Source organism: Sinohyriopsis cumingii, chromosome 3 (genome assembly GCF_028554795.1).
Source record: "Sinohyriopsis cumingii isolate HCF-2022 chromosome 3, ASM2855479v2, whole genome shotgun sequence".
In the NCBI taxonomy this organism is placed as follows: Eukaryota; Metazoa; Mollusca; class Bivalvia; order Unionida; family Unionidae; genus Sinohyriopsis; species Sinohyriopsis cumingii.
In genome coordinates, this window is record NC_142963.1 from 118,117,628 (window position 1) to 118,189,716 (window position 72,089).

Here is a 72,089-nt window from a genome sequence, read left to right on the forward strand (position 1 = left end):
CCACATTGGCGTAATTGTGATTTGTATATCTAGTGTGAATAATCGTAGCTTAGCCTGCGATAAAATTTGCAGGTGTTGGGTTTAAGTCGTGTGGGCTTATTTTCTATATATGACTTTTAGAAACTGTCGAGCTAGCGTTTCCTCTTATACATTACGATACCGTATTTAGATGTCACGCTCTAGATGATTTATGTGCATACCTGTACATGGGGAAAATAAACACGTGTGTATTGTTCCCCAGAGCTGGCCTCGCTTTTAAAAGTGGGTAAGAAAATAATCCGCCATGTATAAAACCCAGATATATGTGCGCTAGTTTACTTCCTGTTTTCAACGCTAATGATGAATACAGGGAAATTTCTGTTATCGAAACTAGTCGGTTACCGGATCAGGAAGATATGTTAAATTAAATGCGTGGATATCTGCTCATATCTCCAGTTCAGTCAGTTTGAAGAGCTGTACAGTCTGTCTTCACTTTTGCCAAGGATTGCAATAGCGATCTGCATAAATTGGTAAGTAATTTTTTCCTCGATGAAAAAGTGTTGTTAAGATCAGTCCAGTCAATTCATCAGTCGAAATAGAACAAAAAGCGTCAATACCACTTGTCTTGTCCTTTTTGATGGATGGTGGTGGTGGCAGTGAATGATAAATGTATCAGTAGAGTGATACAATATTAATTCAGTGTTGTGTTTGAAGGTAATTCCACACTCTACGCATAGTACCCACTTATAAGCTACTTTATTAGGTTATGCTGTGTTAATATTGTCCGTCTGTACCAACTACTTTAGGGCTTATGTTCCGGTTTGTTTTATAACAGTGGTAGAGCATTTGTGTTTCAGTGAACAAATTTCTTGTTCTAGCCAACTGTACAGAAAGAGCGAGCATTACATTGAGCCTGTCTGACAGTCCATATTTCAGTTCAGTCCACTTTTGCTTCCGCGCAATAATATATTTATGTATGTAGGTAAGGGTGTGTGTAGATATTTACATATATTGGTATGCATTGTTGTGTAGTTAAATATTGATTGTCATTAGACCCTGACTGAGTTCGAATGTTTGGTTTACAGCTTGATATAACTAGACCTTGGCTGAGTTCGAATGTCGTCAGCCTTCTGCCTCAGTATTAAACAGACTTATAGCCCCTGAGGCCCACCCACTTTCTCGTCCGCACATCACCCACTTTCGTTTCCGCATAGTAGTTCCCTTTGTTTATTATTTAATGTGAGACACTTGATGTTGATGAGACGGGCGTAAATTGTGGAATATCAGTTCCTTTAATTTGCTTGCTTGCACCATGTGTTTACAAAATTTTGTTTTAGTCTTTTATTTTTTTCTCAATCAAAAGTACCTCCACCCCACCTCAGCAAAACAGGTTGAAACTCAGTCACACAAGCCTGAATAATTTTCAGCTTTAGTCAGCGTCCTAGCTTTTAAAAAATAGTGTTGTTTACTATTACTAATTGTGTTTCTACTCCAAATCACAAAATTTCTGACTGCTGAATCATCATCATCATCACCATCATCAACAACACAACGTCCCTGCCGTATCATTTGGCCGTGGTACTGGGATATACAAAAGACGGGAGTTGAGATTTAAACAAAACAAAGAAAGGAAATAAAAATTTAAAAAAATTGAAAAAAGACAACTTTCTCTTTGCTATGATTTTTTTCCTGTAACTATTGAGTGTACCGATTAATGTATAGGATAATCTATACATACCTGCGTATATATGTACAAATATGTATACACGCCTTGATATGCGTAACTTGCCATTTATACACGATTATTAGCTGTAAATAGCTGTTGACCAGGAAGTTGGCTAATGTACAGCTATTCCCCTTCCATATCGCACTGATGAATAACTGAAACAAACGTCAATACGCCCTCACCTCTTTGACACTGGTGGAAAGAGTAATTCATTCTTATCAATAATGTTAATGAACTGTATGCAGGTTTAGAGAAGTCAAGTTTCTGTTGACGGGCTTTCTTTTTATCATAAACAATTGATGTGAATTAATGTGTTCGCTCAGTTCTCTTTATTCACTGTAGAACCCTTGGTACACCATTCACACCAGCGTAGTACACTATATATGGCATCTTTCAACTTCATCTACACGCGCACTCCAACTCCCCTCCACCCCACCACCATACAAACACAATTCAAAATCCGGCTGTTGAACTGAGTTCAGCGGCCACCATTACTAGCACCACCATCATAACTGATATCACCAGCTGAAAAACAGTTAGAACAGAGACCGACGACATTGTCATCATCGTCGTCAAAGTCAGTACCATCACGACACTAACATAGATATAACAATAAGACATCACAAACTTTTCTTTTCTTTTGACCGTACACCTACAGCCAACTTTAAAGAGATTTACTGGTAGGAACGAATCTGTGTTTCATACCTTTAATTTGGAGAAACAATCGTCCTTATCTTGTCGTCAAACCAGGATGAATATGAGAGAAGAATTAGACTAAAATATAAATATAAATTTCATATCAAATATTGTTGCTGTTATCAACACTTATTTGCATATGTAAACCGTTGGGTCATACGTCAGGTATCATTAAATTCCATGCGATAAAAAATGCACATGTACTTCATGAGTAAGTGTATTACGTCGTGCTTTTCCTAGATCGATTAACGTGTAATACGTCGTGCTTTTCATAGATGGATTAAAATGTCTTCCTTAACTTAATAACGACTCCGGTAGTAGATACTACCCATCTCAGCGTCCATATGGCTCTAGATTCATTAAATCTCTCAATTTTTTTTAAACTAAGATTTTGTACTTGTCTTGCTAATGATATTGATGGAAAAACTGGAGGAATTTGTAAGAGATAGAGATAATACAGAGGATGAAAAATAATGTTTCGCTTGGAATCCTTTCGTTTTGTAACCCTAGTTGAGGAAATCCTCAACTGTTCCTCAGAGAAAGAGTGTCTTTGGGAAAATGCCGGCTATTAGGAATGTATTTTAATCCTTCAGTGCTGAGTAATGCTTAGTTTTCTAAAAGCAACTGACGTAAGTTCACATAAAGACCGAGAGAAAAAAAGAAACAATGTCAAAACCATTACGTGATTTTGGCTGAGGTCGATGTTTCATCTACTTACGCTGATCCGGTGGCCGAAGTGGTTAGAGTATCAACTTCGGATGCGGGAGGTCGCCGGTTCGAACCTCGGACGAGTCATACCAAAGACTTATACAAATGGTACCTTCAGCTGACTCGTTAGGCGCTTAGCGTTAAGAGTTCAATGCTATGACTGGACAGCCCGGTGTTAGGATAATGTGACTGGATGGGACTTGATGCTACATGTGTGTTGCATGATGCCCCAGTGCTAGACATCACTATAAACTGCCACATTGCAGACATCGTAGTGATATGCCTGAATAACTGTTAAAGCTACGTTAAAAATCCAAAACATACCAACACCCAAATTATCTATTTCCAATGACCTAAATACAACATTCTTCGTCAACTGAAAGGTTCTTAAATACATTAAAAACATAAATAATTTTCTTCTAGTCTGTTCCTATTCTACGTCTTAAACTTTGTAACAGAAAGAAGCAAAACTGAAAAGTTTAGTAAAATCAACAGATTTAAGTTACAAAGTGAAAATTTAAGAGACACTTACTATATTATGAATTGAATCCTAAATAATTCTAAATGTTCGATCACAAGTCCAAAAGTGTACAATATTCCCAATGAATTACATTGTCTTGAATGTTCAGATATGCCAATGGTACAATCCAGAATGTCTTTGAATTTACAATAATTCCAAATAATGTGTTAATGGTACAATCCAGAATACATTCACAATAATTCCAAATAATGTGTTTATCCAACGTCAATGAGCACTTAGTAATTCCAATCAGTGATTGATTCATATAAAAAAGGATACCTGAATACAATGTTTAACTCTGATCCCCACAGACAAATATGAAACATATAATAGTTTGTTTACCAGACCGCTATTGATATATGTTTCACTTGACATATGACGCGATAGGATTTTCAGGAAAACTACTGAAAAATTCCGCTAGCTCATTAAAGATTTTAGTAAACACCTTGTTGACTTATTCACAGTTATGACAAAAGTCAGGTAGGCAAAAGGTCTGTCCCCATCCTTCAATCACGGAAAAAATTAAGAACGCAATATAAAAATACATAGCACCTCCCCCTGTAAAGAAAAAGAAAGATTTATACAATAAAGCTTTATTTTACCGATTAGTCAAATACACATATGACATTGTATTAATTAAAATATTACATAGAAAGATGTCTCATGAATGACATTCAGCTTAATCACTCATAAATACACAAAATAATGCAATATAATACTTCTGTATACGTGAATGTTCATCTGCAATCACATTATCTTTTCCTCTAATGTGTCTAATATCAATATTGTGTTATTGCAGCATCAAACTTAATCTCAACAATTTGTTTTTGTTTTTTATTTGTTTTTTTGTGGGTATTTTTTGTTTTTGTTTTTAATTTGTTAATGAAAGTCAATGGATTGTGATCATTGAATACAATAATTGGAGAAGGAGCTGAACAAACATGACTTCAGGATGTTGCAAAAGCTATATCAAAACCAAACAGTCCTTGATTGTGGAATAATTTATCTGGTGCTTCTTTAGGTTTTTTAAAATATAGCGCACTGGATCATCAATACCATTTTTATCTTCTTGACTCAATATTCCACCATCACCAACGTCACTTGCATCAACAGACATTTTGTTTGAAATCTGGAGCTGAAAGAACTGGTGCTCTTTTAAGTGTGACCTTTAATTTGTCAAAAGATTCCTGACACTTGTCAGACCAATAAAACTTGGATTTCTTACTCAATACATTTTTAAGAGACTAGGCAATCATAGCGAATCCCCAGCCATACCAAAATTAGCATCGTTTGCATTTTTCTGATAGGCACTGGGAATTCAGAGATAGCTTTGACTTTAACTTCTATAGGTTTAACTTGACCTAACCCACACTGTGTCCCGAAAATGTGATGAAAGCACGGCAAAACTCACTTTTACATAAATAAACCGTCATATTTGTACAAATGAGTTAATCAAAGAATTTCCTAATGCTTTCAAAGTTATTTTTACAGGTATCGTTGCAGATGATAATGTCATCGATGTCCGCATCACAAGATGTTACTATGTCCATTAAACGCTGCAATATTGACGGAGATTTTTTTCATACCAAACGACAAAACTTTATATTGACACAGTCCATCTGGAGTTGAAAATGCTGAAATTCCTTAACGAGAGTAGAATTTTTCAGAATCCTTTTGAAACGTCAAACCTGGTGACATATTTTGCATTTCCAATTTTCTCATTGCAGTCATCTATTTTTGGCACTGGAAATAATTAGTTTGTTTTAAACTGTTGACTTCTGTTGTCCGTACACATAAAGATTGTGGTATCTGGTTTTGGCACATGGAGATCTCCAGTTTCTTTTACTTGGTTCCATAAAATCATTCTCAGTTATTATTGAATTTCTTTTTCAAATATTCCTGTCTGAGAAGATTCATCATGTAAGGACGATGTTTCACAGGTGTAGAATCTGCAGATGTGAAAATTTTTGGTCCAGGTTGCTTAATATTTCTGAATTCCGAAGATTGGTTAAACCAGTGTCACTACAGTCGATGACGTGCCATCGTTTATATCCTTGCTGTGTGGGACGGGTTCAACTAAACTGATCGAATAATTGCTGGAATATCTCTACCAAGTCAATTTCCGCCTTCCAGCAGTGTTAATGGTATAATTTGCCATTTACTTTCTTTTTAATTGTATAAGAACCATAACATTTAGCCCGAAGATGATTTTGAGATATGGTCAAGAGAGCCGGAATTTTATCAGTAAGCTGAAAACTATTTTCCTCTGTATTTCTGTCACTGCATAATTTCATTTTTGATAGAGTAGAGTGAAGATTAGGTTTTGCTACTTACAATCCCTTGACAACTTATATTTGATATCAGGGACCTAGTCTAGAAGCTTAATCTCTGAAATTTCATTTAAAATAGTTTCTTTTTTAAAGACTTATATGGTTCACGCACATTATGTCCAAAAACTAGTTCAAAAGAACTAAAACACAATTACTCTTGAACTGATTCTCTAACAGCAAACAACAGCAAATGAATACCATTGTCCTAGTCTTTTGCTTTATTCAAAACAATATGATCGAATCATATTCTTCAAAACGTTTGATGAAATCTTTCCAAAGCCCATTGGTATTCAGGGTGAAAATCAGAAGATTTAAGCTGTTAGATGCCTAGTTAATGCATAACTTGTTGGAAAATTCGACATAAAACTTGAACCTTTATCAGACTGGACCGATTTGGAACTGCCAACAAATGCAAAATAAACAACCTTTATCAAAGCTTTTACTATAGTGTTAGTTTTATTTTTTCTCAAAGGAATTGCCTTCGCAAATCTTGTGGATGCACAAATAATGGTCAACAAGTAATAGTTGCCTGACTTGGTCTTGGGTAAGGGACCAATACAGTCTATCATTATTTGCCATATGGTTTGTCAAATGCGGGAATATGTTGCAGATGAACCTTATGTGTCTTGCTTTTGAGTTTTCCTACCATTTCAGAAGTGTGACAAGATCCACAGTAATTAGAAATATCACTTTTAATTTTCGGCCAATAAAAATAATTCAAGATCTTGTGATAATTATTAGTGACTCCTAAATGACCAATCAGAGGAGTTGCAAGGGCTAGACTCAGATACGTTCGATATGACTTTGGCAATACATTTCGATAGCTTATACACCACTCTCAAACAGCGAGTACCTCCGATTGTCTCCATGTTCTCATAAGGACCGCAGTTTTTACAAAGTAACAAACTGGACTTGAGTGGCTTTAGTTTCACTACTAACCATCTGAAACAAATAGGTGATCTTATGATCTTGTTCCTGTTCAGCAAGAGTGGTTGTCTCTTGTCGCCCTGATTAGAATAGAAAGAATGAATAGTAAAAAGAGGATCACTGTGATCAATACCTGTTGATTGGTCAATACCAGGAGCCGATACCTCTGGTAGCTGCACAAACATGATAGCAATCAGGGATTTCAATCTCAATAGGATCCACTTTTTACCCCAAAAAGTTTGTTAGTTACAAGTGGATTAATATCACTGTATTTAATTTTTGTCCATAGTTGTAAATTGTAATGATCATTTATAAACAACATATTAGATAACTACTTTTGTCAATGAATGTAGATTATATTTTAAGATAATTCAAGCTATACATATACTGCTTACTTGGATTTTATTTCTAAACTCAGTCTTCTTGATGGACTTGCTTACGGTCTGGGGTAATGTTTCGTTGGTATAATTGAGTATTGTGACATAATTCAGGTGGGGAGGGGAGGGATCGCGACATAGATCAAGTAGGAATGAATTGCGACATAGAGTCCTAATTATAAGTAATGGAGACTCATATAAGGAGGAAGAAGTAGACAATTGTTCGTTCCTATTTTTGTTGTTCTTATTTTTTCTCAGTCTGCATAAGTACTTAATGTTGTGTTTTAATTTAATATGAGAGGAATCATTTTTTATATTATTTATTGGAAAAAGAAAGTGATCATTTGACTGTTTGGAATAAACACTGTTTTGAGACTTTTGTGAATTCATTCAAAGGTGTTGTAGACAATGCCATTATGGTACATCAAGACTGTCAGTACATCAACTCTTAAAGATCAGGAATTCATTCGGATCACTCTGTTCTTTGAATTAATGATAGATCTTATTTGGGATTGAATTTTCACACTACTGTAAGTTCCTTTTAAATTTTCTTTTTTTAACTTAGAGAATGAAATTATGTGTTGTGTGTTGATACTTTTGTTTCTTTCTGTTATTTTGTTTAAGATCATAGAGTTGTAATAATTAACCACACCTTATCTCCAATTAGGTCATTGTCTATTAATAAATGAATACATTCGATAACTAAAGAAATCAATGTTCCAACTGTGACGGGTCCTAAGACTAAGTCTGATACCAAATTGGCTCAATTGAGAGAAACATTAACAAAGCCGCATTATGTTTCATGAATATCAATACTTTTAAGACAAGAAGACTTCTCAGACAAAGGCAACCGTTACATGAGAATAAAAGACTCTCAAGTATTTTTTTAATTATTTTAATACGGATATTCGTGGCAGAATCACCAGTAAGTGATATAGAACCTTCAGACATGAATGGTGTTTATCGACGATTAAATACTTCATTCTCTAAAATAAAACCAGACCGGAATTTTTAAATCCAGTACAGTGTGTGTGTGTGTGTGTGTGTGTGTGGAATTTTTAACGTAGCTTTAACAATGTTTCAGTCACATCGCTACGATATCTGCAGTGCGGCAGTTTATAATGATGTCTAGCATTGCGGCATCATGCCGCAGGTAGGTAGCATCGTGTCTCACCCTGACACCAGGCCGACCAGTCTTAACACTAACCTCTTATCACCCTGACACCAGGCCGACCAGTCCTAACACTAACCTCTTAACGCTGAGCGCCTTGCGAGGCAGCTGTTAGTACCATTTTTGTAAGTCTTTGGTATGACTCGGCCGGGGATCGAACCCGCGACCTTCCGCATCCGTGGCGTACGCTCTAAATACTAGGCCACCGGAGCGGTATTTAACAGTACATTTATTGCATTTAATATAAGACCGTGACCCTGACCTCTTTGAAATAAAAGCAGTTCAAATGGCTCTGTGTTTATTAAGTTGCTTTATTTTGAACCTGTAGAAATTAGAAAGACGTAACCTAACTTGTCACGTATAAAGAGATCACGATTTCTGATCAGTCTTATTAGAAGTTTGATTTTTAAACGTTGTGCCAGTTTGAGATTTAGAAGTACTTGTATGGGACTGAGAGGGTTTATTTCCCAAACAAGTGCTGAGAAGAAGAAGACTTATTTGCCAATGAAACTTTGTGAATCGAGGAATAATCATCAGCTGTGCGAGTAGCAGTTTCCAAAGTTCCCAACTTTTTCTTAAGATGGGTCTTGACATCATTATGAGTGAAACTATTGAACTCTTCAATTAATGTTTGCCTGAGATTATCGTAATCTGTATCAACCTTCTTGGCGGAGCACCATCTATCAATCATTGGTTATTTTTCCACTGCAAATTTGACATGGGATTGTCCAGTTTCTTTTCTATAGTTCTTAAAAGTTTGTCGATATGTCTCAGGTACCAGCTCATAAGCCTTGAATATATATTTCTTAACCACATCATAATCAGCACTTTGTTGTATCGACAGTGAAGTGTAGACTTCTCTAGCTTTGCCAATAAGTATATTTTGTAATAATAAAGTCCATTGCTCTTTTGACCATTTTCAAGTTTTCAGCAATTTGTTTCCAAAATTATGAAAGTATTTATCAACTTCTTTTTCTTGAGAAGGGGGTACTGGTAAAATTAAAACATGAACTTGCGTGTAAAGGAGGGAGGAGCGTGATCCGCCTGTTGGTTATATTCTGTTAAATATATTGCATTTCCTTTTGTTCTGTGTGTGTGCAAGGCAAGGGGTGGGCGGGAACGAGCTGTGGGACGGAAATTCTGATGAGGGCCCAGTGGGCGAAGCCCTTTGAAACTCTTGCATTTCTACCTTTCTATGTTGTGATAAAAAACAACACAAACGCCGAAAATTCTGTGCATCTAGTTTCGCATTTAATGTATGCATCTTCAGGCACGAAATCAATTATAGATTCATAAGATTCATAAGTTAGATACTCTGTATCTTAATGGACTTAATGCTAATGAACTATATAAAATGGTATAATTTAAATTGATATATTGTATATCCTTTATAACAATATAATTATATGTATGACTGTTTGTCTCTAGTTTATTTTATTATTTTACCTTTCTATGTGTAATTTTAACCTTCCAGTTCTGAAGAAAACGTACTCTTAGAAACGTTTCGGGATTTTTGCGCTTACTTGTTTTGCTTTGTTTTGTTTGTGGTTTTTATTTTGTTGGGGGGGGGGGGCTGGCGCTGCTCCCACCCTCAGATCTGATCCTGATACAAATAGTACATACCCGAAGTTTCTGATAATATCTATTTGAAAGCTGAATAGCTATTTATGCCTCGTAGAAAGACATATACATTTAAATGTGTGTAAGATGACACCTCATCACATCTCAATACGAGGCGAAAATAAAAAGCCTCAGCAAACCGAAAACCACTTAAAACGAGACTTGACATTAGCCCCTGGGGATTCCGGTCTTGAGAGGTTTCACTGCATAGTGTTAAATGTTGCATGAAACGAAATTCTGAAACTCACAGTATTTCGAAACTTTAAACACAGGAGCTGTACATACATACATACATACATACATACATACATACATAAATACATACTTCCGCGCCTGGTTCAAGATAAAACAGAACCTTATCACAACCAATGATATATATGTTCGTATACATTGGTTCAACGCGATAGCTGAACCCATGTTCCTGTACGGATATAAATTACGGGGATTCAAATGTTTAAACAATCATTAATACGACGGCTGCAAGAATCTATTTTAGTTTGGGCATTAATATATGCAACACCATTCTTATGTTTTCAGGAAATATATATTGGATGTATTAAAGACAGCATATGATATTAAATCTTTAGTCGAACATGGAAATTTCTCTTGGACATGAAGACTCATTACACGAAAGTTTATAATATTACCAGTCAAGTTCTCCTCAAAGCTTACGAGCAAAAGACTGCTCCGGTGACCGAAGTGGTTAGAGCGTCTAACCCCAGTTGAATTATACCAAAGACTTACAAAAATGGTACTAGCAACTACCTCGCTTGGCGCTCAACATTAAGAGGTTAGTGTTAGGACTGGTCGGCCTAGTGTCAGGATAATGTGGCTGGGTGGGACATGATCCCACATGTCTGCGGCATGATACCCCAGAGCTAGACATCACAATAACTGCTACAATGCAGACCTCGCAGCGATTTGACTGAAAACTTGTTAAAGCTACATTAAATATCACACACACACACACACACACACACACAATCACTTTTCTTTAAAATAAAATAAAATAATTATCAAAAAAACTGGTCACAACATAAAACACCTGGGCGTCTCCAGTGTTAAGGCAAGTATTATTGTTATTTCTCAAAACATCAACAATAACTCTAGCTACAACGCAAAATAGATGCCCGGATATGAGTCAATCCTCTGGAAAAACCTAATTGATACATGTTATTTAACACGTAGTCCAAGTATGGCCTTGAATCTACTTTATGAATCTTACTCTGAGAAAGAGTAAAAAAAATTAAAAAGTTGTTTACTACAATTCTTACTGGTTCTGAATCAAAGTCAGGAACTAGGTCAACATTAGATACAATATTTCTATAAAGTTGTTTACGTCAAAAAAATAACAAAAATCAGTCAGAACTGAACTCAATTCCAGTAAATAAAGTTTTATTTACAATACCATGTAATGGAATAAAAAAAAACCTAACAAACAAACAATTAAATTAAATCAAATATAAATCAAACCAAATATACATAACAATATAAAACACGCTTTTGATGAACTGTCATTAAGCTTCGAACTCCTGTTAGAAAATGATTCCCGTAAGTGTCATATATTTCTTCTGGATCATGACTAGTATATTGCAAATATAGTGGTAAAATTCTCTCATGAATCTTTTGGGAAAACGTAACTAAATTGTAATAAGTAATCTGAGTATGTACCTTGTGATCTGAAATACATGTTAGTCAATGTCATTACAACGCAAATACATGTTAGTCAATGTCAATTACAACACAAATACATGTTAGTCAATGTCAATTACAACGCAAATACATGTTAGTCAATATCATTAATTCGCAAATACATTTTAGTCAATGTCATTACAACGCAAATACATGTTAGTCAATGTCATTACAACGCAAATACATGTTAGTCAATGTCATTACAACGCAAATACATGTTAGTCAATGTCATTACAACGCGTATCAAATCAAGCGTTGTTTTTCTTATGTATATAGTGTTAAGTGTCACTTATCATAATATGTTTCGACAATAAACTGAATTAAACTGAATTACACGTGGAATTAACTCTTAGTCATTTTGAACACTCGAAGTAGCTTTCAGCAATACCATACATTATTGTCCATTTTGCTTTTAAGAGGCCCCTGGTAGCCGAGTACTCTAAGGCGCTCGCCTTTGCAGATCACTGGAAGATCACTGGCACCTCATTTCTTTCTGCATGGGTTTGAGTCTCTGGCTTGGCCAACGTGGGTATGTGCGAAAGCTTCCCAGTTGCTTCCTGTGGGTCGGTGGTTCTTCCCAGGTTTCTTCCTCTACCAAATGTACTGGTCCCGCTTGTATAGCATATAATGTGTACTAAATTCTATTTACTTCACTCTCATTCCTTGCCACTATTTTTGTTCCACAGCGTGAACTTTTCAAAAATTAATTTTCATTTTTTATTCCCTATTTTATTCATATCTGGACTTTTGCATTGCGTCTAATTCCTCATAAATTGTCGACTACTTGTCCATAAGAGTCGATTTAATACGTTTTAAATTGTTGGTTAATTTTCTGTGAGGATGGATTTTAATATTTTTAAATTGTTGATTACTTGTCTATGAGGTTGGATTTGATACTTTTTAAATTCTTGGTTAATTGTATGTGAGATTGGATTTTAACACCTTTTAAATTATTGCGATTCATCTACGAGGATGGATTTAATACGTTTTAAATTGTCGATTACTTGTCTGTGAGGTTGGATTTAATACGTTTTAAATTGTCGATTACTTGTCTGTGAAGTTGGATTTAATTCGTTTTAAATTGTTGGTTACCTGCCTATGAGGTTGGATTTTAATAACTTTTTATTTGTTTCGACTTGGATAGATTTAATACATTTTCAACTGTTGTAAGTTGTCTTTGATATTGCAATTAACACATTTTAAATTATTGATTACTTGTCTGTGAGGATTGATTTAATACGTTTGAAATTATTGTTACTTGTCTGATTTTGCATTTAATATCTTTTTAAATTTCTAGAATACTTGTCAATGAGGTTGCATTTTAAACGTTTTAAATTGTTGATTACTTGTCTATGAGGTTAGATTTGAATACCTTTTTAATTAGTGGGACTTGTCAATGAGGATGGACTTACTAAGTTTTAGACTGTTGTGACTAGTCTATAATTTTGCATTTAATACGTTTTAAATTGTTGATTACTTGTCTGTGAGGGTGGATTTAATACGTTTGAAATAGTTGTGAATTGTCCATGAAGTTGCATTTAATACATTTTAAATTGCTGGTTTCTTGTCTATGAGGTTGCATTTAATACCTTTAAAATTACTGGTTACTTGTCTATGAGGTTGCATTTAATACGTTTTAAATTGCTGATTACTTGTCTGTGAGGTTGCATTTAAAACATTTTAAATTGCTGGAATCTTGTCTATGAGGTTGCATTTAATACCTTTTAAAGTACTGACTACTTGTCTATGAGGTTGCATTTAATACTTTTTAAAGTACTGGTTACTTGTCTATGAGGTTGCATTTAATACGCTTTAAATTGCTGATACTTGTCTATGAGGTTGCATTTAAAACATTTTAAATTGCTCGTTGCTTGTCCATGAGGTCGCATTTAATACGTTTATTCATTATTGTGACAGTAAGTATATGTCCAATTCGTGTAACGAAACAATTATAAACTATTTTTTGTGTAACTGCATAATGACGACGAATTCTTATCTTTGGCGGGAACCCCGGGTTGAATCGAAGTGTTATCCCGCCTGCGGAAGCCCGGAGGTTGAATCAGTGTTGTATCCCGCGGGCGGAAGCCCTGGATTGAATCAAAGTGGTATCCGGCGGGCGGAAGCCCAGGGTTTAATGCAGAGTGGTATACTGCGGTCGAACGCAGTTGGACATGTAATTGTAAGGGAGGATTAATTACACCAAGGCGCTGAAGTGTTGTTTCAGATAATCGTGAGATAAATGTTGTGGAATGAACATAGTTAAACACTCTAAATTTTGTTCTTGCTGATTGTCATGCCTCATGATCTCAATATGTTTATGAAGTGCAAAGTTGTTAACTGACACGGAAGTTATTCTTTGGACTAAATAGTTATCAGCCTCGTGATCGTTATTGTGTATGGGGACATGTACAAGCTGAGTTACGCTGTAAGCCACTTTACATCCTGTCTTACGACGTAGTGATGACACACCATGAACATGTAAACGTTGTTGTAGTTTATACGGCATGTATATCATTAGACGTTTTCCAAAATAAGTAAATACATGCCGGATAGTATAATACATGCTTGACTTCCAAAGGTAGTGTGGTCAAAATTCTTAGCGTGGAGTGGACGAAGGAGGAGAAATGTGAGTTACTTTGAATACTTGATATTTTGATTTGTTGAATTATCCCTCTTCTTTTGTTTTGTATTTTGATTGAACATTTTAACTTTTGATATAAAAAAATTACTTTTCATTAGATTTTGATTATTTGAACATTTGTTGAAATATTCATGAGGGAAAAAATCTCATTATTGGCAGAACATTTTCATATTTATCTTTTGTTTTTATTTTGATTTTGCACTCTTGAACATTTATGGTGATGTTATTTGCGAGAAAAATATAATTACTATTCATAAAATATTTTACCAATCGCCATGGCACAGTTTTGTCTTTGATACATACATATGCTTTGGAAATACTATACAGTCGTTTTGTTTCTCGTATGTTATAGCATTTTCTCGTTACCTTAGAAGGTGTGCATCACAAATATTACCACTACAAAGTGTTTCCTTTTCATTATTAAAATAATCAACATTGAAAGAAGCGAACCGGATATTACTTTCACACAAAATTAGTGAGGAAAAATGTGGGGGAGGGGAAGCGCTTCAAATATACAGAGAATAAGGTATTCCGGTACTTAATCTCTCCGATATTGTTTACAACAAGAGACCAAAGTCAGCAGAAATTTTGTCGGCACTAATCGCAGGAAGGGTTACTGATGACAAATGAAAGCTTAACAAAACATTGGCAGTTGAACTTTGTCATGTACACAAAAAGGGACCAAAGCCTCCTCCCCAAAAGGCAACTAAAGATTGGGGAAAAGGAAGTTAGAGGAATGAGTCCCAGCCTGTTGAAAGGAAAAATGGAATGAGACTTCACCAATGGAAAGGGAAATAGAATGAGACCCCACCTGTGGAAATGGACAATAGAATGAGACTCCACATGTGGAAATGCAAAATAGAATGAAACCCCACCTATGTAAAATGAAATAGAATTTTTAAAAATGGTTTGTTCATTCAGATCTCAATCAGATACTGGTTAACAAGTTTGAAATCAGATGGGAATGACGAGCCACAGAATGGCAGCAGATAAGGGCTATGACAGAGTACTTGGGTTGTGTGGGATATGTTAAGTGACGTTTCAAATAGAAACGAAAGATGCCCAGAGGGAACTAACCATTTTTCATCCTCGTATTCTTCAGAAAACTTAACATTACGGCTGTGCAAAGCATAGACGTTGCGGAACGTGTAAATTAGTAGGCCGTATAGGAAGAGGCCGCACTGCCTAGCTGGGTCCGAAAAAATATGGATCCAGTAATGCAGCAGTAGTTGCCTCCAATGAGATAAAGGGTGGGGTTAAAAGATGATGAAGTAAATGAAGAAAACGTTGATGGAATGAATGTGGTGGACTGAGGAACCCGACATTCTCTAAATTTATGTTCCGAGAAGGTCATTTTCGGCCGCATTAAAAAAAAGATGGACATAAAATCATTACAAGAGGAAACAGAAGCCCATAGAGCTGAAAGAATAGAAAAGAAAGAAAGAAAAAGAAAAAAAAAAGAAACACAAAAGTATAGCTTTAGAGAAAATCTAAACACAAAGGGAAATTCATAAATGCAGATGGAAAAAACGGACGTTCTAGACCATCAACCCACAATTTGCATACTATGAGGCACTGAAAAGGCTGGCACTCAAAGTTTACAACACATCTTAACAAAATTGAATAAAATGGAAAACAAAACCTCAGAATGGTAGAATGGTACACATACGGGAGGGAAAAAAATGAAATTGGTTTTGGAAAAATCTTCCTTAAATTGGGTTTTAAAATGTTGGCTTTTTATGTGTGATATGAAAAGAACATTTTGTAAATAAATATGAATGAGAAGAGAAATATTACTAGAATCTATCAGCCCAATTCAAAACAAAGATAGAAACAAATATTACTAGAATATATCAGCCCAATTTAAAACAAAGATACAAACAAATATTCTAACGTTCAGATGATTGCACTACAGTTATTATGGATGGGACTTGTTTGAAGATTTGGAAAAGGAATTTTACAATTTTACCTGTGCATGGTGATCTAAATTAAATCAGTCAAAACTGAAAATGCCCTCAGTGGGGAACTGGAGGTGTAGTCATCCTAGGTTAATAACATATCATATATAAGAGTAATCAAAGCTCAAGGAACATATTGTGGAAATAATGCTGAAAGCATTAATTTAAAAACAAAAATAATGCCAAAAAAAGTATTGTCACTTAGGAATACTGAAATATTTTATACTAAATCTAGTAGACTGGGCACATATACCAAACACTTACATATATAATATAGTAACATTTGGTATGTCATGCATTCAGATGACTTGAGTAATGAGAAGAGAAATAAATTAAATAAATGAATTATATATGACATATTGGGGAGGGAAATTGTACCAAAAGAGATACAATTATTAGCTGTAAATATGTCCGAGGACTCATTCACCCGCCATAAAAACTGAAACAAAATAACTTTTTACATAAATAGAGTCAGAAAACTAGCAAAAGAAAAGATAACATATATGTGGGCTGTAAAAACCATTTATTGTTTTGGATATACATTAAGGAATATACCACAAATCTATCAACAAAACCCATTCATTTTTTAACTAATTGAACACCCCAGGAACTTTATTCAATACTTATGACAATGAACAAATATACAATTTCATTAGTGAATTAAAAAAAAAAAAAAAACAACTAGAAATAACAGAAGTCTGAACTAAGAAGCCTAAACTTTAATTGTATATCAAGATGGATAATGTGGGTTAAAACAAATCAGACTCATAAATACAATAATATTCTCCTACCTACACGCTGTGTGGTAGGGGAATTAGCTTTCAGAAGAGTTGCGTCAAAATGTATTCCCCATGCTCTTTGTGATATCCAGGATACTCTTCAAAAATGCATATTATGATTCAAAACAGCGATAATAAAACCCAGTTATATATAAAAATAACAAAGGATGTACACCTTTGCTTGGCTTGAAAAGTGGCATACACATTTAGGAACAAAACAATAGTTATATGTCTTTCTTGGAAATATATTCTTAGCTCAAACAGAATTATTTCCTATGACGGAAAGCAACCCTAGTAGCCTGGGACAGTTGAGGGTAGATAAAGTACAGGCTGTCTGGCCGGAACCTTTTCTCGCCACAAAGTGCCGGTAGTGCAGGTCCCGTATCCTCCACCCCACCCCCAACTTGCAGAGGTGAAGACAGCCAGATCCTTTATGTGGTCTTCAACCGTGTGCTGTCGGATTTGAATGAGTGGATGCTATAGAGTGACAAAGAATAGAAATTTAGATTTATAGTTAAACATTATTCCTTGTTAATACTGAACAGTAAATACATTTAATATATACACTTAGTAAATCACGTATCTTGCATAAAATATATATATGTAACAGCTACACAGGTTTAGACGGGTCATTATTACACACACACACACACACACACACATCGTCCATGAAACAACAATTCCACTCATTGACAAAGGTGAACGGGCCAGTTCATAAAGAAGCCATATCCAACTACGTAAAGGTACGAGAAAGGAGGAAATACATGGGGGATTTTGTTAAGAGGAAGGATGAAATAAATTATAGGGATTATTTCGAATAAAACCACGTCATAACTTTATTTATTTTTTAAATCAACAAGACTCGCAATAATTAATATACAATAACTTTTTTTATTTAAAAAATGACAAATTACGGGATTATGGCCCTTACGTAAGTGATATTTCAGTGCTTTGTTCTAGCGACATCTGTTGGATTTCATGTTTGCTTCCCTTAGTATGTAATGCCAACTAACAAACAGCGTGTAAAATCAGATATCCGTGTTTTACAGTGGAGATCTGTTTATAATCTGATAGGGTAATGAATCGTTGGATAAATCGGCTCCCAAACCTATACTGATACTGATTGGTCTTTTGTGGGACTAATCTCACTTATTGTTTAAGACGTGCAATTCCTTGCAAACACTCTTGTGCAGACACATCGGTGTTTTTCAGTAATCGTTCGTCATTTTTTAACCTTAAATTTAATAACTATTTTTTTTCTTCATTTGCTCAAACAATTGCTCGTCTTTGCTTCATCGTTGAATGCAGATAATAAATATTATTAATATGCAAAAGAAATTGTTGACTGTGAATTTTGACACGTATTTATAACTTACGGAATTTTATCTTTTTAATTTTTTAGCAATGTTGTAATAGCTGCAAAAACGAATCATATTTGAAATATCATTGAACTAGACAGGTTTCTTTCCTCAGCTTTAGTTTTTACTCGTAAGTAAGATGGCATCATAATTATTGTTATATGCATGTTGGATTTACTTTCGTGTGTGTGTGTGTGTGTGTGTGTGTGATCAAATAGCATTGTTTATAAGAAAGAAAGGTGAATAATAAAGCTATTGAGGTTTCACTATATATATGCACAATATACTTCGTTAATATATAACCCTAACCCTAGTGGACAAGGCATAGGTAGCAATAACGCCAAGGCGCACATATGTTCAGCAAAGAAGCAATGTCACATTTGTCACCAAATCGTGGACTTGGAACACGAATGCTTCATTCAAAAATACTATTCCAAACATGAAGAGGAAGATGACGAGAAGAAAAGCGATTTCATCTTTTGCTATTTTGAATGCATACAAGAGACCGGCATTCACGTTCCTAATTTTTGCTTGGCTCAGCGAGCGTGCGAGATGTGCATCCAAGAACCTATCTTTAACCATTGCCCTCACTGAGGCGAGTTTCCTGGAGGATGTGAAAAACATATTTCGGGGACCAAACACGCTGACCGATTTCGCCCAGTGGATCTTAAACCCTATCAACGATACATAGAGTCAAGAGGACATCGAACGTTACGGAGATTGTCATTGCTATGCCACGGTGATGGCTCACAATTTCTCTGGATACGATGGACAATTTCTTCTAAAATACTATATGGAACAAGGAACCGAACGTGCTAAAGTCACTTTGAACGCAGCCAAAATCATTTCCATGCATGTGGGACAAGCGCAGTTTAAAGATTCGATGAGTTTCTTGGACATGCCATTGAGTTGAATGCCTCAAACGTTTGGAATGACAGAAATGGCCAGAGGCTAATTTCCTCACTTTTTCAATACCTAAACCAATCAAAACGCCGTTCTACCCCATTTGCCTGATGCTCACTACTACGAACCCGACAATATCCGCACCGAACAACGAACGAGAAGCTTTCTATGCTTGGTACCACACTCTCGCCTCGGACCCCTTCGACTTTCAGGAAGAAATGTTAAAGTACTGACGGACATTTTACAGCGTTGCTGTGGAAAATTTCGAGAATTATTCATGGAGCACGGAGGGATTGATCCTTTGAAAGAAGCCTGCACCATTGCCAAAGCGTGTTCCTTAGTGTACCGCCAACGATTCATGCCCGAAAACACCCTGGCTATCATAAGCCCTCAAATGACGAACTTTGTCAAACGTCAATATTCGGTCAAAGCCCTACTGTGGCTACATTACTTGTGCGATAAGGTGGCCAAATGGATCCAACATGCTCGAAACGGATGAGGCGAAAAGACCATCGGAAGTATTTCGGTGGATGGGTGGGACTTTTAAAAACCCTCAGATCGTGTACGAGTTTAATGGTTGCTTATTTCACGGATGTCCCGTCTGTTGTCCTCAATGTGGCACTAAAAATCAGGTTTTACAACGGACTATGGAATACTTGTACGAGGCCACTTGTCAGCGGCGCTTGAACTTAGAACAGCAAGGATACTAAGTGGTGGAAATGTGGGAACACGAGTACGATCACCGCTTGAAAACCGATTCTGAGTTTAAACGCATCGTGGAAAGTCACCAAACTATTTTACGCTATCAAACTTTGTCTGTAGAGGAAAATTCTGTGCGGTGTTGACATGTGAACTAGTGACTAAATGATTTGGATACGATGCCGGAGTACGATCAGTTTTGTGGAAAAATTACACTTATTACCTCCGACAAAAAGAAGTATAAAAACGAACTTCGATGCCACGACCTTTATCACTCGTGATACAACTATTAACGTGGAAGGAAATCATTGACAGTATTCAGACAGTGGAGGATTACGACCACTTATTAGGAGCACTGAATCCCATGAACTTGGGTCGTCGTATGGTGTTTGTCTTAGTGACTCGCTTTCTGAGATTTCGTTTACCAGCCGATTCCTTGTGGGCTTTGTATGATCTGTACAGTGAGGTACTGCAAAAAAACAAAAAAACAACATGAAAGTGGTACCTTTAAATATTCACGAGAGACTCATTTTGTTAAAAGCCTTGCGCTTTCATCTGGATGTTTCTCGACCTCCACACGAAAAAAGATTCGTTAACATTTAGGTACTGAATATGTGTACGACGATGTGTATGTTGCTTGTGACTGACATCTTCACTGGTCAGATGTACGTGACTGGAAAAGTTGATGTTTCGAGGCTTGGACCAAAGAAGTGGCCATCTATGCCAGAGAGTTGTGATTCAAAATTCAAACGTCAAGTGAAAAAAGTAACTTTTAAACCTGTGTTAACTGCAGTGGCAGAAGAAGAACCCGTCACCGAGGTAAACCACTCCCTTCAGGACTGGATTCTCGTGGACATTCCCGAAAGGCCATTCCGGGAGGACACCTGTGTGGCTGTACCCAATGTAGAGACTGTAAGAACATTACACTCTGTCCCCAGGACACCTTTGTTACCAACCAAAAACATGTTGTACAGAAACTTGTTTTTATGCCACTTTGATCGTTTTGATGTGTATTTTATCGCTGTACTTAACCATTTCGGCTTGTATGTATTTTTGTCATTTGTGTGTTCCATTTTTAAAAAATCAATAAACGTGTCCTGCAAAAAGTATAAAATCTCTTGTCTTGTCTGTCTTCGTGTGAAAAGTGACATTCCCTGCACTACTATGGATACCTGTGCTGTCTCTTCTCCCTCTTCCTCCATTTTCAAAGTCATTGACGAAAACTTCGATCATGCTAGTTGGGAGGCCTTGTATCTTCACCATCCCTTTAACATGTTAATTGCCAGACTCAGCGGTTCAGGCAAGACCGAATTTGTCAAACGTTTGATCGAAAATAAATATCATTTGATCGATCGCCCACCTCAAGGATCGTGTGGTGTTACAAAGAGTGGCAATCGGCGTAGTCTCTTGCGAGAAAGTCAAGGCGATTCCTTCGTGTTTGTGGAAGGCATTCCTGGCAAAGACGACTTGATCGTGTTTGACCCAAGTCAAACCCATCTGGTCATCTTCGACGACATGTTAGGAGAAGACGAGGAAGAAATTAATCTATGGTTTACGCGCAAAGGGCTTCATTGTAATGCCAGTATCATTTACATCAATCAAAATTTGTTTCAACAAAGTAAACCCCATCGTACCATCAGTCTCAGTGATCATTACGTGGTCTTGTTTAAAAGCCCTAGAGATAAATCGCAAGTGCAAGTCTCAGCCAAACAATTAGGAACACCTTGGCTGACTCATGCGTACGACCATGCCACTCAAACCCCACACGCCTATTTACCCATCTATTTCACCACTAGTGCCAAGACGGAGGGCCTGTCGTGTATACGTCCCCGTCGACTTAACAAAGAAAGTCTATAAAAACCTCGGCCACTTTATGTTTGTCTCACTCTGCATCAACATGACGTCACTTCAGTTTCATCTTTCCGTCAAATTGATGCATGCCTTTTACTGCATCAGCCGCGAAAAAAATCAACAAATACGAGCTCGTGTCTTAGAAGACAGTCTCAAAGAAGTTATACGATGGTTTACGGTGACAGCACGTCAATTACTGCAAGGCATCATTCACATTCCACATCAAACCGAACACTTTTTTGACAGAAAGTAGCCTAGTTGCAAATAGCCGATCCTCGCATGGACACTCAAACCAAAAAGCAAATCATTTTGAAACTTGGAGGTAGTGGTTCTCTAGGAGGTGTCATTATTCGCTCCCTCTTAAAATGGGATCCCAACGCCCCCAAAGTCCTCGCCAAGAAAAGAATTAAAAAAAACACTCCCCGACGTACCAAGAAGAAGATGAAAAAGAGTAACGATGTCAAGACCAAATCACAGCATCAGAAAAAGAAAAGTCCCCAGAAAAGACCACAGAAAACAGCTACTACCCGCAAGAGTGGCACTTCGGTCAGGACGCAACCTTACGTTCGCAAACCACGACCTGCAGCGACGATGACAGTAACCTCATGTTCTTCCACTTCTCCGTTACTTATGATGCCAGCCAAGCCCAATTTGACACCAGTTCTTCCTCATTTGATGAAACAATGGAAACCCGCGTCTTCAACATCTTCTCCTGCAGCGGTGACACCCTCTTCCTCTTTTACTGCAGTGGCAGCTGCTCACAAAGTACCGAATTTCGGAACCATGCTTTCCAAAAGGAATTAAAGAAACATGACATTCATTTATTCACCATCGAGAATCCGGAAACCAATGCCAGTATCGTTGAACGTTTTCAACGCACCTTGAAAGAACGCGTGTAGAAATATGTTACGCATCAACACACTCTCAAGTATATCGACTTCTTACCGCACCTGGTCCTAGCGTACAACCAATATTACCATCGAAGCATCGGATGTGCCCCACAAGAAGTGACTCCCGACAACGAGGAAACTGTTTTTGAGCATGTTTGGTACGTCCCGACTATGGCTGTCCCCAGCAAAGGTGGAGTGTTGGCAGCAGGATATTGGGTGCGCATTGGCAAAACCAAACGTACATTCGACAAAGGTTACTTACCCAACTGGACCACCGATTGTTTCGTGTCACTGGACGAGTGCGTGGCCGTGATCCTGTCGTCTATAAATTGGAAGATATGAACGGGGAAGTGTTAAAAGGACCGTTTTACTTACCCGAGTTACAACGCGTGACTAAAAAAGAAGACGAAGTGTACGACATCGAAAGCATTCTGGAACGAAGAATCCGAAAAAGTGGGAAAACCACGTGTTAGTGAAGTCAAAGTACGTTGGAATGGATATCCTCCCAGTTTTGATTCATGGATCGACGCTTCGCAAGTCATCGACTATAAAAAGAGGTGACAATCATGCCCTTCAACACAGCCTCAGCTGCCACTACAACCGTGACCACTCCTTCACCCAGTTCTTCTCTGCAAGATCTACAAAAGCAACCCTTGTGGGTGTGGTGTGGAGAACGTGTGCCTAAAACGCAAATCGTCTTTTTCTGCCAAATCTTTGTGGTGTTTTGTGTCATCGGTGTTGCCATTGCTAATTTGAGTTTGCATCAAGGAGACAAACAAGTGTGGATCATTTTACTGAACAGTTACATCGGTTACCTTCTTCCAAATCCTTCCCTGAAATACTCCTCTAACGGGAGCAACGAGAGCCTTGCCCCAACGCCTGTCACTCTCTCATTTGTCACCCCTCCAGCAACGAAAGCAATCCTCTTTTAGATACTCCTTTCACATCCAGTGACCTATCGGACAGCAGAACTCTGGAATTATGAATAACAACAATCAATTTTATCAAACGTTATCCAGTGACAGTTCGTTGGAGGTTATTCCCCAGAACAATTTATGCTGTTTCACGACCAAATTTCCTCATGCAATCCAATTAGATCACAAAGCCCATTGAGATGTGGCTTTGGTGGAAATGATTCACCCTTTACAAATCAAAAACATCACTGAAAAGCAAAATACTTTTGAGGTTCTGGACGCCCAAGTGCAAGAGTACTTGGATGAAAACCCAACTGTTGCTGACTCTAAGAAACTACAAGTAGGCCCCACTAATCCACGGTACATCTATACTGTTACAATTTCGGCAGGCTATTTTCTTTTGGCGGTCAACATTTGGCGGACACGATTGCTGACAGATTCAATGCACTGTTTGATAAAGCCTTGGAGAGAAAACAAAAAAGTGTTACCCTGGAGTACCATAAAGTCGTTCGTCGCCTACTGATGAAATTTCCGGATAACAAAGCGTTGGCCATTCAATTTTGTCTCGAATTGTTTTACATTTTGGGTGGGAATGTTAAGATGATTATGCCAGGTGGGTCCGTACCATACATTATCAACAACTTGGATTTTCAAAGTATTTTAGATCCCTTGTAGAAATGAGCCAAGGACTCAATTTGAATTTTATGTACTCTGATGTGGTGAGTTTGTTTTTTCCTTTTCCTGTGTCTGGATAGTAGATTTTTTTTTTCTCCCTTCCTTCTGTGTTGATAGTAGCTATTGATGTGGATAGTATATAATGGGGTTTTTCTTCCCATATGTGTGGATAGTAGATAATATGTGAAGTGAGTGTAAGGGATGTTTTCGTTCACGTCCGTGCTTGACAAATATAAATCCGAACGTTCATCGTTCGCGCCATTCAATATTGAATACAAAATGGCTTCGAACAGCCCTGATAAAATGAAGAAGATGCAATACGTTCTCGACGATTTAGAAATGATAGAAGTTATGCTCGTGAAACTAGATTATGATTTTTGTTACAGTCTCCTTCCAGTGAAAATGGAGATAAACAATCTGAGAAAATCAAAGGATATGCTGAGGGAAATGATACAAGAACAAACGAAGGAGAAGGAGCATAAAGAGGACAAACAGAGAATGATGGAATGAAATGAGAAAATAGAAAAGGAAGAAGAAAATGAAAAGAGGAAGAAAGAGGAGGAGGAGGAAAAGGAGAAACAGGAGGAGGAAAAGAATGAGAAGAAGAAGAAAAAAAGAAGAAAAGCAACGGTCCATTTCAGGGCAACTCCACTGTCTCGAAAAGATTTGTTTTTCTTGCCTAAATTATTTTTAGTCAATTTTATTTATTGAGCGTATTTTATGTATATGTCTATGTTTCTACTGTATTTGTCTTTACCTAGAGTAGCTCGTACTCAGGTCAGACCCTTACAACATTGTTGCCAATCTCCAGTACCGTTACGTCAGCCTACCTGTTCCATTCCTATTGTCCGTGTCCGTATAGTGTCCCAGGGTGATCTGAAAATTCTGGTCCGTATGGTACAAACCACCACGTTTAACACTAAAATCCCATTGTCCGTATAGTATCCCACTCCACTACTTAGGTCAATACCAACTAGGTTGCAGCTTTATCATTAGGAGTTCAAACCGAGAAGGCGCTTTTTACAGTTTTTTTTAAATAATACATCTATTAGATCCATAACATTGTTGTTGTAGGGTTTAATGCTATTTTTCAGCACAAGATAGCCTATACATGGCGGCCAGTATTAATGGTGTAGGAAGAACCCCGGGAAAGAACCACCCATCCACGAGAAGTTTCCATAACATTGTAAAGATTTATTAAATCCAGTGTTTTCTGTTGTGTTTGGTGTTTGTATTGTTTGTCACTGTTTTATAACTGAAATCGACAAAGAATCGACGAGAGTCAAAAGCGCTTTGACTAGTTAAGGGGGTATTTGTAATACGAATAGTCATAACAGCGTGGGTAGGTGTGGTATAGTCAGTTATCACGTGTAGTACGTAGTAAGTGAAAAGTTATAAATTATTAACGTAAACCACTGTCAGTTGAATGTTCAGGGACAATCTATTTTGCGGAAAATATATTTATATAAGCTAACTTAGGCACTTGGGTATAATATTTTATGCGCACAACACCACTGTATTGAGATAGCAAATACCTTGTGGCATGAAGTCTAAGCATTCTTCATAAATATCGTGCCTTGCTTACAATGTGCGTGGGAAGCATCACGGTGCGATGTAATGGGGGGTTGCCATATTCGTCTTCTTAGAGTAAACCCGGTTACTTAACCGACAGTCATCATTCACGCATACATGTGGCCCAATGTCTGTCAAATGTTCCATTTTGAAAGTAAAGTTCTAGTCAGTATTGACAATAGAAAAGAGAATTCCTAAACTTTCCTGAAATACATGCTATAAATTTAAAATTATCTATTTACTTGTTTTCATTTTACTTTATTTCCTCTTCTTTTACCGCATGTACGTCTCTAAATAATTATCTGCCGAAGGTAATTACCTTCGTGTGTCATCAGTCCTTTGCTCTTAATACCCATCTAAAGATAACAAAAAAATCACTTGCCATTAGCTATTTATCCTAAATGAGCCTTACTAAATACATATATGGGATATATATTGAATTTCCTTGTACGTATGAGAACTATAGTAGCTGTGAAATGAGCCTCCGCTAGTGTGAAACAAGCCACTTCCCGCAAAAGAAGGGTGATTCGAATTGCGAAAAAGAAAGTTTAACAAAAGATTACAAATTAATGAAGTAAGATACATGAGCAGTTGACCGCTCCGGTGGTCTAGTGGTTAGAGCGTCCGCATCAGATGCGGGAGGTCGTGGGTTCGATCCCCGGCCGAGTCATACCAATGACCTACAAAAATGGTACTAATAGCTGCTTCGCTTGGCGCTCAGTGTGGTCGGCCTGGTGTTAGGATGATGTGAGTAGGTGGGTCATCATGCTGTATGTCTGATGTCTGCGGCATGTTGCCCCAGCGGTAGACATCACTATAAACTGTCACACTGCAGACATCGTAACGATATGACTGAAAAATTGATATAGCTACGTTAAAAATCCAAATCACACACACACACACACATGAGCAGTTATACAGAAGATTGTACTTGGTACGGTTCTGTTGGGTGTTTCGATGTTTCGATTGTCACTAATCGTGAATGTTAAACTAAGTACAGCGTTATATTCTTAGTATATGACCTATACGGACAGAGAACACAATTAATTTTACTATATATTCACTACATTTACTTCTTGGTACTGACAATCAATGCAAATCATATACTGATCTAAAATACCTTCAAAGATGACTTCACGGTGAAGTTTTTGTCAAAGGTTCACCGGCATTAGTTTGAAAGGCTGGACTGTAAACAAACCAGCGTGCAATGGAACACATATTTCACTTCCGGATTATCACTAAGACCTTATTACTCACCGTACACTGTCGCCGAAACACACAGACAATCACACCATAAACTCATATTCTAAAGAATAAACAATTACTTATATATATATATATATATATATATATATATATATATATATATATATATATATATATATATATATATATATATATATGGAGAGGGTTAGAGCGTCCGCCTCGGATGCGGGAGGAAGTGGGTTTGATCCCCGGTCGAGCCATACCAATGACTTACAAAAATGGGGGGGGGGGGCTTAGTGGTCTAAAGCGCTCACCGTTCCGGATCACTGCCATCTCACCTCTGCCTGCGTGTGTTCGAGTCTCGGGTTCGGCCAATGTGGATATGTGAGAAAGCTTGCCGGTAGCTCTTCGTTGGTCGGTGGTGTTTTCCGGGGTTTTCCCGGTTTCTTCCTCCACCATTAATACTGGCCGCCATGTGTAGCCTATCTTGTGCTGAAAAATTGCGTTAAACCCTATAACAACAACAACAAAAATAGTACTAACAGCTACCTCGCTTGGCGCTCAGCATTAAGAGGTTAGTGTTAGGATTGGTCGGACTGGTGTCAAGATCATGTGACTGGGTGGGACATCATGCTACATGTCTGTGACATGATGCCCCAGTGCTAGGCATCACTATAAACTGCCACACCGCAGACATCGTAGCGATTAGACTGAATTTTTTTAAAGCTGCGTTAAAAATCCAAATCACACACACATATATATATATTTGGAGAGACAGAGATGTGTGTCCTTGAGACTGTTCTGCAGTTTGTGCATACTGCCTGTCTTTTTCGTGCATCTTTTGATGGACAGCTGTCAGTCATATGAGGCTGTTGTGACCAATCGCGTTGTGCCTGCAATTTCTGTAAGAGTTATTGCCCTTTTGGACTCGCAGCTGGGTGAAACTTATCACTAGATCTTGTGCCCGCAATTAGGGCCGGCCTTATGCCGATTGGACCGTTTTGGCCCAGTCAGGCCCCGCGCGTTAGGAATTTTAAAAAATGGAGGGAAAGTAATTTTAAAGCGATGGAAGAAACATTTTGTGTTCAGTAGCATATAAAACTTGTTTAAAAGTTTATTTCCAAAATACCGTGCTTACAGGGGGCCCCGCGCGTAAATCCAGGGGCCCTGCCAAAATGATCCAAATCGGTACCTGTGTTTGCTAAAGCCGTTACTGTCCGCAATGAGTCATTTACGTGTAATGAAAATGTGTAATGTTTAACACATATCATAATTATCGCTAATGATGCGCATATGGACCAAACACTCTTCGTCCACAATTTTGATAAGAGTTATTGGCCTTTTGTGACGTGCAGTTTGAGGCACCTAATCTCACTGTTCTTTTCGATTGGGGCAGTACTTTGACTCATTCATAATGGTTTTTTTCGTGCTAGACGCGGGGGTTATATTTATGTAAGCATTTTGCTCAGCGTTCCTTTGTTGTATTTTTTTTTAAACACTGCGCCGACAGATCAATGTCGGTGTTATTTGTTCTATTTATTACCCTAAGAAACTGTCGAGACTCCTATCAGTCAGCGCATTATGCTACAGCATATCAGGGTCTGTGAAGGTTGCTGATGAATCTAACTTATACGCGAGTATAGACGGTCTTGGTCATAATATTCAGTCATGTTTGAAAGAAGATAGAACATATTTAAGTGGTGAACAACAGACACTGGGCTATACCCCATAGTCAGCTGACATCGCAGACATCCTAGCTTAAGTAATACACTTCACTATTAAGTTATCAGTCCATCATGGAATTTGCTCTGTGTTCTCAAATGCTTCATTTTCTTTATGGACAGTATGCACTCTTTACATGTGACATTTTTTTGTTAATTAGTTTTCTTATGTTCTGTCATTTTCTAAATAAGTTTGACGACGAATCTGCCGAAAGCTTAAGATGTCCAATGGACTTTTCGATGCCTTTCGTGTCAATGGAGGGCCTACCATATATCCCCCTCTCAAGACCGCATGGCAGGCGGACATCTTGGAGTCTGGACTGATCTTCGCCTTTTGTATCCTTGCCTTCTCCTTCTACATCATCCTGCCAGGAGTTCGTGGAAAGGAGGTAAGATATATTCAGTTACATTTCATTTACTGACTGATTGATTGATTGAGTTTTCCTTTAACACCACGTCAGCACAAGAATGGCTCTAGCAAGTGGAGGCAATGGCAACAAAATGTCTTACCCAAGGATACACCACGATGGCTGATTTTCGACCTGGCCAGGATTCGATCCCGTATCCTTCCGGTCGGAGTCCGTCATGCATTCCACTAAGCATTGCAGTTCAAAATCTGTTTGCTATTTGAAAATATTAAGTTGTGTTATCCGATATGCAGTCGTTAATAACATTCATCTTGCAGGCAAATTGTAAGTCGTTAAACTGAAATCACCCTAAAAATGGTTTATTTGTTTAAATTTAAATGTTGCTTTCTTGCTGACCAGTAATAGCTTGGTTTGAGGAAAAGGATTCTTAAAATGTATAAATATTGTCAAAAACCTATTTTACAGTACATGTCCTGAATTGGATAATTATATCCAAACATTAGCTTTTATAGGTTTTGCAGAACATATTTCACAAAAAGAACAAAGCAATGCATATGTTCAAATGTTGTTGCTATTGTTGTTATTATTATTATTGTTATTATTTCTTTTCCAGAAATTCTTCATGTTTATCAGGATTACCCTTAGCCTTTTCGTAGGTGCTGTCATTCTTTGTAAGTATTTGTAAAAGATTACATTTAAAAATAAAAGAAAAATTGCAGAAGATCTTGTTAACAAAGTATTATAAGGTTCATGAAATGGGTTAGTTTCCAAACGTAGAAGCACTACGTTAGTGAACTGTATGGTTCTTAATAAATTATTTATATGTGTGCCGGGTGCAATGGGTGGGTGGGGGGTACGGTGGAAAAATTTGCTATAAAGACTGTAACATCTAGTTTAACTGTGTATACTGTCTTTTTTCCAAACAAAATATTTTAGCCAATCTCATTTTGTTATTTGAAATGCCACATCTTGAGGCTTTTCTGTGGCTAAAACGTCCAAAGTTTCCTTAAATGGCGCCAGATATTTTACCAGAACAAAGAATTTAATGATTTTTTAAATATTAGTTTCTCTTGACAATCAGTGTAAGTTTTTTAGAACCTAAATGGCTGGTGATTGTCAAAATCAGTTTGGGCAGTTGGATCAATTTCGATTACTTCCGAGATAAATATGAACAGCGCAGACTCAATAAAGCATCTGCTTTAGCTCCTCCACAGTATATATCGAATGAAAATAGTGAATATGCAATGCTAATTGAAGCGATAATAGTTTGCCTTTGAAATCAGGGTTCAGTTGTATAGAATAGGAAGAAATGATATTCTATCGGTAAATTTCTACGGCGCATTAATAACTACATGCACGAATTCAGTTTATTCCACAAATAAAATGTTTGCTTAAAGCTAAAAGAATAATTACTACCAGTTGTTACTGTATTTTCAGAGATAAAGGAATAATACACTAGATCTATAAAGGAATAACACACTAGATCTATAAAGGAATAACATACTAGATCTATAAAGGAATAACACACCACATTTATAAAGGAATAACACACTACATCTATAAAGGATTAACATACTAGATCTATAAAGGAATAACACACTACATCTATAAAGGAATAACACACTATATCTATAAAGGAATAACATACTAGATCTATAAAGGAATAACACACTACATCTATAAAGGAATAACACACTAGATCTATAAAGGAATAACATACTATATCTATAAAGGAATAACATAATTTATCTATAAAGGAATAACATACTAGATCTATAAAGGAATAACATACTAGATCTATAAAGGAATAACATAATTTATCTATAAAGGAATAACACACTACATCTATAAAGGAATAACACACTACATCTATAAAGAAATAACATAATTTATCTATAAAGGAATAACACACTACATCTATAAAGGAATAACACACTAGATCTATAAAGGAATAGCATACTAGATCTATAAAGGAATAACACACTGCATCTATAAAGGAATAACACACTAGATCTATAAAGGAATAACACACTACATCTATAAAGGAATAACATACTATATCTATAAAGGAATAACACACTATATCTATAAAGGAATAACACTACATCTATAAAGGAATAACACACTACATCTATAAAGGAATAACACAGTACATCTATTAAGGAATAACATACTACATCTATAAAGGAATAACACACTACATCTATAAAGGAATAACATACTAGATCTATAAAGGAATAACACACTACATCTATAAAGGAATAACACACTAGATCTATAAAGGAATAACATACTAGATCTATAAAGGAATAACACACTACATCTATAAAGGAATAACACACTACATCTATCAAGGAATAACATACTATATCTATAAAGGAATAACACACTACATCTATGAAAGAATAACACACTACATCTATAAAGGAATAACACACTACATCTATAAAGGAATAACACACTAAATCTATAAAGGAATAACATACTATATCTATAAAGGAATAACACACTATATCTATAAAGGAATAACATACTAGATCTATAAAGGAATAACACACTACATCTATAAAGGAATAACACACTACATCTATAAAGGAATAACACACTACATCTATAAAGGAATAACATACTAGATCTATAAAGGAATAACACACTACATCTATAAAGGAATAACACACTACATCTATAAAGGAATAACACACTAGATCTATAAAGGAATAACATACTATATCTATAAAGGAATAACACACTACATCTATAAAAGAATAACACACTACATCTATAAAGGAATAACACACTACATCTATAAAGGAATAACACACTAGATATATAAAGGAATAACACACTATATCTATAAAGGAATAACACACTACATCTATAAAGGAATAACATACTATATCTATAAAGGAATAACACACTATATCTATAAAGGAATAACACACTACATCTATAAAGGAATAAAACACTACATCTATAAAGGAATAACACACTAGATCTATAAAGGAATAACATACTATATCTATAAAGGAATAACACACTATATCTATAAAGGAATAACATAATTTATCTATAAAGGAATAACATAATTTATCTATAAAGGAATAACACACTACATCTATAAAGGCATAACACACTACATCTATAAAGGAATAACACACTAGATCTATAAAGGAATAACATACTATATCTATAAAGGAATAACATAATTTATCTATAAAGGAATAACATACTAGATCTATAAAGGAATAACACACTACATCTGTAAAGGAATAACACACTACATCTGTAAAGGAATAACACTAGATCTATAAAGGAATAACATACTATATATATAAAGGAATAACACACTATATCTATAAATGAATAACATACTAGATCTATAAAGGAATAACACACTACATCTATAAAGGAATAACACACTACATCTATAAAGGAGTAACACACTACATCTATAAAGGAATAACACACCAGATCTATAAAGGAATAACATACTATATCCATAAAGGAATAACATAATTTATCTATAAAGGAATAACATACTAGATCTATAAAGGAAAAACATACTAGATCTATATTCTTTCCTTTGATACTTCATTCTCTATCTTGTTTTATGACTGCAGTGACGAACTTCAGCTATTCATGGGAGGCTGCACAGATTAACACGTTGACCAAATACAAAGCAGGAATTGCAAAGGACATCACTGCAGACATTGGCGTTCATATCGGTCTCCGCGGTATAAACATTACTTTGAAAGGTAATTATTATTATTATTATTATTATTATTGTATTCAACTTTTATTCCGTTTGCTCAGTATGATTTTGCGATTAAACTTACTGTTTCAAGAGCCTTGTATGACAAAATGAAATAGAAAATATGGATATGATTCTATGGAATACTGTGTGCTACTTAAAAGTCCTGTTAGTTACACTTGCACTTATAAGACTTTGGTTGCTATATATTATGTGTGCTGACACACATAATTGGTAATAATTTACGCAATAAGCTTGTACACATTTTGTCGCATACATTTCTAAAGACTTTTGAACTTTCTGAATTTGTATTACATCTCCTTTATGTCCCAGGAATCTCTTTGGTCACTTTTGGGGATCTTCTCGGATATTAACGCATTTGGCAAGAATATGCTTATGGACATTCTTGTTTGAAATCTCTATAACAATTAGAATATACCAAGGAAAACATCTGCACAATGTTACCGTTGTGCTTGGTAGGCCATCTTTGTTCTGTGTCATTCATTCTTTAGAAACGGTGTCAAAATTCAGCAAGAGAACACTGTGGGCAATTCGTTTCCCGCTAGGGCAAGACATTTTCATGAGAATGTTGTGGTTGCCTTAAATACTTTCTGACATAAATCCAACATCGCAGATGTGGACCTTGAACCCATGAGATTATATTGCACGTAAACAATGAACTTAACTTGCTTATTGTTTGTAAACTTAAAGTCTTGTCTGTTAAAAATATTCTTCTAGTGAAGAGAAACTCTGCATTTGTAATCACTAAGCAATGTTTGTATCTGAATATTTTTGTATCTGAGGTGTTCCGGAACAGCAAATCAATGAAACCATTAACTACAACGAGCACTTCAGCTGGGAGTGGAGACAGGGCAGACTTGGCTTTGGACCTTACGGTATTTATTTATTATCTTTTCAGGTTTTTATCAGATAATTACCTTCTTCTTACCACATAAGATAGTGATTACCAAGTGATTACCAACTGAATAGATAAAGAAAGTAAGACAGATAGTCAAACATAATTTTGTAGAGATCAGTAAATATATCGATACATGATATATAAATGAAAGACACATTTGCAGTAACAGCGCTAGATTAGCTTGTTCAAACCTTCAAATATATGTAGTCCATTAAGCTAATACCTTGGAAAATTAGGTTATAAAAAAAAAATAACAGGCATATCTGCAAGTTCCTCAAAGAAATGATCTTTTAGTGGAAGTGGAAGATGAGCAAAAGCCCAACATGGACTTCCAGCTTCCCGTCCATCTTTATCTTAAGATATTTTGTTTAAAATTCCAAGTTTCAGAGCCAAGAAAGATATCGTACTACCAAAAAATGAATCATCCGCATAAAATATCTTTATGTCAAGCATTTAACAATTTTCAGCTGGTAGATTTAACCAGGAGTATAGAAGTGCACAGTTAAGGGGTCTTCCTCTGCCTATCTTATGGATAGCAGAATACTTTACCTTTGATGGCGAGGGAATACGCTGGGGGCGCCACTATCGCCTTGCTGGATGGTATGCTCATATCATGCTGTGGTAAGTTCAAGTTATTATTATTATTATTATTATCGTTAAAGTTTTTCTCCTTTTGTCGCGGTTGTAAAGTGCTTCATGTAATGAAGTGGACTTCTAAACCTAAGAGTTTGATGAAAATGTGGATGCAATAATAGATCAAGAGCCCTGACTTATTTTGCAGGTGGTTGTCAGTATTAATTGGATTATGAATTTGAATTATTATTACTAAATGCAGTTCATATCCAAAAGATATATACATGCTTTTTCATCTGAAATATTTATATATGGATATATTTCAGCTAACGCTTTGATCTTCATGAAGCATTACACAATTTTATTATCCTAATGTAAAAATATAAATGAAAACATTTTCTTTCATATTTTACATACAAGTAGGGGTACAAAAGTTTTTGCTTCTTTAGATAAAATTTTCAAAACACTTTAGAATCTTTTCTTATAGATATAAATTGTGATGACTATAAAACGAAATGTATTGTATGCTGAATTTTACCTATGTATTCAAAGAAGCAATTTTAAACTGTTAAACCTTTTTACAGTTCTAAACAGAGTTAATTGAACATGTAAACACAATTTTATACCATAATTTGAACTGGTGGACATTTTTTATACCATAATTTATCGCTGGAACTGGTAAACGCAATTTCGTTCCATAACGTTCCATAATGTATTATTTGATCCCATATTTGACTTATCTGAAGATCCATCTCTTATTTGTAATATTACATCATTATGTCTTTTTCAAAGGCAAATACAAAACATAGACAAGACAAACAAATAAGACAGAAAAACTGTTTTATTTGTTTGTCTTGTCTATGTTTTGTATTTGCCTTTGAAAAAGACTCGTTATAGAGTAATCAGTCCCTGACACACGTGATCCCTTGCTGGATCCAGTGCACTTGAAATGATTGTTATTCGCCATATGATTTGTATTCTATATATATATATGTATATTTCAGGCTTGCTTTTCCAATGTGGCTGTTGACAAATATTCTTTTCTTTGTGCTGCTACGCTTCGGTGCGTACTTTCTGGCGATGACAGGGACATGCATGATTATCGCTAATATCATCTGGGCATCAATACGGAATGTCAACGAATTGAAAATCCCATTTTCAGCGGAAAATATTTTAGATTTTACGTTTGGGGGTTCCTTTTGGATATGCCTCATTACAGGTGTGTTAATAGACAATTTTTCAGAGAGAGAGAGAGAGAGAATGTGAGTACAAGAATGTCTTTTTGTCTTATATCGTTAAATAGTGTGATATGTTAACATATCATATCCTGATTTGAGTTATTAAATATTTTCAAGAAAATACCGATATTCAACATAACACCCGACTTTGACTACAAAACAACAAAAATTAATAATCAAACATAGTACATGTTGATTTAGACTGTACATATACAAATCATGGTTCAGTACATTACACCTATGGTATAAAATATTCCTGCCAAACATTCAAGCTTAAAAATGCTACATACATTAATGGATGGAAGAATTTATCAAAAGGAAAGCCTCATCGTTGTCATAATTTCATTACACACACACACACACACACTGTTCACAAATGTGTGTATCGTTTTACTGATGGTATTTGCAGGTATTCTATGTGTTGTCTCTGGAATAGCGATCGTCCTGCTCGATTGCAGGAAACCATCTTGGATGGCCACGTTCTTCGGTGTAGATGTCCTTCAAGATGAAGATGATGCACAGGAAGGTGAGTGGCTTGTGTAAATGGTTTCATAGTCTTTCTTGAAGTTTGAGAGTATGTGACGTTGCTCATCCACGTTGAGCTATCTACGTCTCAATCAAGCGCCAAACCACAGCTATTATGGTTGTTTGTAGAATCAGACATTGTTAATTTATATACTCGCTTAAAAGTTGAGTCAAACTGCAAGCAACAAAGATCTTGATCAGCCACAGTATAATACACCTGCACATCAGGGTGTTACGGGGTACAAAAGTTGCAAACAATAACATCTAACACAAAGTAAATTCCCAGGCAATTTTTAATGTTCACCCAAGCTAGGGCTCAAGACGACTGCTCTTTACAGAGAACAAATTGATAGTTTTGCACCAGGGCAATAGTTTATCAAAACAACAGTGATGACAAATGCAGACTCCAACTCCTATGGGTCAGAATCCTTACCTGTATCAGATGTGAACTAGGTAGCTTTTGTTTCTAACATTACCGTATCTGAGTGCTTAAAATCCTTTAAACTAAAACTACCATATACACCGATGTCTCTTGTCTTAATGACAATCAATATTTATACAATAAATTGGAGGGAAATGTTAAGCATTAATTTGACGGCAAAACAGGGGCTATGCTGTTTGTTCTACTGATTACTCCTAACAAAACTGCACAGACCCAGGTCATCTGGCGCATTATGCGGCGGCAGATCTGGGCCTGTGCAATTTGCAGTTGGACTCGTCTTATAAACGAATATATACGGTACATCTGCTACTCGAGACACAGTTTTTACAACCTAGATTTTCGTGGAATTATGGGTCCTGGTACTGAAAAGTTATCTAAACTTTTAACACAATTTTCTGTTGAAAATTCGAGCTAAATACCTGCCAGATACATGTAAAATGTACTTGATAAGATAGATGATCAGATGATGACGAACCTCGAGCTATAGTTAGAAATTCGTCCCATTCGTTTACATCATTAATCATAGAAGCAAAATTATTGAACTTTCACGAGTTATTTTAATTTGTAAGAAGACTTTAAATTCTAAATTTAACCAATATGGCTGTGCCATGGGTATTGTGTTTGATGTATGTGTATCTAGTTAAGTTTAACACACAATTTTTTTAAAGTATTTTTTTAAAAGTTTTCACATAGAACATTAACGTTGTAAAAAAAACGTAACATATTTTAAAATTAGAGCCATTCTATAAGACATTCAACTTGACTTCACTAAGTTGTTTTAAAACGTATACAGAATATACTATGCAAAGTTCTTTCTTCTGATTTTTTTTTCAATCTTTTATTAATTGGAAATATGAGATGAAATTGTTTTATCAAATAATCCTTGCAATCTGTTTTTTTTTTAATGATAGCCAGCAATGCTACTAAATGATTGACTATGCAAGTCTGTATCAGTGTCTTAGCATGGGATGACTGAAAGCAATCAATACTACCAAATGACTGAGTATGCACTTATATCAATATTTTAGCATGGGAGGACAAAGGTAACGGTTTTCTTCTTTCCACAAATGTGCACCTTTCCGTTATTTTTCTTTGATGTATTGAAAACCTGGAATCCTAAAGTCCGACCAAAGTGACGCAACTGCTTGACTCTTTCCTAGAATATTAGTAATTTTAAACCTAGGCCACTCTATAAAAATATAGTGTAACGTACACACGTTTTATGTGGTTGGTGTTGACGAGACTCGTACTAAATATGTACGATTCATGCACACCATGGGATATCTTTGTCAGATGCGCAGAAAGCATGATATATAACAACCGAGTTTAGGCACAGCGATAAAAGAATGACGTTTTTTTATAATTATAAAAAAGAAATTGTTACGCCAAATATGGACTATTAATTCAATGATTAATGTAACAATTATGAACTTGACAAGTATTTCCGCTGTTACACATTATACATGTATATATGATAGAGCCGCCATGGAATCAAGCATAATATGTTCAGATTTGCAACAAACTCTTGAATTTTGCGGGGAGAATAAAAGTTGCAAATTAACATCAAAAGAACCTTTCGTCTCTATGCAGCTGAATAACGTTCTTTGTCCATATTCAGCCGTCTTATTGTGCACAAACTATAAGAATATATATCACTGTTTTGGCACAACTGGGATCTGAAAGTAAATCAGTCTGTTTGATGTAAGTGGTTTATGATACACCGTTACACAATTTATTCTATCAAGAATGTTCTCCGTATGGAAATGAAATATGCTGCATAAAATGCAAGTCAAGTATCCTTGTTTACCGACGATTGCCCTTGGATAGTAGTCACATTCAATTTTCTTATTATTCGAACCAACGGAAGTGCCTAGATTTTGTTCCGATAAACTAACTTCTATTTGTTGATATGGTCCTAAACACCGTCTGTACTCGCTTATAAGTCAAGTCAAACTGTAAACAACACATATCCTGATCGGTCATAGCATAATGCACCTTGCAGACCAGGGTCTATGTTGTTTGTTCTACTGATTTATCCTAACAAAATCTACAGACCCAGATTAGCCGGCCCAGTATGCGATGGCAGATCCAGGTATGCGCAATTTGCGGTTGGACTCGCCTTATAAACGAGTACAGACGGTAGTGTAGCTGCAGTAATATTTCAGTAGGTCTGTGGTTAGTGATGTATGAAGGAGTCGTTGTGGAAGTCATCAGAATCAGCAGGCCGAAGTAGTGCTGTTTATCGATTAGTTAAGCATTTGTCACTTTCATTGACACAACTAATTGAGAAAAGACTGGTTAATCGTTGTGACTTTTGTGTTCGATTAGAGTAGATATTCAGCTCTTTACCTTTCCTGCTGTATTGGAATTGAAGATATTTTGAAAAATAACCTTGGTTTTATCAAGACATCATAAAGATAAATTCTTTTATAAACATATATTGGCAACTAGAATGCGATGATCTGTTGTAATATTTTCTCCAGTTTTCAACACTAGGTGAATGTTCAGTAGATCAAAGGTCAACGGAATTTTGGTTAGAGAAAATATGCCTAGTTACTAAAAAAATCACATTCTGCTGATATTTACCACAAATGTAGCTGGGTGTTTGTTATGCTCAGGTCCATCTATGTATCATTCTCGGAGACGTAAACCTTTTACAGCCAGAGTAATTTCCAAGTTTTGTCACCTCAAATCCTCAGCTCCTCCTGCTTTTTACTTCATATTAGTCCCTCCAAAAGCCCCATCCAAACCCCACCACATCCCCGTATAATCACACAGAAAGTGTAACCCAAAATCCGCAACTTATATCACGTGATTTCCTGCCATGGCTGCATATATGAATCTTGGTAAGAATTTGTCATTGTAACTTAGATTTGTGCGTGTATATTGATCCTCATAAACCCAGTACTTCGTCTAATTATGTTAATAACCTCTGTCGGCAAAACATAGGTTTGCAATAATAAACCATTAGATAATATATAGATAAGTGATTCGACAATTAAGATTTGAAGTAAACTACTTCTTTTATGGAGATAAAAAAATAAGTTGTCTCTAGAAACGCAGATGTGGCGGAGTTACCATAGTATACATGATAGGACAAGTTCAGTTGGCTGATCTTTTCTCATAATGTCATTAAAGTGCCAACGTGCGGCATCGAGAAGATATAAAAACCCGAGATTAAAATTTCCAAGCATTAGATACAATCAACTTACTCCAACTGCTTTATGAATTATTAATGTGTTCCACGGATTATATTTGAACTTATCCAGGGGTAGCCTAAGTAGAAAAGTGGAGCTGGTCAATGGAGATATTCGTGGATGTTAAATATCATATGGGCATGACTATCGTTTATTCATTATTATCTTATTGGCATCATTATCCTTCAAGGCAAAATTCATATTGCAAGAATTATTTTGCAACAAATCCATGTCAGTATGTTTGTTTGTTTAGGAGAAGAAACAAGACAATATTTTAAAGTTGGTAGTCATGAGAGCCATTTTGTGCAGTCGATGCACGTAAAGAGCAGCGATGGCAACATTTATAGGGTGACCTTTGTTGCAGAAATAAAGTGAGTTTATATCAACACCATTTTCAAATAGAACCAACTATCAGTAGTAAAGTCCCAAGTCCCATTTTGATCCTTTTTTAATAGTTGTAACAGTAATATTTTAAGATAATCACCATGGTGATCGTTTTATAGGTCTGATCAGCAACAATTTCATTTAGGACCAATTAAATATGACAAGATGCCTTTATGGAAAACTCCAGATAGAAGTGACTATTCATTCAGGAGAAGTGGAATTATTAACTTTTAGGATGACCGCCATAGCAACCATGTTTACCTCAGGTTGTCATCTTTGTCATTCCAGACCATGCACATATCAAAAGAAGTCTTTTAGTGAAAACCCAATGTTAGTAATACCATCTGTTCGATGACAGTACTAACAAGAATTTCAAGATATGTAGTGTGAAGTCTTTCAGAGAAATCCATGTTGATATGATATTCTGCTCAGATTGAGTACTGACAGCATGGTTTTCATGATGACATCCATGGCCACTATCGTGGATGTCTGAGTCCAACCCTTTTCTTGGATGACAAATTAGACCTTGGGATAAATTAGACCCTGGGATAAATATGTGTATATAGTTTTGGTATAATCAGTCAAGTAGTTTTTGAGGAGTAGTGATAACAAACTTGTGTTAACAGACGGACGAATGACAGATGAAAGACGACTGTTCATTGCAAAAGCTATTCAGGTCCTTGAACAAATGAGCTAACCCTGCATCCTGCAATGAATTCATCATTCTTATAAATAGCTGATAGTTGTATATATCTGTATGTTATAGATTAATCTTTTCTTAGTGTTTCATATTTAAAGTAATGATATTGCATTAAACAGTCCCACATGCCAAGGATGGTAAGTATAATTTTATGTTTTAGTGTGAGAAACATCACTTTGTTTGAAATTATAGACGCTTTCTATGGGATATTTCTCAACGATTTTTGATTGGAGTTAACTTTTGGGAGTTCTTCTTTAACCCGCGTCCATGCCTAGCATATGAAAACCTTCCCTGTATTGACTCGGTTTTTGCGAAGTCACTTCAGTTGTTAAGCAGTGGGAAATATGCAACTATAAGCATGCTAGCAGCTGTGGCGGGGGTTGAATATCTGCCTCTAAATGTAGACTCTATCCATATGGGGTTTCATGCCTTGGCTCAGTGGACGTGGATTGTGTTTTCTTTCGTTTCTATACCATTCTTCTGTTAGAAGTAGTTCAGATATAGGATTCATTTTATCCGTCTGTCATTTCGTGCTTGTGCGACTCGTTCAAGTGTCACGTGACTTTAGATTTATTCTGCATTGCTACGGGTGCTTCATAAAGTCTGTACTAATCATATATTTTTTATTTATGTACTTTATTTATGCAAATACTAACCAGGGAAGTTTGAGGTGAGAATTTAGTTTCTTTAGTTGCTTTTATATCTTACAATGTACAATTTTTTGCGCTTTGTTACAGCAAACACTTCTAAAAGTGACAAAAAAAGTCTTTTAAAATTAGTTATTTTCTTTTAACTCGTAATTCTAATTGAATAAAAACACACCCTTTCCGCTCTTTATCCATAACGTGTTTTTCCTTTTCTTTCTTTTATTATTATCGATGATCTATCATTCCGACTGTGCAAATATTTTGAAGACACATGGATCATTCTCATTTGACTAAGTGAATAATTGCCTGAAGCCTCATATGGATCATTCTTGTTCGGACTGAGTGGGTGATTGCTTGAAGCCACATGTGGATCATTCTCATTAGGACTGAGTGAGTGATTGTTTGAAGTCACATATGGATCATTCTCGTTTGGTCTGAGTGGGTGATTGCCTGAAGCCTCATATGGATCATTCTCGTTCGGACTGAGTGGGTGATTGCTTGAAGCCACATGTGGATCATACTCATTAGGATTGAGTGGGTGATTGTTTGATGTCACAAATGGATCATTCTCATTTGGTCTGAGTGGGTGATTGCCTGAAGCCACATATGGAGATTCTCATTTGGACTAAATGAGTGATTGCCTGACGCCACATATGGATCATTTCATTTGGACTGCGTGGGTGATTGCCTGTCAGTGTATGCGGACCATTTTCATTTGGACTACGTGGGTGATTGCTTGAAGTCATATGTGGATCATTCTCATTAGGACTGAATGGGTGATTGCCTGAAGCCAAATATGGATCATTCTTATTTGGACTGACTGGGTGATTGCTTGAAGCCACATATGGAGATTCTCATTTGGACTAAATGAGTGATTGCCTGACGCCACATATGGATCATTCTCATTTGGACTGCGTGGGTGATTGCCTGAAGCCACATATGGATCATTCTCATTTGGACTAAGAGGGTGATTGCCTGAAGCCACATATGGATCATTCTCATTTGGACTAAGTGGGTGATTGCCTGAAGCCACACATGGATCATTCTCATTTGGAATAAGTGGGTGATTGCCTGAAGATGTATGTGGATCATTCTCATTTAGACTGAGTGGGTGATTGCTAGAAGATTCAATGTACAACTGACCAAGCTTCCGTGCAAATGGAACTTAAACATCCTGATGCTATGCAGAGTTATTTCCCTTAACTATAGGATCTTTCAGTAAAAAGACGAGAGTCGTTATTTGTATGTCTAGCTGGACACTGTAGTGATGAACAGTTTTTGACTGAAGCAAGATGTTTGCTTATTTGCAGTTTTATTTGTTTAGTTTTCTTTGTGATAGACAAAGACAAAACTCATCATCATCATTCCCTTTTCAAGAAAAGCTTTCTATGCTCATATATCGTTAATAGATGGTGTTTTACATTCTGAATCCAATCTTAAAGGTCAGTCTCACAGGTAAAATATTTAAGTTTATTTTGTGCAACATTTGCTTTATAATGTAAAATCTGTGTTAGATGCAGGGGTGGCATTTGCTGCACGTGGGTTTCCCACAAAAGGTCATATGACGTAGTGCACAGTTCTAGACCTGTATTCACAAAACTCTTCAAATTGAGTGCACACTCATTTTCCAAATTATCATTGTCATAAATCTTACATTGTATTAAAGTGTTACAAAATAAACCTTGCATATTTAGGAGACATATGTATCTTGATATATTTCTACCTTTAAATATTTTGATTAAAATGTATTTACTTATTGTAAGCAGTAACATATCTGAGTCAGAGAATCCACTCAAGTTGAAGAGATTCATGAATTCTAGCCCAGGTCGTATCTTTATAGTCAAGGTCACATATGAATTTTGCTCTTTATTTCTTTCCTTTTCTGCTTTATCACTCAGAACCTCTCTGAGATAAATCATTAGTTCTGGTAGTATTAGTAGTAGTAGTAGTAGTATATATTTCTGACAGTGATCCTTTCTGTAGCATGTTCAAAGTCACACTTTAAAAATCAAGATCAAAGGTCAGCAATTTTGTTTTATTTTCCTTTTTATTTTTATGATCATTAAATATATATTTTTAATGTTTTCAAACTTTTCAATGAAATTGGGTGTACTTATTAAATTCAAGATATGTATTGGGTATCATGTTTTGGATCACATTTTCTTTCAAGGTCAAGGCCAGATATGTTTTCTGCTCTCTGACTTTACAGTTGTTTTGTATAAGGAATGAAATTTGGTACATATATGTGTCCCTAGAAGTGGTATGTTGAATACAGGTTTCGTCCTCGTACCCTAAGTTTTAAGGTAACAGGTCAATATTATACGTTTTCGGTTTCTGCTTGATGCCTTTAAGTTTAGACCCATTTGAAAACAGATGATGTCACTTGAAATGCTTTTATCCCTAACACAGTGTTGGTTGTGTATTACGGTAAGTTTTAGCTCCCGCTTTCACACACGGCTTGATTTTGGGGATAAACTCTGCACTTGGCTTCATGTAAATTGAGATGGGATAATTGTATTAAGCCTACTTCATTAAAATGTGCAGGTAATATTGGGACTCAAAACGGAGATGCTGACCTGTATTGTTTCCTAATGTAAATTGTACGGTGGAGTCAAATGTTTGAGTACAGTATGTACTAATTTGAGGAGTGATTTGAAAGCATGGCCATCTTTTCTAGGTCATGGTCACGATCATTATTTCTCATGTCTGTCCAGTAATTCTACAGCTCATTCGCAAAGGTCAGAGTTCATCCTGATACAACTTTCGCGACCTCACCAAAGTGGAGGGAAAATATTCACAGAGTGTGTGCATTATTGTTGTCATCATCATCGTTGTTATTATTATTATTATTATTATTATTATTAATCAGACTAAATTGTAATCTGAATGAAATTATCTTCCATATAATTAATGAATACAGTCTTTAGCAAGACTACTCTCCATATTGTATTCTTATCCCCCTTTATGATTTTCCCCTTTCCTTTAAAAAAAAAAAAAAAAAAAAAAAAAAAAAAAAAAAAAGTTAAAAATGTATGTTTATCTTTGAATACAACAATGTAAAATCACACACACACAAGTCCATTATCCATAAGTCACTGCACTTACCTTTAATTTATAATAATAGTGAAATGTCTTAGGGGGCCAACTTTGAAGCCTTAGAGTGCCCAGTGAATACTGTTTAATTTACATATACCGGGTGAAAGTTAATAGTTGAGATTTCTACATAATTAGTGGATCATAGGTAATCTTCATGATTTTCAGATGATGGCGAAGTTGAAAACAAGCCAAGTGCTCGAACTGACAACACCGAGATGAAGGAGTTTGGTGAAGAGCATGACCAAGGTGGAAATGGGAAGGGCGGCGCTAGTAAGGCCGGAGGTAGGGCACCACTGAAGCCCCCCATGGATGACCGAAAACCCAAACCAGTACCTGGAGGGGCCACAAATGACGAACTGAATGATGATGATGAACTGTATGAAGATAAATCCGTGAGTTATTAAAGGCTTCTTGAAGTATTATTTGTCTGTCCCTCCATCCATCTATATTTTTATTCCTATACACTATTAATACATGTCAAAACCAAGTTTATCCGAAGGTCTTTAACTGATTCTGAATCGTTCCCAGCAACTGGATGAGAAGCGTAACAACTTCAAAGTAACAAGGTTTGATATATAAAAGAAAATCAAAGGAAATATATGGCCAGTATATATATATATATATATATATATATATATATATATATATATATATATATATATATATATATATGTGTGTGTGTGTGTGTGTGTGTGTGTGTGTGTGTGTGTAAAGTAAATCTCAATATTGTTTAGGTGCAGAAAGTAAATGAGTTAAAGGACACGAGTTTTGTAATAGTTTACAAATCGCATTACGCTCCGTCAGGTGTTGTAATTAGTTTGTATTTAACCAATTGTATCGTTATCCAATTTTAACAGTACCCAGTCCAGCAACCCGTACAAAGCAAGTTTGAGAAAAAATCACGTGGGCTGACCAAAAGATTCCAAGTATCACGGCGACGCCCTCCCCCACCCCCACCTCCAACTGAACCCACGGAAGATGAACTCTACGTGAATCAAGCGTGAGTAAAAATCAGTTTTCTTGTATAAAGATATAAAACCGATTTAAAAATATTATTAAAAAACTCACAGTTCCTAATTTTATGACAGGGTTCATTTTGATTATTGCCAATTGAAAAACAACATATTTGGTGAATTAATGTTGTTGAATTTGTACTATTAAAGCAATTTCCAAGCTAAGCTGTTCTAAAATTGATTGATAGAGTGTGTAAGTAACTGAGCATCTAAGTTAATGGGTGAGAGTTTGATTAATTATTTTGTGTATTATTTCTTGCTTAATATATATGTTCACAATGATTTCAGCGTTAGGCAAATGGTTGAATTACTGGAAGTTTTAAAACCATTATAAGCGTACAAATTATATGAAAGCATCTAGATTTTAGCCATACAAGACTGTACTGATATCTTTTGAGATAAATACAAATGCATAGTTTCTTCTAATAAGAGTGTCAACTCAGTTGCTTTCAGAGTTGAATTTAGAACCGTAACATAAATATCTCAGTTCTCTATGCAGTCTTGATTGAAGAACTTTGCAAAAGCTAGATAACTATTTAGTCTGAGTGATGGATGCTTAACTGGCAGAAATCGTTCCTTTGAAGAAATTTACATATTTTTCCGGTGACTTTCATTAATCTGCTTCTTGTTTTGAATTGGTGGATTGAGATCAGTCATTAGACATGAGGCCAGAAGTTATATAGGATATAAGTTGTGATCTTGGTGCCTAAGGTTAAAAGGTCAAGATTACTGTGGATGATAATATGTTATTATTTTCCATTATTTGCTTTAGTTTTTCATGAATTGATCATTGTTACTATATATTGTTATAACACAATATTTTAATCTGTAAAAATCGTAAGAATTTGGTGCCATCCGATAGTTGCTTGTCCATCCTCTTTATATATTTAGATTTAAAAGTAATGATTCAACAGCTTTCTCGTGCAAATGCATACCTACAGGGTTTTGATTGGAACTCCCACCTGTCTCACCCCCAAAATATAACAAGAAACAAACAAAATGAAGATACAACATGCAGTCTGGTTTACTGTCTAAAATTTATTCAGAATGCATAGTGCTTTCAGCAGGCAACTAGTCAGAATGAACAATTCTGACTACGAGTGTAATTAAAGAACTCAAAATTTTCCGTACTGCAACAACACTTTAATTACTGCATAGTTAAGCCTTAGTTTATAGCTGTACATGTTCTTATTTCAGAATGGGAACAGAGGCTTCAGATGTTCGTGTCAGTGTTGCCCTGTAAAATTAGAAGACCGGCACCTATGCTATAGAATTCCATCATTTTATTTTATTGCATTATGGTACAAGAATCTGTATGGAATCTATCCGCTTGTACCCCCAATAAATTTCATGGTAAAAACATTTTTACGAGAGTCATGGATGATATATTTCAGATCAACATGTAATTTTTTGCAACATTTCAAATTCATACTTTTAGTTTAATAATTGTACTATTACTTTCATAGTTTCTCAAATTTGTGGATATATTAATTTTTTAAACCTTTCATTATATTAAATTTAGATAATATTTTTGGATCACATTTACGTGGATTTCCTTAGAAAAGAGTGTTCCTGTAATAAGGGACATTTCTGGTTATCTAGTCATACATATTAGGAGTTATTTCCCATTGCTGAATTTCTGGTCCTCCATTAACATCTCCAGGAGGACAAATAAAACAGTTTGTAAGCAATGTGTCACTAACATCTCATTTCTTTTGATAAGTTGGAGGGGGGATCATTTACACTATAATCTACTCTGACATCATGTATGATCTTGCTTTGATGATATATATTCCATATCAATGCTCTATATAAATGTGGATGTTCATAGATGTGCTGGCATTGAGAGCAAGTCAGAGTCAATCATTACATTTGGATTGGAAGAGTGTCCCTATTGATTTTATATGGTTTCTAGATGAGTGTTGCATGACAACTGTATTTTTTAATATGTAGTGCTGCCTACATCTCTGAAGTTGGGGAGCATCTCATTTCACTCAGAGAGCTTTATAAGTTAGGATTGCTGCTGAAAGTATATATTGCCAAGCTCTTTTGTAGAATTTGAGTAAAATAGTAAATAATTGTGCTAGTGACAGAACGTCACTCAATTATCATATATTTTTAGGTCTTACATACATTGCATATGAAATATTATTATCCGTGATGGAACAGTATTTGCAGAAAAATATTTGCATGTTTCAGAAACCAAAAGCTTTACATTTGTAACCAAATACCAGTAGCCTCTAATGAAAAACTTCCTCTCTTCAGAATGCACATTCTCTTTACATGGGGAACGGTTTTGGAAAACTGATTTTACTTCTGTAGCTACATGCCACTATATCTTGAATGAAAGTGGCATGTTTCTACATACAAACTATTATATATATATATATATATATATATATATATATATATATATATATAATTTGATATTTAATTTGGTTAAAGCATTATGGTAACCCCTAGATAAGTGAGTTAACTAAATGTTGATGTAAATACATATTGTAAAAAGGTCTGAGTATAGACTGTAATTGTCTCAGTAAGTTGTTGTAAAACAACATCACACATCAACACACATACACACATATATGCAAACAAACACACACACACACAGTTGATATATACAAAGAGAACCATGGTGCAAAATTTAAAAGTTCATGGATTAAAGTTTGTTAACTATGTCAAAGTTTGTGAAATGGTGAGTGTTGAAGGATACTGACTGCTGCAAGGTTCTAAGTACAACACTGTACATTCATTTAATAGAAACAAATTCTAGAGGTGATTAACTGTGTATCAGAGTTATTTCCCTTCATAGTAAATATATCTAAATCAGACCATGTTACATTTAAATGGATACAAATAATTGATCAGTTTTCCACTGATTATTGTAATAATTTCCAATCAAATCATGATATTGAAAAAATATTTTATACTTAGATATTATTGTATCTACATTATTGTATGGTTGATATAACTGAAGGCCCATTTCTACCAAAGGCCCATTTCACATTGTATAATCTTTATATCTGCCACAATGCTCTTCGAAGATAACACAACAAAGCATTAAATTAGACCAAACATGACAGCAGAAAATATCACAACAGACATAACATGATAAGTAAGAAATGAAAGACTTAAAATTATTTCACTGCAAGTTGCATGGCCATTTTATTGTTTTATTTTTTGATTGTGTATCATGTTCATCAGGGATTCTCTTGTGTCATATGAATAAACAATCTTGCATGGTAACACGTTTTTACATACTTGATGTTATCAGTTGTCAAACATCAGAATCACTGTACAAGCGTATTCATGTCCCATATACTTTATGTATCTGTTTGGGTACAAGCGTATTCTTATCCCATACACTTTATAAAGGTGTTCAGGTACAAACTTATTCATGTCCCATATACTTTATGTATCTGTTTGGGTACAAGCGTATTCTTGTCCCATATACTTTATAAAGGTGTTTGAGTACAAACTTATTCATGTCCCATATACTTTATGTATATATTTGGCATTAGAACATGTGTGAATAATAGTCATACAGGATTTGCTGTATGCAAGCATTTACACACCAGAAATTGTCTATGTCCCAAACATTCCATGCTTAAGTCTTTGAAAACCTGGCGCCTACAGCATAACTAATTTTGAACACATGCACACAATATGCCAGTTATGAAAAATATTTCAATTTATTGTGTTATTTATTAAACATTTTGGGTGAGAAAGCATAATTTACAAAAAGGTGCAGTATTTGCTTTTACTCTTAGTGTATAGATTCTTATAATTGTATTCAATTTCATTTTAGTGTGTGTTCGAAAATAACTAAACGAAAAGGTACTATTTTACTGTGCCGTAATTTTTTCTTCATGTGAAAATGCATATTGTGATATGATGATAATCTGGGTAACTTTCTTCATCTGATTACACACACAATTAGGACCTTATACTGCTATTTCTTCCATATGTCTTTGTTGAAATAAATCGTCACACACATTTTGTGCTGATGTCTTATTTGTTGATATAAGTTACCATAAGTCGACACCTTTAAAAAGGTATTAGTCAAGGAAGACCAAATATGTCCTTGATATATGTATTTCTTCCATGAAGATTGTGTTGGTTTTTATTTCTTTTTCTGTTTTTTTTAATTAAAAAAGTTTTATTGTTTCTTCATATCTTTAAACTTTGTATGTTGTGTTCAGCTAAGAAGAATATTCATGATTTAGAGTCCTGAATGCCTGGACATAATTTAGAGTTCTAAATGCCTGGACATTATTTAGAGTCCTGAATGCCTGGACATTATTTAGAGTCCTAAATGCCTGGACATTATTTAGAGTCCTAAATGCCTGGACATTATTTAGAGTCCTAAATGCCTGGACATTATTTAGAGTCCTGAATGCCTGGACATTATTTAGAGTCCTAAATGCCTGGACATTATTTAGAGTCCTGAATGCCTGTATAATTGAATATCATGATGATCATGCTGTCATTCACAGATTTTGTGTGCAGTCTCTACCAAAAACAAATTAAATTACTTATCAGGTAAACTCAGGGTGACCACAAAATTTCACAAATAATCGGAAAAGTTTCACTAATCAACAAAATGCCACAGTCAAAAAACTAAAACTGAGCGGTGAGTGAAATCAACTTTTTTAAGAACAAGAGCACAAGGCAAATTCACATTCTCCTAAAAACATGTATTTGTACATACAAACTAGCATAATGTACATGTACTTAACTATCTGTTTCTATATACAACTAGCATAATGTACATGTACTTAACTATCTGTTTCTACATACAAACTAGCATAATGTACATGTACTTAACTATCTGTTTCTACATACAAACTAGCATAATGTACATGTACTTAACTATCTGTTTCTATATACAACTAGCATAATGTACATGTACTTAACATCTGTTTCTACATACAAACTAGCATAATGTACATGTACTTAACTATCTGTTTCTACATACAAACTAGCATAATGTACATGTACTTAACTATCTGTTTCTACATACAAACTAGCATAATGTACATGTACTTAACTATCTGTTTCTACATACAAACTAGCATAATGTACATGTACTTAACTGTCTGTTTCTATATACAAACTAGCATAATGTACATGTACTTAACTATCTGTTTCTACATACAAACTAGCATAATGTACATGTACTTAACTATCTGTTTCTATATACAAACTAGCATGATGTACATGTACTTAACTATCTGCTTCTACATACAAACTAGCATAATGTACATGTACTTAACATCTGTTTCTATAAACAAACTAGCATAATGTACATGTACTTAACATCTGTTTCTATATACAAACTAGCATAATGTACATGTACATGTACTTAACTATCTATTTCTACATACAAACTAGTATAATGTACATATACTTAATAATTAGATTCCACGTGCAATTTATATCTAACCACAAAGTTTGAAATATTGGCTTTAATAGCAGGAATAAATATCTGCTACTTTTGCATTGCCTTCCATTTCCAAAATGCAAAGTCCAAGGACTAATCTAAATATTTCCTCATCCAGTTAGTATTGTAGCATCAGAGTTGAAAGGAACATGATCCCAGTCTGACTCTTCAGAGTGCATGCTACTAATTCACCTCCACTAGCAAACCTGTGGAAAAATAATGATTTTAAAAAGTCAATAACTTGAAATTTCTAGATGTTCAAGATCAAAACCTATATTTCTCAGTAGAACTATCCTTGATGCAAGCTTCAAAAAATGAGCTGCATCATGTTTTTTTTATTATCTACATGTGTTGAAAAAAGTGCTTTCAGTTGTGCACCTGAAGAATCACATGCTAATTCCAGTAATGATGTTCCAAAGTCAGATCTGAAGCAGACTGAAATCTTATCAATTTGACTTTGTATCTATTTTCATTTCAGTTACAAATATAATAAGCTCTCAAATGAATACTTGCTCCATGATTGTTGCCGCATGCCACTTTTAGTGACTTCAATTAAGACTGCACATAGATATAAAACCGAATTCAGTAAATATCCAAAGGCATAGAATGGCATAGTATATGAAATTTTTGGCTCAGGCTGCCCAAGACATAAGAAAAACATCCATGAACCAATATGAATACAAGAATAGTGAAAGGTCGATAAGGACATACAAAACAACACAGACAGTGAAGAGAGGATGGGTGACTAGTAAGGCAGTAAATTCAATCACTCTGAATTTAGCAACATCAGTATTGTTCATATAAATGAATACATTACAATGACACACACACACACACACACACACACACACACACACACAAAACAAAAAAAATAGACTCTGGAGGATTGCAGGGCATAGGTGGGAATTAAATTATTAAATTATGCAAATTATTTTTTTTCTGAATAAAAGTTTTGTATCTGCTCCTTTGTGGTTTAGTTAAAAGTGACACTAATTAAAATTCAGTTAAATTTGTGCAGTTGCATGCCCCAACAATGATTGGTTAATGAAACCCTTGTGACCATTAAGAGGCAATTTATTGGTCCTCTAGGGCTCATCTTATTATTATAGCAGAGTAATGTAAAAAGTAGACTGAACCTCATTACACCACCCATAAATGTACTTACGCAAGCATAAGTAGTTTTATGGTTAGGTGTTTGGTTACTGCAGGAAGGATGGCAAGACTGAGGAGACAGATAATTGAATACAAGAATGAAACTGCAAGGTTAGCTTCCATAGAGTTCAGAATTAAGGGAAGCAAAATTAACATACTCCATGGTTGTAGCTGCAGGTCACTTTTAGTGACTTCAGTCAAGATTGTTTATAGATATAAGACAAAATTCAAAAGGTATACAAAGCCATTGTAAAGTTACTGCTAAAATGGCACAGCTTCTTTATGCACAATTCATCATCATGTAGTGGCAATATCCTCGACTACACTACCCTGAGTCTCGCTAGCTCCAATTCTTTAGGATCGATCTTTTTATTGGGAGTGATACCCCGCTGAATATGACCGAGGACTGGCGATCCCGAGTGCGACAGATTGCTACCCCAGCGGGATGCCATCTTATTCCTGATTTCTTGTCGCCGACTGAGTCGCTGGGTCGCCGACTAGGTCGCTGAGGCGATGACTGAGTCGCAGATTCGTATACTGGATCGCCATGTGAGTCGCCGAGTCGTCGACAGTGTCACTGACTTGCTTGCAGAGTCGCCGACTGGGTCGCAGAGTCACCGACTGGGTTGATGAGTCGTCAACTGGTTCGCCGGGTCGCCGACTGGGTCTCTAAGTAGTCTACTGGGTTGCAGAGTCGTTGACTGTGTCGCCTACAAGGTCGTGGTCGCGCGTCGTTACTCGATCAATATCAACCGAGAGACAGTTGTTGTTGTTGTTGTTGTGCGGTTTAACGCCATTTTTCAGAACATGATAGGCTATACATTGTGGCCAGTATTAATGGTGGAGGAAGAACCCGGAAAAACACCGGAAAGAACCACCGACCCACGAGAAGCTACTGGAAAGCTTTCTCACATACCCACATTGGCTGAATCCGAGACTCGAACAACCGCAGACAGAGGTGAGATGGCAGTGATCCGTAACGAAGAGCGCTTTAGACCACTCGGGGCCCCTCAACCGAAAGAGAGATGAACAGTGCTAAATTATGAGATAAGAGATATCTACAGTTATAATGTTTATTGTCGCAAGATTTTTCGCGTTTCTTAGACGAGCCTTGTAGCGCCTGTGTCCTGGTAACGAAATACCTTGTCCCTACTCTTTTTAAATTCCCCGGCCCGGCCCTTTCCTGTGCTTGCTCTGGCGAATGGTTATACTGCTTCACTTGCAAGAGGACGTATTCAATCAATATCGCTTCATAACACACAACCATTGCAGCCACGGTTGGCACATAGGTATACCTCGGCTGAATCACGTGACCCAAACTAAGACGATAGATGGCACTGCAAAACCCGCTGACATTTAAAATCAAACATAAAATATAACGAAACGAAAACTAGCTTATATGGAACGAAAATTACTGTCCATGGGTTTTTCTCATTACAATACAATCTTTAACATTACTTTACATACTTAATGAAGCTATAAAGTGCGTAAAGTTTGGGCTCAGACTGCCACCGCAAACATAGGGCTCAAATACCTCCAGCACTCTATGTAGCCCTTAGTCTTGCCGTCCTTCCAGCTATAAACAAACTCCGAACTGTAAATAATCTATTTTATATTCGCCGATTTCTACACCAGTCCCCATTTATATAATTAGTACAGTGAGTCCTATATTTATCCCTAATTTACTTGACAGACCCATGCATAGTAATATAATGCTTAAGTAAATAGTGCACATAGATCTGCTTGTCAAAGATTAGTGAATATTAAATGACATTATCAGCAAAGGTGTATTTGTGGCAAAATTTAAGCATTTGAATATCTTTTCAGAAAATCATTTATAAAAAGAGTTGCCTTATTTGACATGTTATGCAACAAATTAGTCGAAGGTCAATGTGACCATCTATATATACATGTATTACTTCAAACAAGGAGATTTATATGGCAGAAATTACTTCAGATTCGTCCAGAACTCTTACAATATAAAACTAAAGTAATATAGGCATAAGTGAATTAGAATACAAAATATGAAGTTCCAAAATACACACTGAATGGAATTGGTGTGACAAAAATCACGACGGTCCATCATCATTAAGCATGGTGGTAGAGACTTAAGTGATACAATCTGAAGCATAATGTTTAAAAAAAAAAAAAAACAGCTGTGAAATATAAAATTTATTAGTGACATCAATTACTCTATAAATGGAAAATTGTCTGAAATTTCAAAATTTGGTTCCATAGATTTTAACCAATATGCAAAGCATCCCACCCAACATTGTCGAATCTAAAATCCTACCTCACCTCATGGCAACAGTCGAAATTTATGAACGTGTGTTTAGTTTCAGACATTGCTTTTTATTCACAAATAGAACCAGAAGTTTGCGTGTATAATAGACTAATTATACGTACCTATATGGAAGCTGTGAAGGGTGTTGTTCTCTCCAGTCTTGAGAATACAAAAATTGACATTTTAAAAATCCAAAAGTCGTTTGTCTCAGTAACACCTCCCTGGCTTCTAAAAAGTCCAAAGTACTTTATATGCAGCTTGAAGGGGAAAAAAAGATTAGAGAAAAATCCTTCCATTTTTCATAACTCTTATATGGAACTTCTCTCGAAATTTAAGAACAACACAAGAATTTACACTTATGGCGAAAAGGCTGCTACAGCTTTCATTAGTGGAAATCACTTCAAAACTTGACCTGTCAGATGATGCATCGATATTTTCAGCCGAGATCAAGGCAATAGATTGCTATTAAATATATGGAAAACAAACATATTTTAAACTTTATCATCTCCAATTCACTATCATGACTTCATTCACTACACAATACGGAGTTGGAAAACCCATCACTGACCAACATTCTCAAAAAAAACATACTGAGCTGTGTACCTCTCATAACATAATACAGTGTTGGTTACCCAGCCATATTAGTAATTAAGGTAATGAAAGAGCAGACCGCGCAGCTAAAAATACTCAATCTTTTCAACCATCTGATTATAAAATACCATTCACTGCTTTAAAATCTGGTGTCAAAAATCTTCATTTAGTACGTATAGCAGGCATTATGGAATAAAGTTGTGATCAAACCTACCTTGGGTTGAGCGACTAACCACACCAAGACTACCCAAGATACCCCCATACTCATGAAAACAAAAACCAAGACACCTTAAGGTATGTTCTACAGTTGAAAGTTTCCCGTATTTTGATAAGAATTTCAAATGTTGCCTACGTTTTGAGTCTACGAGAAACTTTTGAAAGAGTTCTTAGGTATTTTTTCGTTTTTTCTTTCTTCTTCTTCAGACTTGTAGCGCCAGAATGTGTCATGTACGTGGTAGATACGTTTGTCATTATTCAGTTCATAATTTCCAGTATCTTGTAAAGAACTTTCCATGAACTGCAACTCTGTGACTCCGTAAAATTTGTTTATTATATTTACAGTATGTGAAGGCTTCCAGTGAACCGAAATTTTGAAAATGTTATTGATAGACAAAGCATTGTTCTTGGCCCCGTTTTTTTTTTCTTCATTGTTTTGCCGATTCGGTTCTGAGTTCTACGAATAATTATTTTCCTTTGTGAAAAGTAAAGTTCAACATTTAATTTTAAATGTTAGCAGTATCTAAACATCTATGTTTTTATAGATTATGAAAATAAAGTACGAAATCTGTAGCATTAAGTGTACCGCTCTTTGTCATACAAACGGTGGTTGCCAGAAATACCGAAACACACTGAAAATCCGAAATACAGCGAAACACACACCGATATACACAAATATTTACAAGTTTAAGCTGTATATATTGACGTACACACCAAAGTTATTATTTGTATTTGTTTGGATAATTATGCTCATCAAAATAATGTTTGATTTAATTCATTTTTATATACATTATTTATTTATTTCAGTCACAACTCCATTAATGACATCGATCGGTCTTTCTTGATTGGACAGATACGATAAATGGCGAATATACATACACAGAATGCAAGAGAAAAATATCAAAGTACCTAAAGTACTCGCCAAAATTGTATTATATATCTCTAGCGAAATATATTTTAAGGTTGAGGTTTGCATTATTTTAGCCATAATTATAATAATTTCTCCATTAATACTTTCGTTTCCTTTGTTTGCGTTTGTTACTCGTTGGTGCAACAACAATTGCCTGACCGTCCGTAAAAGTAATGTATTTTGTGTCGATGTCAATATGGTGTCTGAAGCGTTTGAACAACTTTTTACGTTGTTGCTAGGTCATTTATATCAAATCTGTGTTTGTCTAGAAAAAGTGTTCATGACTGTTGGCAAGCCTCAATACTCCAGTGCATTGCAGAGCACTACTAAAATTCTTTAAATGTCCGGTTAGACTCACAATTATTATTTTTCAATATGCGGTCTGCCTGGTTTGTTCTTAATGGGTTATTGACTTTATACTGGATACAATTACCGTGGGCATGGTACGCAGCTTGATATACAACTTGATTCTAAGAACCAAACAAAGCCTTACAAGTCATCTATTAATCGTGCTGATGATGATTGTTACCGACATAATCTTGGTTATACAATATTAAATCAGATCCGTGTACGTCATCTTAATCCAATACTTGGAGAACCAATCGCAAGACGGATCATCAAGGGCGGCATGAAGGCTAAAATTGTTTTAGGAGAGTCAACTCACTGGAGATAAATATATTGATATAATGGTTTCTGAGCGGATTATATCCCCAAAATACCACAGTCCTCGTGGTAATTGAAAAGTGAAGCTGCTGTTGAAAACTTGGCAAGCGCGGCAAAGGTCAGCCATGGTGCTGCTCGAGCATGGCTGGCCAAAAACGTGTTGTGTCAAATTTACCTAACTGAACACAAAATAAATTCACGAGGTTGGTTTGATATTTTAATACCTAATGAGGTTCACCAGGCTGATCTCTTATTTCTTCCACATGATCCTTTTCGTGATCGCAGGCACAAACAAACACATACAAATACACGTTAAGCTCAGTCGATGTTACAAGCAGATAAATAGAAGCGAAGCCGTTAGCGCAAGAGATTCAGCAAAGGTCGCTGATGCATTTTAACTTTATTTATGCGGAAAACTGTTACCGTTACATAAAACTAATTTCACAACCACCGCCGTTACAACTCCTCAGAAATAATTTTGTTCTGTATGTATATGCACAAAGGGAATTAGATGGAAATCATTGTTGTGCTACTAACTATGATCAATCGCTATATTAACAATTTCAGATATGACTGATTGTCCAAGACAACCAGCCTGTAGGCCGCAAAGCGTTTCGACCATGGGAGGCTAATCCTCCATGCAAGGCATTTGTGCGAGAGGAATTGCAAGTCATTCTAGCGAATACGGAATTATCACCAAGATCTGAATTATTATCTTAACGTATCAATGAACTATCGTATCAATGACAAGGTCATTCAGAGTCGCATGATGCCCAAACTCGTAAGTGGTAATACTATCGGGAAACATCCATCGCTTGGTATCAAATGGTGACAAAATACCTAATGAGGTTCACCAAGCTGATCTCTTATTTCTTCCACACGATGATGTACGTGATCTCTTATTTCTTCCACATGACCATGTACTTGATCATCAGTCTACAACCACGCCATGCTTCTTTGCCCTAACAATATTTGCTGTATGTATGAGATCACATCACTCTCAAAGGCTTTCCACACACATATCATGCCTGAAATTCTTTTTGCAGAATAACCAGTGGAACACCTTTCACCATTTTAATGTTTTTGTGCCCACCACAATTGAATATATTTTAGGTCGCAGTCTCACATATTCTTCGATTGGTTTAATAGAACATAGAATTTGCAAACAACCTTTTAATGGGCATTGGTAAACAACGACTGCTTTTTTCAGATAACTGCTCTTGTCAAATTCTCTCGTGAGTGTGCTTGATGTTATATCTAAATAGCACATTATATGTGGTTACATGCATTAGCTGGGAGTCAGTGATGGTAGGAATCATCTTGACATGATCTCGGTAAAATGGTTTGATCTTGTCAGAATAAAATTTCGTACATGAGCAACTTCAACAAGTACTGACGAATCAACTAGATAAGTTTTGTCAGCTATAGTTCTGCTTACCTACTATGTATGGTAATAGGCCCACCAGCAAGTATCTTTCGGGATTCAATGGCCGGGCCATCAATAAGCCTTCGAAGCTTATCTTGCTCACTATCGCTAATATAGTCGAATCAGATTTGTTTTCATACATTTTCCATTGTTTTGCCAAATAAGAATATTCGTGAGTTTAAAGAAATCTTTATCAGATTGATTGGAGATCTTTGTTCTCATATCCATATTCTTTTGAATCAATGGAGCCATCCAAGCTTGTTGGCGAAATTCAAGCACTCGATGGATTTTAATTAGACTCATTCCTAATCGTAAGTACAACTCAAATTTCGTACATGCACCACTTAATTGGTTTTAGTCCTGAGATTTGTAACAAGCTTGGTGTATTCAGTACATTTTTGTCCTTGATTTATTCACGATTGTACACTTCCACTCAAACGACACTAACAACGCTTTTGGTGCAAATGGATAATCATTATGGTGGTGGTGAATTTATTCAGGGTATTCTAAATCAACTTTAAAGAGGTATACGTGATCGCTGTTGCTGCTGTTTTAATGTACGTTTTTTGCATGTCAATATGCACGGGATCAATCCATGAAAACGCACCAACAAGTAATGTTTGCACAATTACCTACTCGTACTGATTATTGGCGTGGACATATATGATGGAACTGTTGGTAGAGAGAGGTCATACTTATGTATGCTTTGGCTGTTTGCACACGCATATCGATGATTTGCCATTGATATTCAAATAATAAACAAATGTATATCACGATCAGTGAACAATTCCAACCCGATTAATGTTTTTGTTAAAAGTGCATCCCAGGCCATTGCCGGTGATTAGAAGTAATTTGCAGAGTATAACTTATAAATTGTACGCATGCATATCAGTGTAAAGAAATGTCCCAAACACATCTGCGAATAATAGTTGATCGGCGTACATATGCAAATCATGATAGTCACTCATGTTTTTGCAATCAAATGCGGACCAAACTTTCTTTGCATGTTCATGGTCTTTTTTTCGGAAATGGCTTCACGCGACAATAACGAATAAAAAGCCTCGAACGGTAATAATACCTGACCATTCCTTACTCCATTGACTTATCTGGCAACTAAACTTATCAAAACTTCCCTGAAACAGAGTACGGAACCTACTTGTTGTTTATCGACGCACCAGACAGAACTTCTCAAGGTTCGGACAGGTGTGAACTGATGATGACTTATCATTAACTTTGCAAACATTAAAAACGAATGGATACCTGGAAAATTCAATATATTTTGACTCACAGTTCTTATACAGCTTCTTGGAATCATATCGTGCGTGCTACACATGAAGTTCCCCAACACAAACTAAAGATGTTCTAGCCTAGTTCTAGCCTATGTCATCAACACAGACGATAGTCAGCTTCCAGGAACCATTGGATAGCCGTCTAATTTACCAACGATCGCAGTGTGGACTATTTTGATTCATATGGATTGTTAGTAGTGAAAGGGGATACCCTAGCGTCAATGGGAAAAAGCATTAAAAAAACCCTTGGGAAAATCTGGCGTCAATGGAAAATTAACATGGAGAACAATCGTGGGACAATCTAGCGTCAAGGGGAATTTAACATGGGAATAAATCGTGGGACAATCTAGCGTCAAGGGGAATGGAACATGGGATTTATTTTTTTTAAAAAAAATTTTTTTAAATTTAAATTTAAAAATTTAAATTTAAATTTTAAAGAAAGGGGTAGGCAATTCAAAGGCTATCTCTTTTCGAGAAATATGGCTGGCCCTGAAAAGGGCCTTTGGATTTTCTTCTTCTAATTTCTTCTTTTTCTCCACCAAGTTCTTATTTTATCTCCTACACTCTTCTTCCCTTTCTTTTTTTTCTTCTCCTCCTCTTCTTTCTTCTTCTCTTCCTCCTCTTCTTTCTTCCTCTTTTCATTTTCTTCTTCTTTTTCAATTTTTTCGTTCCATTTGCGTATTCTTATTCTTTCCTCTTCATCCTCCTTCTCCTCCTTTATCTCTTTCATAACGCAACTAATCTTGTCCTTTGCTTTTCTCAAGTTATTAATTTCCATCTTTACACGATGGGGACTATAGGAATAATGGTTTTCAACCAGTCTTATTAGCATCTGTTCCATTATTCCTAAGTTGTCTAAAACGTCTTGCAAGGTTTGTATTTTGTCCATTTGGTTTGACGCCATCTTCTTTTTATTCTTTGCAGAATGGTTTGAACGACGAACACTGTGGATTCTTATAGTGAAAGCGCGTACGTGAAGGAAAACATCCCCCTAAAACATAAAATGTTAGTTAATTGGATTATAGTGGTTTTCGTTCTTTTGAACATGTACCACTTTTTTATTCACGCACTGCGTGATTTTTAATTACTCCTGGGGGAAGGAAAAGGAGCCTCATCCCCCAGGCTTTTATGTACTCAAAGAGTACTTTTTAATTTAGCCACTCAGGTGTAGGACTAACTAGTCCTTAACAACCTGACTGAAAGGCTAATAGACATGAGTGGGAATAGTCACACCACACACTCGTGTTTCTTAGTTGGATTGAAATGCCCCAGGTGTCAAACCAAGCAGTATGTGACTCCCGCCACGATTGGTCGGCAGCGATGACGTCACATTAGGACACCCGGTCTTGTGGCATTGACGAAGTGGCCCGCTTTTTTGATATCATCAATTGCCTTTCCCAGTCCGATATTCCGGTAGACAGAGCCTTCCTTTTTTCCACTCTGTTTAGGTGGTGCAGGTTCATCAGCTTCATCGCCGCTGGATGATGATACTTCCAGGGCCGCTGCCAGCGTGGAAGTTTCAAATTCTTCAGTGTCGTCTGCCAACATTGCCTGGATTTGGCTGAGTATGTTAGTAGAAATAGCTGTGGAAGCTTGATTTAAAAGTTCAGCCAGATGTTGTTTTAAGAGACAAGGAGACGGTTAAGAGTATTTTTTTTTTTTTTTTTTTTTTTTTCGTTTTCTTTTTTTTTTTTTATTCATCAATTCCTTATTTATTTTGATTCCCTATCTTATTGGTTTGGAATGAAAACTTGTTTTTATGGTTGTTTGTATGTTATTATGGAGTCCTGTTTTAATTAATTCCTATTTTCCTATTTTAATTTTTTGTGGCCTTAATTGGTTTTTATTATTCGGGGTATGAACGGCTGTGTCAGTTTGTGAACCTACGAGACCTAGCAGGCCGTCATAATTCCCAAACAGTGATTTTGTAATATTCGTCCTTAACTGGTTTTTATTATTCGGGCTATGAACGGCTGTGTCAGTCTGTGAACCCACGAGACCGAGCCGGCCGTCATAATTCCCAAACAGTGATTTGTTATATTTTTAACTGGTCTTTGATTTACTTTCTTAGATTTTTTTGAGTAGATTGGATTCGTGTATAAAACTTATGATATTTTTGAATGTTAGATTAATATTGGGGTTTGTGTTCATCAAGAATTCTGGGTATGTTGTAGGGGATCCAATTTTATGCTGTTTAACTTTAAACTTAGCCCTTTCTTTTTCAAGTGTATGGCAGTTGTTAAAAATATGCTCTATGTCTTCTGGGACCCTGCAGTGGTAGCAGTTAGGGTTATGTGGTTGTGGTCCTATGTACTGTCCGAAGCTGTTAGCCAGCTTGGTTTTGCCCGTGAGTATTCTATTTATGAATTTTTGTTCACTGCCTTTTGTTTTGGGTGGTTTCCTATTTCTACATACTTCTTTAATGATGGTTTTTAGTTTCCTGCCTTGAGTGCTTGTGTTCCATAATTCCTGCCATTTATTATCAATGAGGGTTTTAGATATGCTATTGAGTTCGCATATGCTATAATCTAGGTTGATGTGAGTGGTTTCGTTTAGTTTTTGTTTAGCTGTTATATCTGCCATATCGTTACCTGGTATGTTAATATGGGATGGTATCCACATAAATTCTACTTGTAAGTTATTATTGTTCAGTATTTTTAACAATAGATTGGTTTGCCTAAGATAGTTTTCTCTTGATTTGGTGTTTTTATTAAGTATTGAGTTTATGACGCTTAGCGAGTCACTTATTATTACCGCTTGGGGTATTTTGTTCTCTTTGATCCATTTGAGTGCTTCAAGTATGGCCCAGAATTCAGCTGTGTATATAGAGCAGAGGTTAGGTAGTCTTCTTCCTACTTTAATGTTAAGTTCGGGGATTACGTAAGCTGCTGCTGTTCTGGGTGGTTCTGTAATTTTGGATCCATCAGTGTAAATCTTAATGTAGTTGCAATATTTTGAGTTGATTTCTTCTGTACAGATTGTGTTTAGTTTGAGTTCCTGTTCGTTTTTATTGCCATATTTCGTAATGAGGGTGTTAACTGTGGGGTTGATATTTATCCATGGTTCTTTGTCATAGTGATTTGCAATTTCTGCTTGGAGTTTGTCTATAGGAAGTTGTTCAACTAATTGATGGACTAATTTCCCTGCTGGTATGTTTTGTGATAATTTAGTTCTAAAAGGTATGTTGCATTTATTTATAGCTAGCCGGGTGGGGTGTGTGTCGGGGTGTGTTGTTAGCCTGGCTGCATATCTGAGGGTGAGTTCTTGTCTTCTAAGGTGGAGCGGCAGTTCTCCAGTTAAGATTTGAAGTTCCACTAGTGATGTGGATGGTAGTGCACCAGTGCAAATAATTAGGGCCTTTCTTTGTATGCTATCTAGTTTTTTGAGGTTATTTTGCGGTGCCGAGTTGTAAATTTGGCATCCGTAATCTAGTTTAGATCTAATTAACGATTTATATAAAGCTAGTAAGGTTTCTTGATTGGATCCCCAGGTGGTTCCTTTAAGGGTTGTAAGGAGGTTAAGGTCTTTATTACACCTTTTGACTAGTTCGTTTATGTGGTGTCCCCAGTTTAGCTTGGAGTCATAATGCATTCCTAAAAATCGTGCTACATTTACGAATTTAATTTCTTGATTTTGGATGGTGAGTTTGGGTAACTGATTTTGTAATTTACGTTTGGTGGTGAATAATACTGCTATGGTTTTTTCATGGGATAATTTGAAACCCCATTTATCAGCCCATTTCCCTATTTTGTTTAAACTTGTTTGAATATCGCTGATTACTTTGTGGTTGGAGGGGTTTCCTGCTCTCCATAATCCACTATCATCAGCAAATTGTGAGAGTTCAATTAGTTTTGATGTTAAGTTGGTGTCCAAGTCATTAATCATGATGTTGAAAAGGGTTGCGCTGAGTACGCTCCCTTGTGGTGTACCGTTTTCAAGTGTGTGTGGTTCAGAGTAGGTGTCGCCGACTCTGGTTGATATTTTACGGTCAGCGAGGAAGTTTTCAATGAATTTAAACATTCGACCTGTGATGGCGTAGTGGTTGAGTTTGGCTAATAAGCCTTTGGTCCATACAAGGTCGAATGCCTTTTCGAGGTCAATAAATACTGCAATTAAATTCCTATCAGCTTTGCGTTTGGCGTTGAACGCCAATTTAATTGCGGTTTCTAATCGTATTAGTTGATCCGTGGTGGATCTTTTGTTTCTAAATCCGCATTGATTATCGGAGATTAAATTATTGCTCTCTAGGTGGTGTTTGAGTCGGTTGGTGACTATGGTTTCCATGATCTTACAAATGTTGTTTGTTAGGGAAATGGGTCTGTAGGAGCTAATATCGTTAGGGTCTTTTCCTTGCTTGGGTATTGGAATTACTATTGCGTGTTTCCATTTATCGGGTAGTTTGCCTGAGGTCCATATTTGGTTTAGTAATTTAATAATTGTTTGTTTAATGTTATTTGGGATATTTTTGTATATTGTGTATCCTATTTGATCTTCCCCTGGGCTAGTTTCGTTTTTGGTTGTCAATGCTAGGTCCCATTCGTAAGTTGTAATGTCTTTATTTAGGTTCGAGACTTTGGGACCGAGGTCTTTAAAGAGATTACTATGGGTTCTTTCTACTTTGTCCCTATGTAATTGAAATGCTGGGGTGTGGTTGGTGTTGCTACTCATATCTGAGAAATGCTGAGCTAGTCGGTCAGCCTTTTCTTTATTAGTAAGGGCTCCAGCTATTTTTGGAGTGGTGTTAGTTGTCTTTCCTCTAATTGATCTAATCTTATCCCAGACTTGTTTGGTACTAGTTGTGATATTGATATTCGTGCAGTAATTATGCCAAGTTGATTCCTTTGCCTGTTTAATTATGTTTTTAAGGTTTTTCTCCTTTTGTTTATATATAGTGAAATCAATAGAGTTTTTAGTGCGTTTGAATTTATTGAGGGCTTTTTTCTTATCAGTGATGGCTTGTTTGCATTCATCATTCCACCATGGGACTCCTTGTTTATGTGGGTTACCACTGGTTTTGGGTATGTTAGTGGTGGCTGCCTTTAGTATGGTATCAATCAGGTCTTCGTAATATTTATTAATATTATCATTTTCTATGTTTTTGGTGTCTATTTTGCTTAGTATTTCATTAAATGAGGTCCAATCTGCTTTTGAATATATCCATCTAGGGGTTCTTTTTAGCGAGTTGTATTGGACCGTCATCTGCAGGGTGACTATTACTGGAAAGTGGTCACTGCCCAAGGGGTCAGTTTGATCCACTCTCCAGTCCGCCACCTGGGTTATTGATGGCGAGCAAATGGTGAGGTCGATGGCGGACATGAGACCGTTTTCTGGGTTAAGGCGTGTTTTTGTACCGTCATTTAAAATGGCTAAGTTAGATTCTGCGGTCCATTCTTCAATCAATTTGCCTCTTTTGTCCGTCACACCGCCCCCCCATAGCTCGTTATGGGCATTGAAATCTCCACAGATGACGATCTGATTTACTCGTTTGTGATAATTTATTTGTTTGTAAGTAATTAAGTTAGCTGTGCCTGATGTTCCCCCTGGGTCATAAATATTGAATATTTGTATTTGACCCTTGCCTGTATGAATTATGAGGGACTGAATTTCGAATGCTTCGTTGCTACCTGGGGTTGGTGTTATGGTTATTGTTGTTACATTCGGGATGTTATCTGCTATATAGATGGCTAAACCCCCACCTCCTTGTCCCGTGGTTCGATTTTTGAAGTGACCTGGGGCATATCCTGGGAGTTTGGGTATTTGTTTGGTTCTACTTGTTATTTTTGTTTCTTGAATGCATATAATATCTGGTTTGTGTTCTAAGCTTTGTAATTTGGCTTTGAGTTCACTGATATTACTTATTAAGCCTCTAGCATTCCATTGCCATATTATAATGTTCCGGTTTGTTGTATAATCCATTATTGGGATGGTCATTTATTGATTGTTTTGTGTTGAGGGTTATTATGTTAACTTCAAATTTGATTCGATTTTGCTTATTATGCTTATTATCTGTGTTATTTTATCCACGATGTAGTGGTGGTTGTTGATAAGTTCGGCTTTGATCTCTGTGAGTAACTTTTCTATTGTCGGGTTTGACAGTGATTTGTTTTTGGTGTTAGTGTTATCTGATTCTTCGGGGTGGAGTTGTGAGTCTTTGTGGGATTTGATTAAGAATGTATCTTGTTTATTTAATCTTGTTTGATCTTGTTTGACCTTGTTTGACCTTGGTAGGTTGGGTGTTTGGGCTGTGGTTGCTTCAGTTGCTGGTTTGTTTGGGGTCATGATGTGGTAATTTTTATTACTGGGGGTTAGTTTTTTCGCCGCATGATACGGGATTTGCTTGTTGTTCATGATATCTATGGTTTGATATTCCTTGATAGTGTTGGGGCATTCGTGGGATTTAGGTAGGTGGGGGCCCCTGCAGTTGGTACATTTGGGTGTGGTTCTACAACATACATCTTTGTGGTTTCCCCCACATTTGTAGCATAGTTGGGTATATCTACATCTGTTAGAGAAATGTCCCCAGTGTTGGCAGTTGCTGCAGAACCTGGGTTTGTTTATGTATGTCTCAAGGCGGTGGCGTGCCCCAGAGTGATCTAGTCTTATTATGGTTGAGAGTGGAGAATTTGATTCTAGTATCGCTGTATTGGTTTCCTGTCCTAAATGATTTTTGAGTTTATACGCCCTATTTATGGGGGTACCACTGTCTTTGAGTTTGGCAGTGAGGGTTTCATTGTTTATCCCTTTATTTTGTCCTGTGAGTTTTAGAACTGCTTTAAATGTGGGGGTGTTCGTGCGGGAGTATGTGGCTAAGTCATTTGTTGATGTGTTATTGTTTATTGCCATGAGGGTCTGGTTGCTATTGTGTGTTTTGGTTATTATGTTTTTTGTATCTATCTGTTTGTGTCTTTCGACGTTAACCCTAATGTTGTTAATAATTTCAATTTCTAGGAATTTGGCCATTTGACTGCGAGTGTTGCAGTGTACTATTATGTATCTTGTGTTTGGCCTAAATATTTTGAATTGTCCTTGATGAACCCTAAGGAGGGCCTGTGTGAGACTGTTAACAGTTAAGTTTATCAGTTTATTGGAGTTGCTACTGATATAAAGTGTGTGTTCTATGGGGTGGTATGAAAATTTGGCCTGTTTCTTTGGTTCTTTGGGGGTGTGTGAGTTTGAATTATTTTGGGGGGCAGGTTTGTTCTTGGTAAACATGGGTCCCTTCCCTTTACCCTTGCCATCCCACACGTTAGGTTTTGATTTAGTGGTTGGGTTAGCTTGTGTTTTGTTTCGGCTGCTGAGTAATTGTTCTTCAGTTAAGGGTTTTGATGGTCCAGGGGTCTGACTGTTATGATATTTCGGTTTGTTGTTACTGATATGAATGGGTGGAGTTATCGTTACCATGGGCGCCATTTTGGGTGTAGTTTTTCCTTTGTTACATGAGTTGGGCCCTATTTTCGGTGGGTTTCTTATTATCATTGCTATATGTTTTTTTTTCCGGGGATTGTGCAATGACCATGTATTTGGGGGTGGGTGGCTGGTCTTGTTTTTGGAGTGGCGATATTGGTGTTTCTATAGGTATTGTATCATCCAGGTCCTTGTTTGCCGATGGATCTAGTAAGTTTTTGAAACTTACAGTTGAGTTGATACTTAAGTCGGCTGCTGATATTTGAATTAGTTCATTTCTCTCAGGGGTGGTTAGATGCGGTGTTGTTAAATCTTTCCTTTCAGGAGTGGATGAGAAGTTGAGATTCTTCTCGCAAAGTTCAAGGTGCTTGGAGTATTGACTGATATCCAATTTCCCCGTGATTATTTGCGGGTTTGGTGTCATAGGGGTGGGAGGTTTATGTGATTTCATTTTCTTTTCAAGCCTATTGTTTCTCAGAATTTGTTTTCTAGTGTTAAAGTTAAGTTTGTTTGTGATTGATTGAGACATTCCTACTTTGGTTTTGAATAAGGTTTAGGTTACTTATTGTTGTTAATAGTGGTTGTGGTTATGAAGAAACAATGAGAGATGAGATTCTGTTACGTTCCGTGAATCGGAAAATCTCACAGCGGATCTTACCTAGATCATGACCCAACAACGCGCGGACGTGAAGGAAAACATCCCCCTACTTTCTCATTTCATATAATATAACCCTAACTATACTCTCTACATACACTAAGAATCAATGAATAAACCCTTAATCTACTATTCACACAAACTTACTTCAGCATTTACAAACACAAACACACACACTTCCACTATTCATAAAGCGTTAGTGTTTATATTCACACTACTCTACCTACACACATTGGCAAATCGATAGTTATTTCTTTTCTAGAGTATTGGGTAGCCCTGAAAAGGGCTGTTGTTTTGAACTCCTGATGCACCTATCTAATGGTTGCACCTTCCTGGCCTGGCGCCACACACGCATCTTCTTCCCCAGTCTTCTTTCACCTTTCTTCTGGGGAGCGCAGAGGGAGGATGATTCGCTTCAACACCCCAATCCTCTGTCTCGGGAATATTGAACGACATCCTCTCTTCTCTTTTCTTTTCCTCTTCTTCCCTCTCTCTTCTCTCCTCCTCTTCTTTTTTCATTCTTGCTTCTTCTATGATAGCCTCCGCTGATAGTTCGTTTACTATGCGCCTGGCATATTCCAGGTGCATCTGGAGTTCTAACAGTTTCACTATTCTGCTATTCATTCTTCTGGCTGTGTTGATCAATCAACAAGGGTAGCTAGACTGCCCAGCGAGTTTCAATTTATAGTGAAAGCGCGGACGTGATGGAAAACATCCCCTAATAACATAAAATTGATAGTTAGTTAGTTAGTTAGTTGGATTATAGTGGTTTTCGTTCTTTTGAACATGTACCACTTTTTTATTCACGCACTGCGTGATTTTTAATTACTCCTGGGGGAAGGAAAAGGAGCCTCATCCCCCAGGCTTTTATGTACTCAAAGAGTACTTTTTAATTTAGCCACTCAGGTGTAGGACTAACTAGTCCTTAACAACCTGACTGAAAGGCTAATAGACATGAGTGGGAATAGTCACACCACACACTCGTGTTTCTTAGTTGGATTGAAATGCCCCAGGTGTCAAACCAAGCAGTATGTGACTCCCGCCACGATTGGTCGGCAGCGATGACGTCACATTAGGACACCCGGTCTTGTGGCATTGACGAAGTGGCCCGCTTTTTTGATATCATCAATTGCCTTTCCCAGTCCGATATTCCGGTAGACAGAGCCTTCCTTTTTTCCACTCTGTTTAGGTGGTGCAGGTTCATCAGCTTCATCGCCGCTGGATGATGATACTTCCAGGGCCGCTGCCAGCGTGGAAGTTTCAAATTCTTCAGTGTCGTCTGCCAACATTGCCTGGATTTGGCTGAGTATGTTAGTAGAAATAGCTGTGGAAGCTTGATTTAAAAGTTCAGCCAGATGTTGTTTAAGAGACAAGGAGACGGTTAGGAGTATTTTTTTTTTTTTTTTTTTTTTTTTTTCTTTTTTTTTTATTCATGAATTCCTTATTTATTTTGATTCCCTATCTTATTGGTTTGGAATGAAAACTTGTTTTATGGTTGTTTGTATGTTATTATGAAGTCCTGTTTTAATTAATTCCTATTTTCCTATTTTAATTTTTTGTGGCCTTAATTGGTTTTTATTATTCGGGGTATGAACGGCTGTGTCAGTTTGTGAACCTACGAGACCTGGCAGGCCGTCATAATTCCCAAACAGTGATTTTGTAATATTCGTCCTTAACTGGTTTTTATTATTCGGGCTATGAACGGCTGTGTCTGTCTGTGAACCCACGAGACCGAGCCGGCCGTCATAATTCCCAAACAGTGATTTGTTATATTTTTAACTGGTCTTTGATTTACTTTCTTAGATTTTTTTGAGTAGATTGGATTCGTGTATAAAACTTATGATATTTTTGAATGTTAGATTAATATTGGGGTTTGTGTTCATCAAGAATTCTGGGTATGTTGTAGGGGATCCAATTTTATGCTGTTTAACTTTAAACTTAGCCCTTTCTTTTTCAAGTGTATGGCAGTTGTTAAAAATATGCTCTATGTCTTCTGGGACCCTGCAGTGGTAGCAGTTAGGGTTATGTGGTTGTGGTCCTATGTACTGTCCGAAGCTGTTAGCCAGCTTGGTTTTGCCCGTGAGTATTCTATTTATGAATTTTTGTTCACTGCCTTTTGTTTTGGGTGGTTTCCTATTTCTACATACTTCTTTAATGATGGTTTTTAGTTTCCTGCCTTGAGTGCTTGTGTTCCATAATTCCTGCCATTTATTATCAATGAGGGTTTTAGATATGCTATTGAGTTCGCATATGCTATAATCTAGGTTGATGTGAGTGGTTTCGTTTAGTTTTTGTTTAGCTGTTATATCTGCCATATCGTTACCTGGTATGTTAATATGGGATGGTATCCACATAAATTCTACTTGTAAGTTATTATTGTTCAGTATTTTTAACAATAAATTGGTTTGCCTAAGATAGTTTTCTCTTGATTTGGTGTTGTTATTAAGTATTGAGTTTATGACGCTTAGCGAGTCACTTATTATTACCGCTTGGGGTATTTTGTTCTCTTTGATCTATTTGAGTGCTTCAAGTATGGCCCAGAATTCAGCTGTGTATATAGAGCAGAGGTTAGGTAGACTTCGTCCTACTTTAATGTTAAGTTCGGGGATTACGTAAGCTGCTGCTGTTCTGGGTGGTTCTGTAATTTTGGATCCATCAGTGTAAATCTTAATGTAGTTGCAATATTTTGAGTTGATTTCTTCTGTACAGATTGTGTTTAGTTTGAGTTCCTGTTCGTTTTTATTGCCATATTTCGTAATGAGGGTGTTAACTGTGGGGTTGATATTTATCCATGGTTCTTTGTCATAGTGATTTGCAATTTCTGCTTGGAGTTTGTCTATAGGAAGTTGTTCAACTAATTGATGGACTAATTTTCCTGCTGGTATGTTTTGTGATAATTTAGTTCTAAAAGGTATGTTGCATTTATTTATAGCTAGCCGGGTGGGGTGTGTGTCGGGGTGTGTTGTTAGCCTGGCTGCATATCTGAGGGTGAGTTCTTGTCTTCTAAGGTGGAGCGGCAGTTCTCCAGTTAAGATTTGAAGTTCCACTAGTGATGTGGATGGTAGTGCACCAGTGCAAATAATTAGGGCCTTTCTTTGTATGCTATCTAGTTTTTTGAGGTTATTTTGCGGTGCCGAGTTGAAAATTTGGCATCCGTAATCTAGTTTAGATCTAATTAACGATTTATATAATGCTAGTAAGGTTTCTTGATTGGATCCCCAGGTGGTTCCTTTAAGGGTTGTAAGGAGGTTAAGGTCTTTATTGCACCTTTTGACTAGTTCGTTTATGTGGTGTCCCCAGTTTAGCTTGGAGTCATAATGCATTCCTAAAAATCGTGCTACATTTACGAATTTAATTTCTTGATTTTGGATGGTGATTTTGGGAAACTGATTTTGTAATTTACGTTTGGTGGTGAATAATACTGCTATGGTTTTTTCATGGGATAATTTGAAACCCCATTTATCAGCCCATTTCCCTAGTTTGTTTAAACTTGTTTGAATATCGCTGATTACTTTGTGGTTGGAGGGGTTTCCTGCTCTCCATAATCCACTATCATCAGCAAATTGTGAGAGTTCAATTAGTTTTGATGTTAAGTTGGTGTCCAAGTCATTAATCATGATGTTGAAAAGGGTTGCGCTGAGTACGCTCCCTTGTGGTGTACCGTTTTCAAGTGTGTGTGGTTCAGAGTAGGTGTCGCCGACTCTGGTTGATATTTTACGGTCAGCGAGGAAGTTTTCAATGAATTTAAACATTCGACCTGTGATGGCGTAGTGGTTGAGTTTGGCTAATAAGCCTTTGGTCCATACAAGGTCGAATGCCTTTTCGAGGTCAATAAATACTGCAATTAAATTCCTATCAGCTTTGCGTTTGGCGTTGAACGCCAATTTAATTGCGGTTTCTAATCGTATTAGTTGATCCGTGGTGGATCTTTTGTTTCTAAATCCGCATTGATTATCGGAGATTAAATTATTGCTCTCTAGGTGGTGTTTGAGTCGGTTGGTGACTATGGTTTCCATGATCTTACAAATGTTGTTTGTTAGGGAAATGGGTCTGTAGGAGCTAATATCGTTAGGGTCTTTTCCTTGCTTGGGTATTGGAATTGCTATTGCGTGTTTCCATTTATCGGGTAGTTTGCCTGAGGTCCATATTTGGTTTAGTAATTTAATAATTGTTTGTTTAATGTTATTTGGGATATTTTTGTATATTGTGTATCCTATTTGATCTTCCCCTGGGCTAGTTTCGTTTTTGGTTTTCAATGCTAGGTCCCATTCGTAATTTGTAATGTCTTTA

The 72,089-nt window shown here is 36.3% G+C and overlaps 1 protein-coding gene across 4 annotated transcripts; it reads left to right on the forward strand.

The window, feature by feature from the left end:
* Positions 1 to 285: 285 nt before the first annotated feature.
* On the forward strand, positions 286 to 49,762 carry LOC149803670 (dual oxidase maturation factor 1-like). Of its 4 annotated transcripts, none has more exons than XM_089953441.1 (12): positions 286 to 509; positions 29,106 to 29,302; positions 29,895 to 29,952; positions 32,902 to 33,036; positions 33,836 to 33,928; positions 34,419 to 34,572; positions 35,529 to 35,743; positions 36,172 to 36,288; positions 37,758 to 37,772; positions 44,919 to 45,145; positions 45,611 to 45,753; positions 46,964 to 49,762. In XM_089953441.1, the coding sequence occupies exons 2-12, from the start codon at positions 29,135 to 29,137 to the stop codon at positions 47,007 to 47,009; spliced, it is 1,371 nt and encodes a 456-aa protein (XP_089809567.1). In that variant the 5' UTR covers positions 286 to 509; positions 29,106 to 29,134; the 3' UTR covers positions 47,010 to 49,762. The 4 variants fall into 4 exon arrangements, with proteins under 4 accessions (XP_089809567.1, XP_089809565.1, XP_089809568.1 ...); XM_089953439.1 differs by lacking the exon at positions 37,758 to 37,772 and adding an exon at positions 41,130 to 41,147; XM_089953440.1 differs by lacking the exons at positions 286 to 509; positions 37,758 to 37,772 and adding exons at positions 13,877 to 14,372; positions 41,130 to 41,147.
* The last annotated feature ends 22,327 nt before the right edge of the window (positions 49,763 to 72,089 follow it).

What these genes read in the sequence shown, in the direction of transcription:
- LOC149803670 (XM_089953439.1), top strand. Translation starts at nt 29,135, where the DNA reads ATGTCCAATGGACTTTTCGATGCCTTTCGTGTCAATGGAGGGCCTACC. An exon ending in TTGGATATGCCTCATTACAG is followed by an intron (nt 35,744 to 36,171) that starts GTGTGTTAATAG and finishes TGGTATTTGCAG; the next exon opens with GTATTCTATGTGTTGTCTCT. An exon ending in AACTGTATGAAGATAAATCC is followed by an intron (nt 45,146 to 45,610) that starts GTGAGTTATTAA and finishes CAATTTTAACAG; the next exon opens with TACCCAGTCCAGCAACCCGT.